General features: G+C 46.5%; 1 protein-coding gene across 1 annotated transcript; it reads right to left on the bottom strand.

Moving 5' to 3' along the window:
• Positions 1–9,868: 9,868 nt before the first annotated feature.
• Positions 9,869–58,055, bottom strand: rp2 (RP2 activator of ARL3 GTPase). Its single transcript, XM_041890979.1, has 5 exons — positions 57,741–58,055; positions 51,324–51,992; positions 10,797–10,911; positions 10,366–10,451; positions 9,869–10,096 (listed from the first exon to the last, which is right to left on the bottom strand). Exons 1-5 carry the CDS (start codon positions 57,909–57,911, stop codon positions 10,013–10,015), a joined length of 1,125 nt encoding a protein of 374 aa, XP_041746913.1. The 5' UTR covers positions 57,912–58,055; the 3' UTR covers positions 9,869–10,012.
• Positions 58,056–70,596: the final 12,541 nt, after the last annotated feature.

The raw sequence follows: 70,596 nt of genomic DNA, 5'->3' as shown, positions 1-70,596 counted from the left end.
ATTTCAAGTAAGGCATACAAAGCATGAAGCAACAGTATACTCATCAGCAATAACAATCGTCAGTTATATAAAGCAACATGTAAAATGTTGGTCCCATGTTTCATGAGCTGAAATAAAAGATCCCAGAAATTTTCCAGACGCACAAAAAGCTTATTTCTCTCAAATGTGTTTACGTCCCTGTTAGTGAGCATTTCTCCTTTGCCAAGATAATCCATCCACGTGACAGGTGTGGCATATCAAGAAGCTGATTAAACAGCATGATCATTACACAGATGCACCTTGTGCTGGGGACAATAAAAGGCCACTCTAAAATGTGCAGTTTTGTAGCACAACACAACGCCACAGATGTCTCCAGTGTTGAGGGAGCGTGCAGTTGGCATGCTGATTACAGGAATGTCCACCAGAGCTGTTGCCAGAGAATTGAATGTTAATTTCTCTACCATAAGCCGCCTCCAACGTCGTTTTAGAGAATTTGTTAGTATGTCCAACCGGCCTCACAACCGCAGACCACGTGTATGGCTTTTTGTAGGCGAGCAGTTTGCTGATGTCAACGTTGTGAACAGAGTGCCCCATGGTGGCAGTGGGGTTATGGTATGGGCAGGCATAAGCTACAGACAACGAACACATTACATTTACATTTACATTTTAGTCATTTAGCAGACGCTCTTATCCAGAGCGACTTACAGGAGCAATTAGGGTTAAGTGCCTTGCTCAAGGGCACATTTACGTCACTTAGCAGACGCTCTAATCCAGAGCGACTCACAAATTGGTGCATTCACCCTATAGCCAGTGGGATAACCACTTTACAATTTTTTTTGGGGGGGGGTAGAAGGATTACTTTATCCTATCCCAGGTATTCCTTAAAGAGGTGGGGTTTCAAATGTCTCCGGAAGGTGGTGAGTGACTCCGCTGTCCTGGCGTCGTGAGGGAGCTTGTAAGTATTACTCATTAAGTATTACCACGCATAATAGAGAGATATATGTGATCGTATACAAATTTAAGCAAGGTTTGAAATCATTATGTTTTAGTCAAATTCTATATCTCTTTGGGCTTCTGGTAGTCAATTTGCAGTCTACAAATTACAATTATGTTCCAGCCCCCTGACCACTCAACAATCAGCCCACGGCTGAATCTATCTGAGGATACCTGGTGTAGCCCAGATGGTCAACACTGTACTTGTGTGTAAAATGCATGATATATATTGACGGGCCCCGCTGTATTGAATTATTACTGGTGCTATTCTGTAAAATATATAGCACATCATACAACACTGTGGAAATATATAGCACATCATACAACACTGTGGAAATATATAGCACATCATACAACACTGTGGAAATATATAGCACATCATACAACACTGTGGAAATATATAGCACATCATACAACACTGTGGAAATATGTATTGCATGTTATGAAACTTAAAAGGACAGCAAAGTATCTGTTTCAGTCAACAAGTAAACATTTGCTTCTGACACACAAAAAAAAGTATAATTGCAGAGAAATGTCAACAGACTAGGTTTAATCAAGATGTCAAGGATGAACGTTTGAGGGATCGTGCCTGTTTCATAACAATATCTTCCAATCAGGTGAACCCCATTTTCTAATAAAGAAGTAATCTTGGGCATCATGAGTGAAAGAGAGACACCCGGCTCTATGTATTTGACTAGTTCTGACCCACTGACACTGTTAGAGGGGAATAAAGCAGCCCAAGCATTAACACACAGGAACTATACTGAATATGAATATACTGTACATACGATATGACGAGCTGTATTAACAGTAATAAAGGACTATATAAATGACATATCATCCCTGAACATGTTTACAGGTTACAAGCTATACGGTGTAAGCATACATAATGCAACAACAACTAACTATTGAGAACAATATATACGTCACACAACTCACTTTGGCCACACACACCAGCCCACAAGTCCAGAGATATGAGTGAGTCTAGTTATTGATGGGCAGAGACATGTTGCTCTCTGCCACTGCTTGAGGAAGACTGACAGTACTGTGTGGCCTGTATAGTCAAGAGGATGGCCAGATGTCCGGACCCCTAGTAACCTCTCAGGGCACTGGCCAGCAGCGTACCACCCTGCATCCCACTGCTGGCTTGCCTCTGAAGCTAAGCAGGGTTGGTCCTGGATGGGCGACCAGATGCTGCTGGAAGTGGTGTTGGGGGGCCAGTAGGATGCACACTTTCCTCTGGTTTAAAATAAAATATCCCAATGCCCCAGGGCAGTGATTGGGGACATTGCCCTGTGTAGGGTGCCGTCTTTCAGATGGGACATTAAATGGGTGTCCAGACTCTCTGTGGTCCCTAAAGATCCCATGGCACTTATCGTAGGGGTGTTAACCCCGGTGTCCTGGCTAAATTCCCAATCTGGCCCACATACCATCATGGCCACCTAATCATCCCCAGCTTCCAATTGGCTCATTCATCCCCCCTCCTCTCCCCTGTAACTATTCCCCAGGTCGTTGCTGTAAATGAGAACGTGTTCTCAATCAACTTACCTGGTTAAATAAAGAACCCTAAGTCCTCACTTACAAACATTCTACGGGCAGCAGGTGGCTTAGTGGTTAAGAGCGTTGGGCCAGTAGCCGAAAGGTCGCTGGTTCGAATCCACAAGCCAACTAGGTAAAATAATGTGCCCTTGAGCAAGGCACTTAACCCTAATTGCTCCTGTAAGTCGCTCTGGATAAGATGTGCTGAATGACTATACTGTACAAAAAAAAAACATTCACTGCCAGGGAATTCGTAGAATAAACCACATTTCCATCCACAGTTTTTATTACATTTATGTGATTTAGCAGACGCTCTTATCCAGAGCGACTTACAAATTGGTGCATTCACCTTATAGCCAGTGGGATAACCACTTTACAATATGTTTTTTGGGGGGGGCGGTGGGGTAAGGGGGGGTGGAAGGATTACTTTATCCTATCCCATGTATTCCTTTAAGAGATGGGGTCTCCGGAAGGTGGTCAGTGACTCCGCTGTCCTGGCGTCGTGAGGGAGCTTGTTCCACCATTGGGGTGCCAGAGCAGCGAACAGTTTTGACTGGGCTGAGCGGGAACTATGCTTCCGCAGAGGAAGGGGAGCCAGCAGGCCAGAGGTGGATGAACGCAATGCCCTCGTTTGGATGTAGGGACTGATCAGAGCCCGAAGGTACAGAGGTGCCGTTCCCCTCACAGCTCCGTAGGCAAGCACCATGGTCTTGTAGCAGATGCGAGCTTCAACTGGAAGCCAGTGGAGTGTGCGGAGGAGCGGGGTGACGTGAGAGAACTTGGGAAGGTTGAACACCAGACGGGCTGCAGCGTTCTGGATAAGTTGTAGGGGTTTAATGGCACAGGCAGGGAGCCCAGCCAACAGCGAGTTGCAGTAATCCAGACGGGAGATGACAAGTGCCTGGATTAGGACCTGTGCCGCTTCCTGTGTAAGGCAGGGTCATACTCTCCGAATGTTGTACAGCATGAACCTACAGGATCGGGTCACCGCCTTGATGTTAGCGGAGAACGACAGGGTGTTGTCCAGGGTCACGCCAAGGCTCTTCGCACTCTGGGAGGAGGACACAACGGAGTTGTCAACCGTGATGGCGAGATCATGGAACGGGCAGTCCTTCCCCGGGAGGAAGAGCAGCTCCGTCTTCCCGAGGTTCAGCTTGAGGTGGTGATCCGTCATCCACACTGATATGTCTGCCAGACATGCAGAGATGCGATTCGCCACCTGGTTATCAGAAGGGGGAAAGGAGAAGATTAGTTGTGTGTCGTCTGCGTAGCAATGATAGGAGAGGCCATGTGAGGATATGACAGAGCCAAGTCATTTAGCAGACGCTCTTATCCAGAGTGACTTACAGTTAGTGAGTGCATACATTTTCATACAGTGCGACTTTATGCGTGTAAAGTCATGCAAGGCAGCTATATTGGAAACAGGAAGTTTCGGTAAAATGTTATAAATGCCGACAGATAATTTTTTCTTTCGACATGGTGAGACCTTTTTGTGTCGGTGAAATGTATTATGCAAGAAATGGCAATGGAAACGTCTTTATGTTCAAATATTGATATAATCACCATCATATCAAAGCAAACTTGGAGTCACACGATGATATGATATGTGGTCCTCCCACTAGGACTCAGGAAACCATGCAGTTTATTAGGCTACAAATTAAATAAGTGATGAACTTCACAGGGTGGTGAAAGTACACGGTGATGCTCCTTTCCAATAAATCGAGGGTCTTATTCTGGTGACATGACGATCGATGCTTTACTGCTGTTTGACAAATAAAAATATTATCGATAATAATCTCATCATGTAGACTACCCCTGTGGTTCCCAAACTGTGAGGGAGGGCGCGGGTTTAAAAAAGTTTTTAAAGGAACTCAGTCCGGCTTTAAACTTACTCCTGAAAGTTGTAATAGTAGAATGCGATAATCAGTTCCTCTTGTCATGTTAGTCATTTCAGACCTTAGAGAGATATTTATAACTGGTCTGAAATGTCCAGATCAACAAGCCCATGTCAGCTAACGTTTTTTAATTTCTTTTTTTTTTTTTTGCCCATAGCATGGCAAAAATGTATAGACTTGCAAGCAAATTAGCTTTAAAGCAGCTACATTTTCTTTGCATCCAATGACAAAATGTGTAGAATTGCAGGTAATAAGCTTTAAACCTTCAAAATTCTCTCCACCAACCAGAGGGGTGTGAACAGTTTGATTCATGGACAGTGCTTGTGCCCACAGAAATAGACGTGGCGCGTGCGCGGGGGGGGGGCTCCGAGTGAAAACGTTTGGGAACCCCTGGACTAGTCTAGCCCCACTGTATCTGCCAGCTGTTGGCTATTATATATATATATATATATATATATATACACACACACCCCTGGACTAGTCTACCTGCCAGCTGTTGGCTATTGTGCACTTACCAGAACCAGAGTGGGCACATTTGCTATTTAACAACAGTTTTTATGATACAACTATCAGTAGAGTTGAAAATGCGATGAACTTTAGATGTCATCATCACACACTGATTTTGATCCGCAACAAGTCCATTTGGTGGAAACACACCACTGGTGGGAAAATGTAGATATTTTCATTATACGGATTCTAGAATATTCACATGAAAAATCGGTCGCTAATTGGAAGGAAACCTGAGAAAGTAGAAACAGAAACATCTCCCACACTAAAGTTTCAAACACACCACATACAAATGGATCTTTAATATATTAGTAATGACATGTTACATTTGATTCTACAGAAGCAGATACAATAGGAAACATTTAGCAATACAAAGTCCAATCATTCCTTCAACAAATACAAATGTTAAAGTATATTGTGCTTTCCAAATGGCACCCTAGTCCCTTTATAGTGTACTACTCCGGTCCAAATGGCACCCTAGTCCCTTTATAGTGTACTACTCCGGTCCAAATGGCACCCTAGTCCCTTTATAGTGTACTACTCTGGTCAAAAGTAGAGGCACAGGGTGCCATTTAAACATTACCACCTACATCTCCTCTTTGCAATACATTCAAAATATTTTCTAAGAAAATCTATTTAATTTTATTTCACCCCCCCCCCCCCCAAAAAAAACTAAAATATGTGAAATTATTATTTACATAATGGGTGTAGTCTTGAAAGCTGATTGGTGCACATTCTGGCTGGCTTTCAATAAAAATATTCACAACTTGAGAGTAGAAAACAAAAATACATTAGAAAATAAAAATCAGAATCAAGACTTGACACAAATAAAAAAGTCACAGCCCCCCCACCCCCCCACAAACACATTACAGTGGTGTCTCCCCCCAGTGGTGTCTCCCCCCCCAACACATTACAGTGGTGTCTCCCCCCAAACACATTACAGTGGTGTCCCCCCCCAAACACATTACAGTGGTATTTAGTCAGCCACCAATTGTGCAAGTTCTCCCACTTAAAAAGATGAGAGAGGCCTGTAATTTTCATCATAGGTACACGTCAACTATGATAGACAAAATGAGAAAACAAATTCCAGAAAATCACATTGTAGGATTTTTAATGAATTTATTTGCAAATTATGGTGGAAAATAAGTATTTGGTCAATAACAAAACATTCTCAATACTTTGTTATATACCCTTTGTTGCAATGACACAGGTCAAATGTTTTCTGTAAGTATTCACAAGGTTTTCACACACTGTTGCTGGTATTTTGGCCCATTCCTCCATGCAGATCTCCTCTAGAGCAGTGATGTTTTGGGGCTGTCGCTGGGCAACACAGACTTTCAACTCCCTCCAAAGATTTTCTATGGGGTTGAGATCTGGAGACTGGCTAGGCCACTCCAGGACCTTGAAATGCTTCTTACGAAGCCACTCCTTCGTTGCCCGGGCGGTGTGTTTGGGATCATTGTCATGCTGAAAGACCCAGCCACGTTTCATCTTCAATGCCCTTGCTGATGGAAAGAGGTTTTCACTCAAAATCTCACGATACATGGCCCCATTCATTCTTTCCTTTACACGGATCAGTCGTCCTGGTCCCTTTGCAGAAAACAGCCCCAAAGCATGACGTTTCCCACCCCCATGCTTCACAGTAGGTATGGTGTTCTTTGGATGCAACTCAGCATTCTTTGTCCTCCAAACACGACGAGTTGAGTTTTTACCAAAAGTTATATTTTGGTTTCATCTGACCATATGACATTCTCCCAATCCTCTTCTGGATCATCCAAATGCACTCTAGCAAACTTCAGACGGGCCTGGACATGTACTGGCTTAAGCAGGGGGACATGTCTGGCACTGCAGGATTTGAGTCCCTGGCGGCGTAGTGTGTTACTGATGGTAGGCTTTGTTACTTTGGTCCCAGCTCTCTGCAGGTCATTCACTAGGTCCCCCTGTGTGGTTCTGGGATTTTTGCTCACCGTTCTTGTGATCATTTTGACCCCACGGGGTGAGATCTTGCGTGTAGCCTCAGATCGAGGGAGATTATCAGTGGTCTTGTATGTCTTCCATTTCCTAATAATTGCTCCCACAGTTGATTTCTTCAAACCAAGCTGCTTACTTATTGCAGATTCAGTCTTCCCAGCCTGGTGCAGGTCTACAATTTTGTTTCTGGTGTCCTTTGGCAGCTATTTGGTCTTGGCCATAGTGGAGTTTGGAGTGTGACTGTTTGAGGTTGTGGACAGGTGTCTTTTATACTGATAACAAGTTCAAACAGGTGCCATTAATACAGGTAACGAGTGGAGGACAGAGGAGCCTCTTAAAGAAGAAGTTACAGGTCTGTGAGAGCCAGAAATCTTGCTTGTTTGTAGGTGACCAAATACTTATTTTCCACCATAATTTGCAAATAAATTCATAAAAAATCCCACAATGTGATTTTCTGGAGAAAAAAAATCTCAATTTGTTTGTCATAGTTGACGTGTACCTATGATGAAAATTACAGGCCTCTCTCATCTTTTTAAGTGGGAGAACTTGCACAATTGGTGGCTGACTAAATACTTTTTTCCCCCACTGTATAACAAGATAGAATACATTCAAGAAATTCATATAACTAATAACTAATGCAGCGTTTCCCAACTCGGTCTTTGGGACTCCCTGGCTGCACGTTTTGCTTTTTGCCCTAGAACTACAAATCTGCTTCCAATAATCAAAGCTTGATGATGAGTCAATTATTTGCACTAGGGCTGCTTTCAGTTCGATTGAACGTTTGCTACGTTGCATAACGGCCACAGAACATGTTTCACCCAAAACGTTCTTGAACAGATTTGAGGTACATTTGCTCCGTTTGGTGGGTGTGGTGGGGTGCGGCTTGAAGCAATGAGTGACATATTTTAAGGGTAGCGGTGCATTTTGAACCCACAACCCAACCCCTCCCTATTTTTCAACTGGTCGTTCAGAACTGCACCGTTCCCATTTAATTGAATGTTGCATTACGTTTTTTCATACAGAGCGCAGGCCAGCTGTGTAGTTTCAGGGCAAAAAACAAAATGTTCACCCCTTGGTGTCCCCCAGGATTATCTGCTATTATGTTGATTAAACTGTCCTCTCTGCTACCTACCATCACTATGCTGATTAACCTGTCCTCTCTGCTACCTACCATCACTATGCTGATTAACCTGTCCTCTCTGCTACCTACCATCACTATGCTGATTAACCTGTCCTCTCTGCTACCTACCATCACTATGCTGATTAACCTGTCCTCTCTGCTACCTACCATCACTATGCTGATTAACCTGTCCTCTCTGCTACCTACCATCACTATGCTGATTAACCTGTCCTCTCTGCTACCTACCATCACTATGTTGATTAACCTGTCCTCTCTGCTACCTACCATCACTATGTTGATTAACCTGTCCTCTCTGCTACCTACCATCACTATGTTGATTAACCTGTCCTCTCTGCTACCTACCATCACTATGCTGATTAACCTGTCCTCTCTGCTACCTACCATCACTATGCTGATTAACCTGTCCTCTCTGCTACCTACCATCACTATGCTGATTAACCTGTCCTCTCTGCTACCTACCATCACTATGCTGATTAACCTGTCCTCTCTGCTACCTACCATCACTATGCTGATTAACCTGTCCTCTCTGCTACCTACCATCACTATGCTGATTAACCTGTCCTCTCTGCTACCTACCATCACTATGCTGATTAACCTGTCCTCTCTGCTACCTACCATCACTATGCCGATTAACCTGTCCTCTCTGCTACCTACCATCACTATGCCGATTAACCTGTCCTCTCTGCTACCTACCATCACTATGCTGATTAACCTGTCCTCTCTGCTACCTACCATCACTATGCTGATTAACCTGTCCTCTCTGCTACCTACCATCACTATGCTGATTAACCTGTCCTCTCTGCTACCTACCATCACTATGCTGATTAACCTGTCCTCTCTGCTACCTACCATCACTATGCTGATTAACCTGTCCTCTCTGCTACCTACCATCACTATGTTGATTAACCTGTCCTCTCTGCTACCTACCATCACTATGTTGATTAACCTGTCCTCTCTGCTACCTACCATCACTATGTTGATTAACCTGTCCTCTCTGCTACCTACCATCACTATGCTGATTAACCTGTCCTCTCTGCTACCTACCATCACTATGCTGATTAACCTGTCCTCTCTGCTACCTACCATCACTATGCTGATTAACCTGTCCTCTCTGCTACCTACCATCACTATGCTGATTAACCTGTCCTCTCTGCTACCTACCATCACTATGCTGATTAACCTGTCCTCTCTGCTACCTACCATCACTATGTTGATTAACCTGTCCTCTCTGCTACCTACCATCACTATGCTGATTAAACTGTCCTCTCTGCTACCTACCATCACTATGCTGATTAACCTGTCCTCTCTGCTACCTACCATCACTATGCTGATTAACCTGTCCTCTCTGCTACCTACCATCACTATGCTGATTAACCTGTCCTCTCTGCTACCTACCATCACTATGCTGATTAACCTGTCCTCTCTGCTACCTACCATCACTATGCTGATTAACCTGTCCTCTCTGCTACCTACCATCACTATGCTGATTAACCTGTCCTCTCTGCTACCTACCATCACTATGCTGATTAACCTGTCCTCTCTGCTACCTACCATCACTATGCTGATTAACCTGTCCTCTCTGCTACCTACCATCACTATGCTGATTAACCTGTCCTCTCTGCTACCTACCATCACTATGCTGATTAACCTGTCCTCTCTGCTACCTACCATCACTATGCTGATTAACCTGTCCTCTCTGCTACCTACCATCACTATGCTGATTAACCTGTCCTCTCTGCTACCTACCATCACTATGCTGATTAACCTGTCCTCTCTGCTACCTACCATCACTATGCTGATTAACCTGTCCTCTCTGCTACCTACCATCACTATGCTGATTAACCTGTCCTCTCTGCTACCTACCATCACTATGCTGATTAACCTGTCCTCTCTGCTACCTACTAGTATATCAAGTCTCAATAATGCCAACAAAAAATAAAAAATCATCAGTTGTGTAGTTTGTTTTGATTATAATGCAGTGATTCAATCACAAGCCCATCTGCATGTCAGCGAAGTTGAAGAAGTTGTCCACATCTCGAGAGGAAGTATTTCTGTTGTCTGAAACAAACACCTGCAGAGAACAGGACAGAAAACAAGAGTTACTTCACATACAGGACAGAAAACAAGACTTACTTCACATACAGGACAGAAAACAAGAGTTACTTCACATACAGGACAGAAAACAAGAGTTACTTCACATTCAGCTACTATTTTATTAGCTAGTACAGTTCTGACAAAAACTTTCAGTACAACTGATAAAATATTTTTTTAAATTTAATTTCACCAGGTTAGTCTCATTGACATTAAAACAATAAATGTTTTTGTCTGGAGAGCTGTTACCTTGGTTCCACTGAACATGTCCCTGGACATGGCCTTACAGGCCTCCACTACCCCGTCCCCATTCAACTCCAGAGCTGTCACTGGCCCTGTGGAAGAGAAGAGATGCTTGCCTAATCATCATAAGCACTAAATAAACTCTTTCACTAACACAATTCTTTCCTTCAGCTATGACGATTTTTATTCCCCCCTTTCTCTTGATTCAAAGGTCATCATACATCACAGAGAACCAGAAACAGCTAACTCATGTCAGCCCTAGTCTAATTCCTACTATTGAACGATTAACCCAGATGATAATATGAGGATTGTCTACGTCCCAAAATGGCACCCTATTCCCTATATAGTGCACTACTTTTGACTGGGGCCCTGGTGAAAAGTAGTGCACTATATAGGGAATAAGATGCTATTTGGGACCCAGTCTTTGTGTTCCTTACCCTTGGTGATCCACTCTAGGAGTCCCTCTGCATCGTTCTGGAACCCTCTGCTGACGTCCTCGGGACGCATGGACACTTCCTTGGTCTGGACCAGCACAAACCCTTTCCCAGAGGCCTGGAGTTAATACAACATTCAATCAAATGTTATTTGTCACGTGCGCCGAATACAACAGGTGTAGAACTTACCGTGAAATGCTTCCTGACAAGCCCTTAACCAACAATGCAGTTCAAGAAAGAGTTAAGAAAATATTTACTAAATAAACTAAAGTAAAAAATAATATAAAAGTAACACAATAAAATAACAATAACGAGGCTATATACAGGGGGTACCGGTACCGGGTCAATGGGCTGGAGGCTATATACAGGGGGTACCGGTACCTAGTCAATGGGCTGGAGGCTATATACAGGGGGTACCGGTACAGAGTCAATGGGCTGGAGGCTATATACAGGGGGTACCGGTACCGAGTCAATGTGCTCGGTACAGGTTAGTTGAGGTAATAACGAGGCTATATACAGGGGGTACCGGTACCGAGTCAATGGGTTGGGGTACAGGTTAGTCCAGGTAATAACGAGGCTATATACAGGGGGTACCGGTACCGAGTCAATGTGCTGGGTACAGGTTAGTTGAGGTAATAACGAGGCTATATACAGAGGGTACCGGTACTGGGTCAATGTGCTGGGTACAGGTTAGTCCAGGTAATTTGTAAAGTGACTATGCATAGATAATAAACAGCTAGTAGCAGCAGTGTAAAAACCGTAGGGGGGGGGGGGGCAATGTAAATTGTCCTGGTGGCCATTTGAATAACTGTTCAGCAGTCTTATGGCTTGGGGGTAGAAGCTGTTAATGAGCCTGGTATAGAGGTCCTGGATGGCAGGAAGCTTGGCCCCAGTGATGTACTGGGCCAGACAGACAAGAGGCAATGACACCATTAATACAAATAATATATGCCATTTAGCAGACGTTTTTCTTCCAAAGTGACTTCCAAAAGCACTCATATCAATCCTTAACTAACCTACATCTGGACAGGAATCTGTTCTTATCAAACCCCAGGTATCAGATTGGTGCTGGCTGACTCACTGGCTGGCTGACTCACTGGCTGGCTGGCTGGCTGACTCACTGACTGGCTCACTGGCTGGCTGGCTGGCTGACTCACTGACTGGCTGGCTGGCTGGCTGGCTGGCTGACTGGCTGGCTGGCTCACTGGCTGGCTGGCTGGCTCACTGGCTGGCTGGCTGACTGACCTACTGACTGGCTGGCTGGCTGGCTGGCTGACTCACTGACTGGCTGACTCACTGGCTGGCTGGCTGGCTGACTCACTGACTGGCTGGCTGGCTGGCTGACTGTGGCTGGCTGGCTGGCTGGCTGGCTGACTCACTGGCTGGCTGGCTGACTGACCTACTGACTGGCTGGCTGGCTGGCTGGCTGACTCACTGACTGGCTGGCTGACTCACTGACTGGCTGGCTGGCTGGCTGGCTGACTCACTGGCTGGCTGGCTGGCTGACTCACTGGCTGGCTGGCTGGCTGACTCACTGGCTGGATGGCTGACTGACCTACTGACTGGCTGGCTGGCTGGCTGACTCACTGACTGGCTGGCTGGCTGACTCACTGACTGGCTGGCTGGCTGACTCACTGACTGGCTGGCTGACTCACTGACTGGCTGGCTGACTCACTGACTGGCTGGCTGACTGGCTGACTCACTGCACAACACTAAGGTTGGGGGACTTGGTGTCAAGTTCATTTCGATTCAGTCAATTTCGAAAGTAAACTGAAACTGAAATGTCAGACTACCTCACACGAAAGCAATATTACCTTGTTGTGAAAGACACAGTAGGTCTAGCGTATATTTAGGAAGTGATGAAAGCATTCAGTGGAATGTTTTAGAGTTTGAGACGCAGAGGGAATCCTGGGTGCATTAACCTTATACTTAAAAGTCAGTTCACCCAAAATGAACCATATTTCACTATTAACTGTTGCTTGCCTGCCCTTGTCCTCATTTGACATTACAGCAAAGATCTTACAGCGTTTTATACAGGGATCTTACACCAACAGGCTAGTTAACAATGATGAATCCCCAACACCAACAGGCTAGTTAACAATGATGAATCCCCAACACCAACAGGCTTGTTAACAATGATGATTCCCCAACAGGCTAGTTAACAATGATGATTCCCTAACAGGCTAGTTAACAATGATGATTCCCCAACAGGCTAGTTAACAATGATGATTCCCCAACACCAACAGGCTAGTTAACAACACCAACAGTTTTTAGTATTTTCTGTAATAAAGCTTTACAAACATATTTTTTTAAACATTACAGACTCTCTGGTACGCTCATAATTGATTTAGTGTTGTTTACATTGTTCCAAACGGTCAGAGAAATGATATAGTAATCTAACAGCACCTGTTTGGCCCACATAATATACAGGCAGCGCTGCTCCATACCGTCTGTTTCTTGATCCCCAGTATTTTCCACAACTAGTCAAATTTAACACAGTGCAGCATGTCTGAGCTCAGCCCGGCACAATCAATTGTGGTCGACTCCCTCTAGTCGTTTGTGTGTCTTAATTATTTAATCAAACAGTGTTTTTAAAGCATCACAGTCTCAGTGCATATAGTTGATTAGATTAAAACACATAGGATGTGTCTATATATCGATTGGTCAAATGAACAGATGATTCTTGGTCGACCAAGATTATTTTTTTCGGCGGGGACAGCCCTAGTGTCTACTCTCTAATAATTATAATTCAACATTTGGCAACAATATCTCTCCGTTTCAATATTGCTCATTCAAGGAGTGTCATTGATCGCTTGGCCAAAACACTCATAAGAACGTAACAACTTGAATTGTTCTGCATTTCTAAATAACTGTCTGTGTGCAGGAGGAAGGAAGTGAACACATCTGGAGGATAGTCATTTAGCAGACGCTCTTATCCAGAGCGACTTATAGTTAGTGAGTGCATACATTGTCATACTGGCCCCCCGTGGGAAACGAACCCACAACCCTGGCGTTGCAAGCTCCATGCTCTACCAACTGAGCTACAGGGGACTCAGTAGTTTAGATCATAAGGACCATGAGACACTTCCTCATCTGGAGGATGATCAGTAGTTTAGATCAGACGGACCATGGGACACTTCCTCATCTGGAGGATGACCAGTAGTTTAGATCAGACGGACCATGGGACACTTCCTCATCTGGAGGATGACCAGTAGTTTAGATCAGACGGACCATGGGACACTTCCTCATCTGGAGGATGACCAGTAGTTTAGATCAGACGGACCATGGGACACTTCCTCATCTGGAGGATGACCAGTAGTTTTAGATCAGACGGACCATGGGACACTTCCTCATCTGGAGGATGACCAGTAGTTTAGATCAGACGGACCATGGGACACTTCCTCATCTGGAGGATGACCAGTAGTTTAGATCAGACGGACCATGGGACACTTCCTCATCTGGAGGATGACCAGTAGTTTAGATCATAAGGACCATGAGACACTTCCTCATCTGGAGGATGACCAGTAGTTTAGATCAGAAGGACCATGGGACACTTCCTCATCTGGAGGATGACCAGTAGTTTAGATCAGACGGACCATGAGACACTTCCTCATCTGGAGGATGACCAGTAGTTTAGATCAGACGGACCATGAGACACTTCCTCATCTGGAGGATGACCAGTAGTTTAGATCAGACGGACCATGGGACACTTCCTCATCTGGAGGATGACCAGTAGTTTAGATCAGACGGACCATGAGACACTTCCTCATCTGGAGGATGACCAGTAGTTTAGATCAGACGGACCATGAGACACTTCCTCATCTGGAGGATGACCAGTAGTTTAGATCAGACGGACCATGAGACACTTCCTCATCTGGAGGATGACCAGTAGTTTAGATCAGACGGACCATGAGACACTTCCTCATCTGGAGGATGACCAGTAGTTTAGATCAGACGGACCATGAGACACTTCCTCATCTGGAGGATGACCAGTAGTTTAGATCATAATGACCATGGGACACTTCCTCATCTGGAGGATGACCAGTAGTTTAGATCAGACGGACCATGGGACACTTCCTCATCTGGAGGATGACCAGTAGTTTAGATCAGACGGACCATGTGACACTTCCTCATCTGGAGGATGACCAGTAGTTTTGATCAGACGGACCATGGGACACTTCCTCATCTGGAGGATGACCAGTAGTTTAGATCATAAGGACCATGAGACACTTCCTCATCTGGAGGATGACCAGTAGTTTAGATCAGACGGACCATGGGACACTTCCTCATCTGGAGGATGACCAGTAGTTTAGATCAGACGGACCATGTGACACTTCCTCATCTGGAGGATGACCAGTAGTTTAGATCAGACGGACCATGAGACACTTCCTCATCTGGAGGGATGACCAGTAGTTTAGATCAGACGGACCATGAGACACTTCCTCATCTGGAGGATGACCAGTAGTTTAGATCAGACGGACCATGAGACACTTCCTCATCTGGAGGATGACCAGTAGTTTAGATCAGACGGACCATGAGACACTTCCCTCATCTGGAGGATGACCAGTAGTTTTAGATCAAACGGACCATGAGACACTTCCTCATCTGGAGGATGACCAGTAGTTTAGATCAGACGGACCATGAGACACTTCCTCATCTGGAGGATGACCAGTAGTTTCAGATCAGACGGACCATGAGACACTTCCTCATCTGGAGGATGACCAGTAGTTTAGATCATAAGGACCATGAGACACTTCCTCATCTGGAGGATGACCAGTAGTTTAGATCATAAGGACCATGAGACACTTCCTCATCTGGAGGATGACCAGTAGTTTAGATCAGACGGACCATGAGACACTTCCTCATCTGGAGGATGACCAGTAGTTTAGATCAGACGGACCATGGGACACTTCCTCATCTGGAGGATGACCAGTAGTTTAGATCAGACGGACCATGAGACACTTCCTCATCTGGAGGATGACCAGTAGTTTAGATCAGACGGACCATGAGACACTTCCTCATCTGGAGGATGACCAGTAGTTTAGATCAGACGGACCATGAGACACTTCCCTCATCTGGAGGATGACCAGTAGTTTAGATCAGACGGACCATGGGACACTTCCTCATCTGGAGGATGACCAGTAGTTTAGATCAGACGGACCATGGGACACTTCCTCATCTGGAGGATGACCAGTAGTTTAGATCATAAGGACCATGAGACACTTCCTCATCTGGAGGATGACCAGTAGTTTAGATCAGACGGACCATGGGACACTTCCTCATCTGGAGGATGACCAGTAGTTTAGATCAGACGGACCATGAGACACTTCCCTCATCTGGAGGATGACCAGTGAGTTTAGATCAGACGGACCATGGGACACTTCCTCATCTGGAGGATGACCAGTAGTTTAGATCATAAGGACCATGGGACACTTCCTCATCTGGAGGATGACCAGTAGTTTAGATCAGACGGACCATGGGACACTTCCTCATCTGGAGGATGACCAGTAGTTTAGATCAGACGGACCATGGGACACTTCCTCATCTGGAGGATGACCAGTAGTTTAGATCAGACGACCATGAGACACTTCCTCATCTGGAGGATGACCAGTAGTTTAGATCAGACGGACCATGGGACACTTCCTCATCTGGAGGATGACCAGTAGTTTAGATCAGACGGACCATGAGACACTTCCTCATCTGGAGATGACAGTCGTGACACTCCTCATCTGAGATGACCAGTCGGACCATGAGACACTTCCTCATCTGGAGGATGACCAGTAGTTTAGATCAGACGGACCATGAGACACTTCCTCATCTGGAGGATGACCAGTAGTTTAGATCAGACGGACCATGAGACACTTCCTCATCTGGAGGATGACCAGTAGTTTAGATCAGACGGACCATGAGACACTTCCTCATCTGGAGGATGACCAGTAGTTTAGATCAGACGGACCATGAGACACTTCCTCATCTGGAGGATGACCAGTAGTTTAGATCATAAGGACCATGGGACACTTCCTCATCTGGAGGATGACCAGTAGTTTAGATCATAAGGACCATGAGACACTTCCTCATCTGGAGGATGACCAGTAGTTTAGATCAGACGGACCATGGGACACTTCCTCATCTGGAGGATGACCAGTAGTTTAGATCATACGGACCATGAGACACTTCCTCATCTGGAGGATGACCAGTAGTTTAGATCAGACGGACCATGAGACACTTCCTCATCTGGAGGATGACCAGTAGTTTAGATCAGACGGACCATGAGACACTTCCTCATCTGGAGGATGACCAGTAGTTTAGATCAGACGGACCATGAGACACTTCCTCATCTGGAGGATGACCAGTAGTTTAGATCAGACGGACCATGGGACACTTCCTCATCTGGAGGATGACCAGTAGTTTAGATCAGACGGACCATGAGACACTTCCTCATCTGGAGGATGACCAGTAGTTTAGATCAGACGGACCATGGGACACTTCCTCATCTGGAGGATGACCAGTAGTTTAGATCATAAGGACCATGAGACACTTCCTCATCTGGAGGATGACCAGTAGTTTAGATCAGACGGACCATGAGACACTTCCTCATCTGGAGGATGACCAGTAGTTTAGATCAGACGGACCATGAGACACTTCCTCATCTGGAGGATGACCAGTAGTTTAGATCAGACGGACCATGGGACACTTCCTCATCTGGAGGATGACCAGTAGTTTAGATCAGACGGACCATGAGACACTTCCTCATCTGGAGGATGACCAGTAGTTTAGATCATACGGACCATGAGACACTTCCTCATCTGGAGGATGACCAGTAGTTTAGATCAGACGGACCATGGGACACTTCCTCATCTGGAGGATGACCAGTAGTTTAGATCAGACGGACCATGAGACACTTCCTCATCTGGAGGATGACCAGTAGTTTAGATCAGAAGGACCATGGGACACTTCCTCATCTGGAGGATGACCAGTAGTTTAGATCAGACGGACCATGAGACACTTCCTCATCTGGAGGATGACCAGTAGTTTAGATCAGACGGACCATGGGACACTTCCTCATCTGGAGGATGACCAGTAGTTTAGATCAGACGGACCATGGGACACTTCCTCATCTGGAGGATGACCAGTAGTTTAGATCAGACGGACCATGAGACACTTCCTCATCTGGAGGATGACCAGTAGTTTAGATCAGACGGACCATGAGACACTTCCTCATCTGGAGGATGACCAGTAGTTTAGATCAGACGGACCATGAGACACTTCCTCATCTGGAGGATGACCAGTAGTTTAGATCAGACGGACCATGGGACACTTCCTCATCTGGAGGATGACCAGTAGTTTAGATCAGACGGACCATGAGACACTTCCTCATCTGGAGGATGACCAGTAGTTTAGATCAGACGGACCATGAGACACTTCCTCATCTGGAGGATGACCAGTAGTTTTAGATCAGACGGACCATGAGACACTTCCTCATCTGGAGGATGACCAGTAGTTTAGATCAGACGGACCATGGGACACTTCCTCATCTGGAGGATGACCAGTAGTTTAGATCATACGGACCATGAGACACTTCCTCATCTGGAGGATGACCAGTAGTTTAGATCAGACGGACCATGAGACACTTCCTCATCTGGAGGATGACCAGTAGTTTAGATCAGACGGACCATGAGACACTTCCTCATCTGGAGGATGACCAGTAGTTTAGATCAGACGGACCATGAGACACTTCCTCATCTGGAGGATGACCAGTAGTTTAGATCAGACGGACCATGAGACACTTCCTCATCTGGAGGATGACCAGTAGTTTAGATCATAAGGACCATGAGACACTTCCTCATCTGGAGGATGACCAGTAGTTTAGATCAGACGGACCATGAGACACTTCCTCATCTGGAGGATGACCAGTAGTTTTAGATCAGACGGACCATGAGACACTTCCCTCATCTGGAGGATGACCAGTAGTTTAGATCAGACGGACCATGAGACACTTCCTCATCTGGAGGATGACCAGTCAGTTTAGATCAGACGGACCATGAGACACTTCCTCATCTGGAGGATGACCAGTAGTTTAGATCAGACGGGACCATGAGACACTTCCTCATCTGGAGGATGACCAGTAGTTTAGATCAGACGGACCATGAGACACTTCCTCATCTGGAGGATGACCAGTAGTTTAGATCAGACGGACCATGAGACACTTCCTCATCTGGAGGATGACCAGTAGTTTAGATCAGACGGACCATGAGACACTTCCTCATCTGGAGGATGACCAGTAGTTTAGATCAGAAGGACCATGGGACACTTCCTCATCTGGAGGATGACCAGTAGTTTAGATCAGAAGGACCATGAGACACTTCCTCATCTGGAGGATGACCAGTAGTTTAGATCATACGGACCATGAGACACTTCCTCATCTGGAGGATGACCAGTAGTTTAGATCAGACGGACCATGGGACACTTCCTCATCTGGAGGATGACCAGTAGTTTAGATCAGACGGACCATGAGACACTTCCTCATCTGGAGGATGACCAGTAGTTTTGATCAGACGGACCATGAGACACTTCCTCATCTGGAGGATGACCAGTAGTTTAGATCAGACGGACCATGAGACACTTCCTCATCTGGAGGATGACCAGTAGTTTAGATCAGACGGACCATGAGACACTTCCTCATCTGGAGGATGACCAGTAGTTTAGATCAGACGGACCATGAGACACTTCCTCATCTGGAGGATGACCAGTAGTTTAGATCAGACGGACCATGAGACACTTCCTCATCTGGAGGATGACCAGTAGTTTAGATCAGACGGACCATGAGACACTTCCTCATCTGGAGGATGACCAGTAGTTTAGATCAGACGGACCATGAGACACTTCCTCATCTGGAGGATGACCAGTAGTTTAGATCAGACGGACCATGAGACACTTCCTCATCTGGAGGATGACCAGTAGTTTAGATCAGACGGACCATGAGACACTTCCTCATCTGGAGGATGACCAGTAGTTTAGATCAGAAGGACCATGAGACACTTCCTCATCTGGAGGATGACCAGTAGTTTAGATCAGACGGACCATGAGACACTTCCTCATCTGGAGGATGACCAGTAGTTTAGATCAGACGGACCATGAGACACTTCCTCATCTGGAGGATGACCAGTAGTTTAGATCAGACGGACCATGAGACACTTCCTCATCTGGAGGATGACCAGTAGTTTAGATCAGACGGACCATGAGACACTTCCTCATCTGGAGGATGACCAGTAGTTTAGATCAGACGGACCATGGGACACTTCCTCATCTGGAGGATGACCAGTAGTTTAGATCAGACGGACCATGAGACACTTCCTCATCTGGAGGATGACCAGTAGTTTAGATCAGACGGACCATGAGACACTTCCTCATCTGGAGGATGACCAGTAGTTTAGATCAGACGGACCATGAGACACTTCCTCATCTGGAGGATGACCAGTAGTTTAGATCAGAAGGACCATGAGACACTTCCTCATCTGGAGGATGACCAGTAGTTTAGATCAGACGGACCATGAGACACTTCCTCATCTGGAGGATGACCAGTAGTTTAGATCAGACGGACCATGAGACACTTCCTCATCTGGAGGATGACCAGTAGTTTAGATCATAAGGACCATGAGACACTTCCTCATCTGGAGGATGACCAGTAGTTTAGATCAGACGGACCATGGGACACTTCCTCATCTGGAGGATGACCAGTAGTTTAGATCAGACGGACCATGAGACACTTCCTCATCTGGAGGATGACCAGTAGTTTAGATCAGACGGACCATGAGACACTTCCTCATCTGGAGGATGACCAGTAGTTTAGATCAGACGGACCATGAGACACTTCCTCATCTGGAGGATGACCAGTAGTTTAGATCAGACGGACCATGAGACACTTCCTCATCTGGAGGATGACCAGTAGTTTAGATCAGACGGACCATGAGACACTTCCTCATCTGGAGGATGACCAGTAGTTTAGATCATACGGACCATGAGACACTTCCTCATCTGGAGGATGACCAGTAGTTTAGATCAGACGGACCATGAGACACTTCCTCATCTGGAGGATGACCAGTAGTTTAGATCAGACGGACCATGAGACACTTCCTCATCTGGAGGATGACCAGTAGTTTAGATCAGAAGGACCATGAGACACTTCCTCATCTGGAGGATGACCAGTAGTTTAGATCATAAGGACCATGAGACACTTCCTCATCTGGAGGATGACCAGTAGTTTAGATCAGACGGACCATGAGACACTTCCTCATCTGGAGGATGACCAGTAGTTTAGATCAGACGGACCATGGGACACTTCCTCATCTGGAGGATGACCAGTAGTTTAGATCAGACGGACCATGAGACACTTCCTCATCTGGAGGATGACCAGTAGTTTAGATCAGACGGACCATGAGACACTTCCTCATCTGGAGGATGACCAGTAGTTTAGATCAGACGGACCATGAGACACTTCCTCATCTGGAGGATGACCAGTAGTTTAGATCATACGGGACCATGAGACACTTCCTCATCTGGAGGATGACCAGTAGTTTAGATCAGACGGACCATGAGACACTTCCTCATCTGGAGGATGACCAGTAGTTTAGATCAGACGGACCATGAGACACTTCCTCATCTGGAGGATGACCAGTAGTTTAGATCAGACGGACCATGGGACACTTCCTCATCTGGAGGATGACCAGTAGTTTAGATCATGACGGACCATGAGACACTTCCTCATCTGGAGGATGACCAGTAGTTTAGATCATAAGGACCATGAGACACTTCCTCATCTGGAGGATGACCAGTAGTTTAGATCATACGGACCATGGGACACTTCCTCATCTGGAGGATGACCAGTAGTTTAGATCATACGGACCATGAGACACTTCCTCATCTGGAGGATGACCAGTAGTTTTAGATCAGACGGACCATGAGACACTTCCTCATCTGGAGGATGACCAGTAGTTTTGATCAGACGGACCATGAGACACTTCCTCATCTGGAGGATGACCAGTAGTTTAGATCAGACGGACCATGAGACACTTCCTCATCTGGAGGATGACCAGTAGTTTAGATCAGACGGACCATGAGACACTTCCTCATCTGGAGGATGACCAGTAGTTTAGATCAGACGGACCATGAGACACTTCCTCATCTGGAGGATGACCAGTAGTTTAGATCAGACGGACCATGGGACACTTCCTCATCTGGAGGATGACCAGTAGTTTAGATCAGACGGACCATGAGACACTTCCTCATCTGGAGGATGACCAGTAGTTTAGATCAGACGGACCATGGGACACTTCCTCATCTGGAGGATGACCAGTAGTTTAGATCAGACGGACCATGAGACACTTCCTCATCTGGAGGATGACCAGTAGTTTAGATCAGAAGGACCATGAGACACTTCCTCATCTGGAGGATGACCAGTAGTTTAGATCAGAAGGACCATGAGACACTTCCTCATCTGGAGGGATGACCAGTAGTTTAGATCAGACGGACCATGGGACACTTCCTCATCTGGAGGATGACCAGTAGTTTAGATCAGACGGACCATGAGACACTTCCTCATCTGGAGGATGACCAGTAGTTTAGATCAGACGGACCATGAGACACTTCCTCATCTGGAGGATGACCAGTAGTTTAGATCAGACGGACCATGGGACACTTCCTCATCTGGAGGATGACCAGTAGTTTAGATCAGACGGACCATGAGACACTTCCTCATCTGGAGGATGACCAGTAGTTTAGATCAGACGGACCATGGGACACTTCCTCATCTGGAGGATGACCAGTAGTTTAGATCAGACGGACCATGAGACACTTCCTCATCTGGAGGATGACCAGTAGTTTAGATCAGACGGACCATGGGACACTTCCTCATCTGGAGGATGACCAGTAGTTTAGATCAGACGGACCATGAGACACTTCCTCATCTGGAGGATGACCAGTAGTTTAGATCAGACGGACCATGAGACACTTCCTCATCTGGAGGATGACCAGTAGTTTAGATCAGACGGACCATGAGACACTTCCTCATCTGGAGGATGACCAGTAGTTTAGATCATACGGACCATGAGACACTTCCTCATCTGGAGGATGACCAGTAGTTTAGATCAGACGGACCATGAGACACTTCCTCATCTGGAGGATGACCAGTAGTTTAGATCATAGGACCATGAGACACTTCCTCATCTGGAGGATGACCAGTAGTTTAGATCAGACGGACCATGGGACACTTCCTCATCTGGAGGATGACCAGTAGTTTAGATCAGACGGACCATGAGACACTTCCTCATCTGGAGGATGACCAGTAGTTTAGATCAGACGGACCATGAGACACTTCCTCATCTGGAGGATGACCAGTAGTTTAGATCAGACGGACCATGGGACACTTCCTCATCTGGAGGATGACCAGTAGTTTAGATCAGACGGACCATGAGACACTTCCTCATCTGGAGGATGACCAGTAGTTTAGATCAGACGGACCATGGGACACTTCCTCATCTGGAGGATGACCAGTAGTTTAGATCAGACGGACCATGAGACACTTCCTCATCTGGAGGATGACCAGTAGTTTAGATCAGACGGACCATGAGACACTTCCTCATCTGGAGGATGACCAGTAGTTTAGATCAGACGGACCATGAGACACTTCCTCATCTGGAGGATGACCAGTAGTTTAGATCAGACGGACCATGAGACACTTCCTCATCTGGAGGATGACCAGTAGTTTAGATCAGACGGACCATGAGACACTTCCTCATCTGGAGGATGACCAGTAGTTTAGATCAGACGGACCATGAGACACTTCCTCATCTGGAGGATGACCAGTAGTTTAGATCATAAGGACCATGAGACACTTCCTCATCTGGAGGATGACCAGTAGTTTAGATCAGACGGACCATGAGACACTTCCTCATCTGGAGGATGACCAGTAGTTTAGATCAGACGGACCATGAGACACTTCCTCATCTGGAGGATGACCAGTAGTTTAGATCAGACGGACCATGAGACACTTCCTCATCTGGAGGATGACCAGTAGTTTAGATCATAAGGACCATGAGACACTTCCTCATCTGGAGGATGACCAGTAGTTTAGATCAGACGGACCATGTGACACTTCCTCATCTGGAGGATGACCAGTAGTTTAGATCAGACGGACCATGAGACACTTCCTCATCTGGAGGATGACCAGTAGTTTAGATCAGACGGACCATGAGACACTTCCTCATCTGGAGGATGACCAGTAGTTTAGATCAGACGGACCATGAGACACTTCCTCATCTGGAGGATGACCAGTAGTTTAGATCAGACGGACCATGAGACACTTCCTCATCTGGAGGATGACCAGTAGTTTAGATCAGACGGACCATGAGACACTTCCTCATCTGGAGGATGACCAGTAGTTTAGATCATAAGGACCATGAGACACTTCCTCATCTGGAGGATGACCAGTAGTTTAGATCAGACGGACCATGAGACACTTCCTCATCTGGAGGATGACCAGTAGTTTAGATCAGACGGACCATGAGACACTTCCTCATCTGGAGGATGACCAGTAGTTTTGATCAGACGGACCATGAGACACTTCCTCATCTGGAGGATGACCAGTAGTTTAGATCAGACGGACCATGAGACACTTCCTCATCTGGAGGATGACCAGTAGTTTAGATCAGACGGACCATGAGACACTTCCTCATCTGGAGGATGACCAGTAGTTTAGATCATACGGACCATGAGACACTTCCTCATCTGGAGGATGACCAGTAGTTTAGATCAGACGGACCATGAGACACTTCCTCATCTGGAGGATGACCAGTAGTTTAGATCAGACGGACCATGAGACACTTCCTCATCTGGAGGATGACCAGTAGTTTAGATCATAAGGGACCATGAGACACTTCCTCATCTGGAGGATGACCAGTAGTTTAGATCAGACGGACCATGAGACACTTCCTCATCTGGAGGATGACCAGTAGTTTAGATCATACGGACCATGAGACACTTCCTCATCTGGAGGATGACCAGTAGTTTAGATCATACGGACCATGAGACACTTCCTCATCTGGAGGATGACCAGTAGTTTAGATCATACGGACCATGAGACACTTCCTCATCTGGAGGATGACCAGTAGTTTAGATCAGACGGACCATGAGACACTTCCTCATCTGGAGGATGACCAGTAGTTTAGATCAGAAGGACCATGAGACACTTCCTCATCTGGAGGATGACCAGTAGTTTAGATCATACGGACCATGAGACACTTCCTCATCTGGAGGATGACCAGTAGTTTAGATCAGACGGACCATGAGACACTTCCTCATCTGGAGGATGACCAGTAGTTTAGATCATACGGACCATGAGACACTTCCTCATCTGGAGGATGACCAGTAGTTTAGATCAGACGGACCATGAGACACTTCCTCATCTGGAGGATGACCAGTAGTTTAGATCAGACGGACCATGAGACACTTCCTCATCTGGAGGATGACCAGTAGTTTAGATCAGACGGACCATGAGACACTTCCTCATCTGGAGGATGACCAGTAGTTTAGATCATAAGGACCATGAGACACTTCCTCATCTGGAGGATGACCAGTAGTTTAGATCAGACGGACCATGAGACACTTCCTCATCTGGAGGATGACCAGTAGTTTAGATCAGACGGACCATGAGACACTTCCTCATCTGGAGGATGACCAGTAGTTTAGATCATAAGGACCATGAGACACTTCCTCATCTGGAGGATGACCAGTAGTTTAGATCATAAGGACCATGAGACACTTCCTCATCTGGAGGATGACCAGTAGTTTAGATCAGACGGACCATGAGACACTTCCTCATCTGGAGGATGACCAGTAGTTTAGATCAGACGGACCATGAGACACTTCCTCATCTGGAGGATGACCAGTAGTTTAGATCAGACGGACCATGAGACACTTCCTCATCTGGAGGATGACCAGTAGTTTAGATCAGACGGACCATGAGACACTTCCTCATCTGGAGGATGACCAGTAGTTTAGATCAGACGGACCATGAGACACTTCCTCATCTGGAGGATGACCAGTAGTTTAGATCATAAGGACCATGAGACACTTCCTCATCTGGAGGATGACCAGTAGTTTAGATCAGACGGACCATGAGACACTTCCTCATCTGGAGGATGACCAGTAGTTTAGATCAGACGGACCATGAGACACTTCCTCATCTGGAGGATGACCAGTAGTTTAGATCAGACGGACCATGAGACACTTCCTCATCTGGAGGATGACCAGTAGTTTAGATCATACGGACCATGGGACACTTCCTCATCTGGAGGATGACCAGTAGTTTAGATCATAAGGACCATGAGACACTTCCTCATCTGGAGGATGACCAGTAGTTTAGATCAGACGGACCATGAGACACTTCCTCATCTGGAGGATGACCAGTAGTTTAGATCAGACGGACCATGAGACACTTCCTCATCTGGAGGATGACCAGTAGTTTAGATCAGACGGACCATGGGACACTTCCTCATCTGGAGGATGACCAGTAGTTTAGATCAGACGGACCATGAGACACTTCCTCATCTGGAGGATGACCAGTAGTTTAGATCAGACGGACCATGAGACACTTCCTCATCTGGAGGATGACCAGTAGTTTAGATCATACGGACCATGGGACACTTCCTCATCTGGAGGATGACCAGTAGTTTAGATCAGACGGACCATGAGACACTTCCTCATCTGGAGGATGACCAGTAGTTTAGATCATACGGACCATGAGACACTTCCTCATCTGGAGGATGACCAGTAGTTTAGATCAGACGGACCATGAGACACTTCCTCATCTGGAGGATGACCAGTAGTTTAGATCAGACGGACCATGAGACACTTCCTCATCTGGAGGATGACCAGTAGTTTAGATCATACGGACCATGAGACACTTCCTCATCTGGAGGATGACCAGTAGTTTAGATCAGACGGACCATGAGACACTTCCTCATCTGGAGGATGACCAGTAGTTTTAGATCAGACGGACCATGAGACACTTCCTCATCTGGAGGATGACCAGTAGTTTAGATCAGACGGACCATGAGACACTTCCTCATCTGGAGGATGACCAGTAGTTTAGATCATAAGGACCATGAGACACTTCCTCATCTGGAGGATGACCAGTAGTTTAGATCAGAGCGGACCATGAGACACTTCCTCATCTGGAGGATGACCAGTAGTTTAGATCAGACGGACCATGGGACACTTCCTCATCTGGAGGATGACCAGTAGTTTAGATCATACGGACCATGAGACACTTCCTCATCTGGAGGATGACCAGTAGTTTAGATCAGACGGACCATGAGACACTTCCTCATCTGGAGGATGACCAGTAGTTTAGATCAGACGGACCATGAGACACTTCCTCATCTGGAGGATGACCAGTAGTTTAGATCAGACGGACCATGAGACACTTCCTCATCTGGAGGATGACCAGTAGTTTAGATCAGACGGACCATGAGACACTTCCTCATCTGGAGGATGACCAGTAGTTTAGATCAGACGGACCATGGGACACTTCCTCATCTGGAGGATGACCAGTAGTTTAGATCAGACGGACCATGAGACACTTCCTCATCTGGAGGATGACCAGTAGTTTAGATCAGACGGACCATGAGACACTTCCTCATCTGGAGGATGACCAGTAGTTTTAGATCAGACGGACCATGAGACACTTCCTCATCTGGAGGATGACCAGTAGTTTAGATCAGACGGACCATGAGACACTTCCTCATCTGGAGGATGACCAGTAGTTTAGATCATACGGACCATGAGACACTTCCTCATCTGGAGGATGACCAGTAGTTTAGATCAGACGGACCATGAGACACTTCCTCATCTGGAGGATGACCAGTAGTTTTAGATCAGACGGACCATGAGACACTTCCTCATCTGGAGGATGACCAGTAGTTTAGATCAGACGGACCATGAGACACTTCCTCATCTGGAGGATGACCAGTAGTTTAGATCAGACGGACCATGAGACACTTCCTCATCTGGAGGATGACCAGTAGTTTAGATCATAACGGACCATGAGACACTTCCTCATCTGGAGGATGACCAGTAGTTTAGATCAGACGGACCATGAGACACTTCCTCATCTGGAGGATGACCAGTAGTTTAGATCAGACGGACCATGAGACACTTCCTCATCTGGAGGATGACCAGTAGTTTAGATCAGACGGACCATGAGACACTTCCTCATCTGGAGGATGACCAGTAGTTTAGATCAGACGGACCATGAGACACTTCCTCATCTGGAGGATGACCAGTAGTTTAGATCAGACGGACCATGAGACACTTCCTCATCTGGAGGATGACCAGTAGTTTAGATCAGACGGACCATGGGACACTTCCTCATCTGGAGGATGACCAGTAGTTTAGATCAGACGGACCATGGGACACTTCCTCATCTGGAGGATGACCAGTAGTTTAGATCAGACGGACCATGAGACACTTCCTCATCTGGAGGATGACCAGTAGTTTAGATCAGACGGACCATGAGACACTTCCTCATCTGGAGGATGACCAGTAGTTTAGATCAGACGGACCATGAGACACTTCCTCATCTGGAGAGGATGACCAGTAGTTTTAGATCAGACGGACCATGAGACACTTCCTCATCTGGAGGATGACCAGTAGTTTAGATCAGACGGACCATGAGACACTTCCTCATCTGGAGGATGACCAGTAGTTTAGATCAGAACGGACCATGAGACACTTCCTCATCTGGAGGATGACCAGTAGTTTAGATCAGACGGACCATGAGACACTTCCTCATCTGGAGGATGACCAGTAGTTTAGATCAGACGGACCATGAGACACTTCCTCATCTGGAGGATGACCAGTAGTTTAGATCATAAGGACCAGAGACACTTCCTCATCTGGAGGATGACCAGTAGTTTAGATCAGACGGACCATGAGACACTTCCCTCATCTGGAGGATGACCAGTAGTTTAGATCAGACGGACCATGAGACACTTCCCTCATCTGGAGGATGACCAGTAGTTTAGATCATACGGACCATGGGACACTTCCTCATCTGGAGGATGACCAGTAGTTTAGATCATACGGACCATGAGACACTTCCTCATCTGGAGGATGACCAGTAGTTTAGATCAGACGGACCATGGGACACTTCCTCATCTGGAGGATGACCAGTAGTTTAGATCAGACGGACCATGAGACACTTCCTCATCTGGAGGATGACCAGTAGTTTAGATCAGACGGACCATGAGACACTTCCTCATCTGGAGGATGACCAGTAGTTTAGATCAGACGGACCATGAGACACTTCCTCATCTGGAGGATGACCAGTAGTTTAGATCAGACGGACCATGAGACACTTCCTCATCTGGAGGATGACCAGTAGTTTAGATCAGACGGACCATGAGACACTTCCTCATCTGGAGGATGACCAGTAGTTTAGATCATAAGGACCATGAGACACTTCCTCATCTGGAGGATGACCAGTAGTTTAGATCAGAACGGACCATGAGACACTTCCTCATCTGGAGGATGACCAGTAGTTTAGATCAGAGCGGACCATGAGGACACTTCCTCATCTGGAGGATGACCAGTAATTTAGATCAGAGCGGACCATGAGACACTTCCTCATCTGGAAGATGACCAGTGAGTTTAGATCAGACGGACCATGAGACACTTCCTCATCTGGAGGATGACCAGTAGTTTAGATCAGACGGACCATGAGACACTTCCTCATCTGGAGATGACCAGTAGTTTAGATCAGACGGACCATGAGACACTTCCTCATCTGGAGGATGACCAGTAGTTTAGATCATACGGACCATGAGACACTTCCCCTCATCTGGAGGATGACCAGTAGTTTAGATCAGACGGACCATGAGACACTTCCTCATCTGGAGGATGACCAGTAGTTTAGATCAGACGGACCATGAGACACTTCCTCATCTGGAGGATGACCAGTAGTTTAGATCAGACGGACCATGAGACACTTCCTCATCTGGAGGATGACCAGTGAGTTTAGATCAGACGGACCATGAGACACTTCCTCATCTGGAGGATGACCAGTAGTTTAGATCATAACGACCATGAGACACTTCCTCATCTGGAGGATGACCAGTAGTTTAGATCAGACGGACCATGAGACACTTCCTCATCTGGAGGATGACCAGTAGTTTAGATCAGACGGACCATGAGACACTTCCTCATCTGGAGGATGACCAGTAGTTTAGATCAGACGGACCATGAGACACTTCCTCATCTGGAGGATGACCAGTAGTTTAGATCAGACGGACCATGGGACACTTCCTCATCTGGAGGATGACCAGTAGTTTAGATCAAAGGACCATGGGACACTTCCCTCATCTGGAGGATGACCAGTAGTTTAGATCATGAGGACCATGAGACACTTCCTCATCTGGAGGATGACCAGTAGTTTAGATCATAAGGACCATGAGACACTTCCTCATCTGGAGGATGACCAGTAGTTTAGATCAGACGGACCATGAGACACTTCCTCATCTGGAGGATGACCAGTAGTTTTGATCAGACGGACCATGAGACACTTCCTCATCTGGAGGATGACCAGTAGTTTAGATCAGACGGACCATGAGACACTTCCTCATCTGGAGGATGACCAGTAGTTTAGATCAGACGGACCATGAGACACTTCCTCATCTGGAGGATGACCAGTAGTTTAGATCAGACGGACCATGAGACACTTCCCTCATCTGGAGGATGACCAGTAGTTTAGATCAGACGGACCATGAGACACTTCCTCATCTGGAGGATGACCAGTAGTTTAGATCAGACGGACCATGAGACACTTCCTCATCTGGAGGATGACCAGTAGTTTAGATCATAAGGACCATGTGACACTTCCTCATCTGGAGGATGACCAGTAGTTTAGATCAGACGGACCATGAGACACTTCCTCATCTGGAGGATGACCAGTAGTTTAGATCAGACGGACCATGTGACACTTCCTCATCTGGAGGATGACCAGTAGTTTAGATCATATGGACCATGAGACACTTCCTCATCTGGAGGATGACCAGTAGTTTAGATCATAAGGACCATGAGACACTTCCTCATCTGGAGGATGACCAGTAGTTTAGATCAGACGGACCATGGGACACTTCCTCATCTGGAGGGATGACCAGTAGTTTAGATCAGACGGACCATGAGACACTTCCTCATCTGGAGGATGACCAGTAGTTTAGATCATAGGACCATGAGACACTTCCCTCATCTGGAGGATGACCAGTAGTTTAGATCATAAGGACCATGAGACACTTCCTCATCTGGAGGATGACCAGTAGTTTTGATCAGACGGACCATGAGACACTTCCTCATCTGGAGGATGACCAGTAGTTTAGATCAGACGGACCATGAGACACTTCCTCATCTGGAGGATGACCAGTAGTTTAGATCATGAGGACCATGAGACACTTCCTCATCTGGAGGATGACCAGTAGTTTAGATCATACGGACCATGAGACACTTCCTCATCTGGAGAATGACCAGTAGTTTAGATCAGACGGACCATGGGACACTTCCTCATCTGGGAGGATGACCAGTAGTTTAGATCAGAGCGGACCATGAGACACTTCCTCATCTGGAGAGATGACCAGTAGTTTAGATCAGACGGACCATGAGACACTTCCTCATCTGGAGGATGACCAGTAGTTTAGATCAGACGGACCATGAGACACTTCCTCATCTGGAGGATGACCAGTAGTTTAGATCAGACGGACCATGAGACACTTCCTCATCTGGAGGATGACCAGTAGTTTAGATCAGACGGACCATGAGACACTTCCTCATCTGGAGGATGACCAGTAGTTTAGATCATACGGACCATGAGACACTTCCTCATCTGGAGGATGACCAGTAGTTTAGATCATAAGGACCATGAGACACTTCCTCATCTGGAGGATGACCAGTAGTTTAGATCAGACGGACCATGAGACACTTCCTCATCTGGAGGATGACCAGTAGTTTAGATCAGACGGACCATGAGACACTTCCTCATCTGGAGGATGACCAGTAGTTTAGATCATAAGGACCATGAGACACTTCCTCATCTGGAGGATGACCAGTAGTTTAGATCATAAGGACCATGTGACACTTCCTCATCTGGAGGATGACCAGTAGTTTAGATCAGACGGACCATGAGACACTTCCTCATCTGGAGGATGACCAGTAGTTTAGATCATAAGGACCATGAGACACTTCCTCATCTGGAGGATGACCAGTAGTTTAGATCATAAGGACCATGAGACACTTCCTCATCTGGAGGATGACCAGTAGTTTAGATCAGACGGACCATGAGACACTTCCTCATCTGGAGGATGACCAGTAGTTTAGATCATAAGGACCATGAGACACTTCCTCATCTGGAGGATGACCAGTAGTTTAGATCATAAGGACCATGAGACACTTCCTCATCTGGAGGATGACCAGTAGTTTAGATCAGACGGACCATGGGACACTTCCTCATCTGGAGGATGACCAGTAGTTTAGATCAGACGGACCATGTGACACTTCCTCATCTGGAGGATGACCAGTAGTTTAGATCATAGCGGACCATGAGACACTTCCTCATCTGGAGGATGACCAGTAGTTTAGATCAGACGGACCATGAGACACTTCCCTCATCTGGAGGATGACCAGTAGTTTAGATCAGACGGACCATGAGACACTTCCTCATCTGGAGGATGACCAGTAGTTTTGATCAGACGGACCATGAGACACTTCCTCATCTGGAGGATGACCAGTAGTTTTGATCAGACGGACCATGAGACACTTCCTCATCTGGAGGATGACCAGTAGTTTAGATCAGACGGACCATGAGACACTTCCTCATCTGGAGGATGACCAGTGAGTTTAGATCATACGGACCATGAGACACTTCCTCATCTGGAGGATGACCAGTAGTTTAGATCAGACGGACCATGAGACACTTCCTCATCTGGAGGATGACCAGTAGTTTAGATCAGACGGACCATGAGACACTTCCTCATCTGGAGGATGACCAGTAGTTTAGATCATAAGGACCATGGGACACTTCCTCATCTGGAGGATGACCAGTAGTTTAGATCATAAGGACCATGAGACACTTCCTCATCTGGAGGATGACCAGTAGTTTAGATCATAAGGACCATGAGACACTTCCTCATCTGGAGGATGACCAGTAGTTTAGATCATACGGACCATGAGACACTTCCTCATCTGGAGGATGACCAGTAGTTTAGATCAGACGGACCATGGGACACTTCCTCATCTGGAGGATGACCAGTAGTTTAGATCAGACGGACCATGAGACACTTCCTCATCTGGAGGATGACCAGTAGTTTAGATCAGACGGACCATGAGACACTTCCTCATCTGGAGGATGACCAGTAGTTTAGATCATAAGGACCATGGGACACTTCCTCATCTGGAGGGATGACCAGTAGTTTAGATCATAAGGACCATGAGACACTTCCTCATCTGGAGGATGACCAGTAGTTTAGATCAGACGGACCATGAGACACTTCCTCATCTGGAGGATGACCAGTAGTTTAGATCAGACGGACCATGAGACACTTCCTCATCTGGAGGATGACCAGTAGTTTAGATCAGACGGACCATGAGACACTTCCCTCATCTGGAGGATGACCAGTAGTTTAGATCATAAGGACCATGAGACACTTCCTCATCTGGAGGATGACCAGTAGTTTAGATCATAAGGACCATGAGACACTTCCTCATCTGGAGGATGACCAGTAGTTTAGATCAGACGGACCATGAGACACTTCCTCATCTGGAGGATGACCAGTAGTTTAGATCAGACGGACCATGAGACACTTCCTCATCTGGAGGATGACCAGTAGTTTAGATCAGACGGACCATGAGACACTTCCTCATCTGGAGGATGACCAGTAGTTTAGATCATGACGGACCATGAGACACTTCCTCATCTGGAGGATGACCAGTAGTTTAGATCAGACGGACCATGAGACACTTCCTCATCTGGAGGATGACCAGTAGTTTTGATCAGACGGACCATGAGACACTTCCTCATCTGGAGGATGACCAGTAGTTTAGATCAGACGGACCATGAGACACTTCCTCATCTGGAGGATGACCAGTAGTTTAGATCAGACGGACCATGAGACACTTCCTCATCTGGAGGATGACCAGTAGTTTAGATCATACGGACCATGAGACACTTCCTCATCTGGAGGATGACCAGTAGTTTAGGATCAGACGGACCATGAGACACTTCCTCATCTGGAGGATGACCAGTAGTTTAGATCAGACGGACCATGAGACACTTCCTCATCTGGAGGATGACCAGTAGTTTAGATCAGACGGACCATGAGACACTTCCTCATCTGGAGGATGACCAGTAGTTTAGATCAGACGGACCATGAGACACTTCCTCATCTGGAGGATGACCAGTAGTTTAGATCAGACGGACCATGAGACACTTCCTCATCTGGAGGATGACCAGTAGTTTAGATCAGACGGACCATGAGACACTTCCTCATCTGGAGGATGACCAGTAGTTTAGATCATAAGGACCATGAGACACTTCCTCATCTGGAGGATGACCAGTAGTTTAGATCAGAAGGACCATGAGACACTTCCTCATCTGGAGGATGACCAGTAGTTTAGATCAGACGGACCATGAGACACTTCCTCATCTGGAGGATGACCAGTAGTTTAGATCAGACGGACCATGAGACACTTCCTCATCTGGAGGATGACCAGTAGTTTAGATCATACGGACCATGAGACACTTCCTCATCTGGAGGATGACCAGTAGTTTAGATCAGACGGACCATGAGACACTTCCTCATCTGGAGGATGACCAGTAGTTTAGATCAGACGGACCATGAGACACTTCCTCATCTGGAGGATGACCAGTAGTTTAGATCAGACGGACCATGAGACACTTCCTCATCTGGAGGATGACCAGTAGTTTAGATCAGACGGACCATGAGACACTTCCTCATCTGGAGGATGACCAGTAGTTTAGATCATAAGGACCATGAGACACTTCCTCATCTGGAGGATGACCAGTAGTTTAGATCAGACGGACCATGAGACACTTCCTCATCTGGAGGATGACCAGTAGTTTAGATCAGACGGACCATGAGACACTTCCTCATCTGGAGGATGACCAGTAGTTTAGATCAGGCGGACCATGAGACACTTCCTCATCTGGAGGATGACCAGTAGTTTAGATCATACGGACCATGGGACACTTCCTCATCTGGAGGATGACCAGTAGTTTAGATCATAAGGACCATGAGACACTTCCTCATCTGGAGGATGACCAGTAGTTTAGATCAGACGGACCATGAGACACTTCCTCATCTGGAGGATGACCAGTAGTTTTAGATCAGACGGACCATGAGACACTTCCTCATCTGGAGGATGACCAGTAGTTTAGATCATAAGGACCATGAGACACTTCCTCATCTGGAGGATGACCAGTAGTTTAGATCAGACGGACCATGAGACACTTCCTCATCTGGAGGATGACCAGTAGTTTAGATCAGACGGACCATGAGACACTTCCTCATCTGGAGGATGACCAGTAGTTTAGATCATAAGGACCATGAGACACTTCCTCATCTGGAGGATGACCAGTAGTTTAGATCAGACGGACCATGGGACACTTCCTCATCTGGAGGATGACCAGTAGTTTAGATCAGACGGACCATGAGACACTTCCTCATCTGGAGGATGACCAGTAGTTTAGATCAGACGGACCATGAGACACTTCCTCATCTGGAGGATGACCAGTAGTTTAGATCAGACGGACCATGGGACACTTCCTCATCTGGAGGATGACCAGTAGTTTAGATCAGACGGACCATGAGACACTTCCTCATCTGGAGGATGACCAGTAGTTTAGATCAGACGGACCATGGGACACTTCCTCATCTGGAGGATGACCAGTAGTTTAGATCAGACGGACCATGGGACACTTCCTCATCTGGAGGATGACCAGTAGTTTAGATCAGACGGACCATGGGACACTTCCTCATCTGGAGGATGACCAGTAGTTTAGATCAGACGGACCATGAGACACTTCCTCATCTGGAGGATGACCAGTAGTTTAGATCAGACGGACCATGGGACACTTCCTCATCTGGAGGATGACCAGTAGTTTAGATCAGACGGACCATGAGACACTTCCTCATCTGGAGGATGACCAGTAGTTTAGATCAGACGGACCATGAGACACTTCCCTCATCTGGAGGATGACCAGTAGTTTAGATCAGACGGACCATGGGACACTTCCTCATCTGGAGGATGACCAGTGAGTTTAGATCAGACGGACCATGGGACACTTCCTCATCTGGAGGATGACCAGTAGTTTAGATCAGACGGACCATGGGACACTTCCTCATCTGGAGGATGACCAGTAGTTTAGATCAGACGGACCATGAGACACTTCCTCATCTGGAGGATGACCAGTAGTTTAGATCAGACGGACCATGAGACACTTCCTCATCTGGAGGATGACCAGTAGTTTAGATCAGACGGACCATGAGACACTTCCTCATCTGGAGGATGACCAGTAGTTTAGATCAGACGGACCATGGGACACTTCCTCATCTGGAGGATGACCAGTAGTTTAGATCATACGGACCATGAGACACTTCCCTCATCTGGAGGATGACCAGTAGTTTAGATCAGACGGACCATGGGACACTTCCTCATCTGGAGGATGACCAGTAGTTTAGATCAGACGGACCATGGGACACTTCCTCATCTGGAGGATGACCAGTAGTTTAGATCAGACGGACCATGAGACACTTCCTCATCTGGAGGATGACCAGTAGTTTAGATCAGACGGACCATGGGACACTTCCTCATCTGGAGGATGACCAGTAGTTTAGATCAGACGGACCATGAGACACTTCCTCATCTGGAGGATGACCAGTAGTTTAGATCAGACGGACCATGTGACACTTCCTCATCTGGAGGATGACCAGTAGTTTAGATCAGACGGACCATGAGACACTTCCTCATCTGGAGGATGACCAGTAGTTTAGATCAGACGGACCATGAGACACTTCCTCATCTGGAGGATGACCAGTGAGTTTAGATCAGACGGACCATGAGACACTTCCTCATCTGGAGGATGACCAGTAGTTTTGATCAGACGGACCATGAGACACTTCCTCATCTGGAGGATGACCAGTAGTTTAGATCATAAGGACCATGAGACACTTCCTCATCTGGAGGATGACCAGTAGTTTAGATCAGACGGACCATGTGACACTTCCTCATCTGGAGGATGACCAGTAGTTTAGATCAGACGGACCATGAGACACTTCCTCATCTGGAGGATGACCAGTAGTTTAGATCAGACGGACCATGAGACACTTCCTCATCTGGAGGATGACCAGTAGTTTAGATCAGACGGACCATGAGACACTTCCTCATCTGGAGGATGACCAGTAGTTTAGATAATAAGGACCATGGGACACTTCCTCATCTGGAGGATGACCAGTAGTTTAGATAATAAGGACCATGGGACACTTCCTCATCTGGAGGATGACCAGTAGTTTAGATCATAAGGACCATGAGACACTTCCTCATCTGGAGGATGACCAGTAGTTTAGATCAGACGGACCATGAGACACTTCCTCATCTGGAGGATGACCAGTAGTTTAGATCAGACGGACCATGTGACACTTCCTCATCTGGAGGATGACCAGTAGTTTAGATCAGACGGACCATGGGACACTTCCTCATCTGGAGGATGACCAGTAGTTTAGATCAGACGGACCATGGGACACTTCCTCATCTGGGAGGATGACCAGTAGTTTAGATCAGACGGACCATGGGACACTTCCTCATCTGGAGGATGACCAGTAGTTTAGATCATAAGGACCATGAGACACTTCCTCATCTGGAGGATGACCAGTAGTTTAGATCAGAAGGACCATGGGACACTTCCTCATCTGGAGGATGACCAGTAGTTTAGATCAGACGGACCATGAGACACTTCCTCATCTGGAGGATGACCAGTAGTTTAGATCAGAAGGACCATGGGACACTTCCTCATCTGGAGGATGACCAGTAGTTTAGATCATAAGGACCATGAGACACTTCCTCATCTGGAGGATGACCAGTAGTTTAGATCAGACGGACCATGGGACACTTCCTCATCTGGAGGATGACCAGTAGTTTAGATCAGACGGACCATGGGACACTTCCTCATCTGGAGGATGACCAGTAGTTTAGATCAGACGGACCATGAGACACTTCCTCATCTGGAGGATGACCAGTAGTTTAGATCAGACGGACCATGGGACACTTCCTCATCTGGAGGATGACCAGTAGTTTAGATCAGACGGACCATGTGACACTTCCTCATCTGGAGGATGACCAGTAGTTTAGATCAGACGGACCATGTGACACCTCCTCATCTGGAGGATGACCAGTAGTTTAGATCATAAGGACCATGAGACACTTCCTCATCTGGAGGATGACCAGTAGTTTAGATCAGACGGACCATGAGACACTTCCTCATCTGGAGGATGACCAGTAGTTTAGATCAGACGGACCATGAGACACTTCCTCATCTGGAGGATGACCAGTAGTTTTGATCAGACGGACCATGAGACACTTCCTCATCTGGAGGATGACCAGTAGTTTAGATCATAAGGACCATGAGACACTTCCTCATCTGGAGGATGACCAGTAGTTTAGATCAGACGGACCATGAGACACTTCCTCATCTGGAGGATGACCAGTAGTTTAGATCAGACGGACCATGAGACACTTCCTCATCTGGAGGATGACCAGTAGTTTAGATCAGACGGACCATGAGACACTTCCTCATCTGGAGGATGACCAGTAGTTTAGATCAGACGGACCATGAGACACTTCCTCATCTGGAGGATGACCAGTAGTTTAGATCAGACGGACCATGGGACACTTCCTCATCTGGAGGATGACCAGTAGTTTAGATCAGAAGGACCATGGGACACTTCCTCATCTGGAGGATGACCAGTAGTTTAGATCATACGGACCATGAGACACTTCCTCATCTGGAGGATGACCAGTGCAGTTTAGATCAGACGGACCATGAGACACTTCCTCATCTGGAGGATGACCAGTAGTTTAGATCAGACGGACCATGAGACACTTCCTCATCTGGAGGATGACCAGTAGTTTTGATCAGACGGACCATGAGACACTTCCTCATCTGGAGGATGACCAGTAGTTTAGATCAGACGGACCATGAGACACTTCCTCATCTGGAGGATGACCAGTAGTTTAGATCAGACGGACCATGAGACACTTCCTCATCTGGAGGATGACCAGTAGTTTAGATCAGACGGACCATGAGACACTTCCTCATCTGGAGGATGACCAGTAGTTTAGATCAGACGGACCATGAGACACTTCCTCATCTGGAGGATGACCAGTAGTTTAGATCATAAGGACCATGAGACACTTCCTCATCTGGAGGATGACCAGTAGTTTAGATCAGACGGACCATGAGACACTTCCTCATCTGGAGGATGACCAGTAGTTTAGATCAGACGGACCATGAGACACTTCCTCATCTGGAGGATGACCAGTAGTTTAGATCATACGGACCATGAGACACTTCCTCATCTGGAGGATGACCAGCAGTTTAGATCATAAGGACCATGAGACACTTCCTCATCTGGAGGATGACCAGTAGTTTAGATCAGACGGACCATGGGACACTTCCTCATCTGGAGGATGACCAGTAGTTTAGATCAGACGGACCATGTGACACTTCCTCATCTGGAGGATGACCAGTAGTTTAGATCATAAGGACCATGAGACACTTCCTCATCTGGAGGATGACCAGTAGTTTAGATCATAAGGACCATGAGACACTTCCTCATCTGGAGGATGACCAGTAGTTTTGATCAGACGGACCATGAGACACTTCCTCATCTGGAGGATGACCAGTAGTTTAGATCAGACGGACCATGAGACACTTCCTCATCTGGAGGATGACCAGTAGTTTAGATCATGACGGACCATGAGACACTTCCTCATCTGGAGGATGACCAGTAGTTTAGATCATACGGACCATGAGACACTTCCTCATCTGGAGGATGACCAGTAGTTTAGATCAGACGGACCATGGGACACTTCCTCATCTGGAGGATGACCAGTAGTTTAGATCAGAGGGACCATGAGACACTTCCTCATCTGGAGGATGACCAGTAGTTTAGATCAGACGGACCATGAGACACTTCCTCATCTGGAGGATGACCAGTAGTTTAGATCAGACGGACCATGAGACACTTCCTCATCTGGAGGATGACCAGTAGTTTAGATCAGACGGACCATGAGACACTTCCTCATCTGGAGGATGACCAGTAGTTTAGATCAGACGGACCATGAGACACTTCCTCATCTGGAGGATGACCAGTAGTTTAGATCATAAGGACCATGAGACACTTCCTCATCTGGAGGATGACCAGTAGTTTAGATCATAGCGGACCATGAGACACTTCCTCATCTGGAGGATGACCAGTAGTTTAGATCAGACGGACCATGAGACACTTCCTCATCTGGAGGATGACCAGTAGTTTTAGATCAGACGGACCATGAGACACTTCCTCATCTGGAGGATGACCAGTAGTTTAGATCATACGACCATGAGACACTTCCTCATCTGGAGGATGGACCAGTAGTTTAGATCATAAGGACCATGAGACACTTCCTCATCTGGAGGATGACCAGTAGTTTAGATCAGACGGACCATGAGACACTTCCTCATCTGGAGGATGACCAGTAGTTTAGATCAGACGGACCATGAGACACTTCCTCATCTGGAGGATGACCAGTAGTTTAGATCAGAAGGACCATGAGACACTTCCTCATCTGGAGGATGACCAGTAGTTTAGATCAGACGGACCATGAGACACTTCCTCATCTGGAGGATGACCAGTAGTTTAGATCAGACGGACCATGAGACACTTCCTCATCTGGAGGATGACCAGTAGTTTAGATCAGACGGACCATGGGACACTTCCTCATCTGGAGGATGACCAGTAGTTTAGATCAGACGGACCATGGGACACTTCCTCATCTGGAGGATGACCAGTAGTTTAGATCAGACGGACCATGAGACACTTCCTCATCTGGAGGATGACCAGTAGTTTAGATCAGACGGACCATGGGACACTTCCCTCATCTGGAGGATGACCAGTAGTTTAGATCAGACGGACCATGAGACACTTCCTCATCTGGAGGATGACCAGTAGTTTAGATCAGAAGGACCATGGGACACTTCCTCATCTGGAGGATGACCAGTAGTTTAGATCAGAAGGACCATGAGACACTTCCTCATCTGGAGGATGACCAGTAGTTTAGATCAGACGGACCATGGGACACTTCCTCATCTGGAGGATGACCAGTAGTTTAGATCAGACGGACCACGGGACACTTCCTCATCTGGAGGATGACCAGTAGTTTAGATCAGACGGACCATGAGACACTTCCTCATCTGGAGGATGACCAGTAGTTTAGATCAGACGGACCACGAGACACTTCCTCATCTGGAGGATGACCAGTAGTTTAGATCAGACGGACCATGGGACACTTCCTCATCTGGAGGATGACCAGTAGTTTAGATCAGACGGACCACGAGACACTTCCTCATCTGGAGGATGACCAGTAGTTTAGATCAGAACGGACCATGAGACACTTCCTCATCTGGAGGATGACCAGTAGTTTAGATCAGACGGACCATGGGACACTTCCTCATCTGGAGGATGACCAGTAGTTTAGATCAGACGGACCATGAGACACTTCCTCATCTGGAGGATGACCAGTAGTTTAGATCAGACGGACCATGGGACACTTCCTCATCTGGAGGATGACCAGTAGTTTAGATCAGACGGACCATGGGACACTTCCTCATCTGGAGGATGACCAGTAGTTTAGATCAGACGGACCATGGGACACTTCCTCATCTGGAGGATGACCAGTAGTTTAGATCAGACGGACCATGGGACACTTCCTCATCTGGAGGATGACCAGTAGTTTAGATCAGACGGACCATGTGACACTTCCTCATCTGGAGGATGACCAGTAGTTTAGATCAGACGGACCATGTGACACCTCCTCATCTGGAGGATGACCAGTAGTTTAGATCAGACGGACCATGGGACACTTCCTCATCTGGAGGATGACCAGTAGTTTAGATCAGACGGACCATGGGACACTTCCTCATCTGGAGGATGACCAGTAGTTTAGATCAGACGGACCATGGGACACTTCCTCATCTGGAGGATGACCAGTAGTTTAGATCAGACGGACCATGGGACACTTCCTCATCTGGAGGATGACCAGTAGTTTAGATCAGACGGACCATGGGACACTTCCTCATCTGGAGGATGACCAGTAGTTTAGATCAGACGGACCATGAGACACTTCCTCATCTGGAGGATGACCAGTAGTTTAGATCAGACGGACCATGAGACACTTCCTCATCTGGAGGATGACCAGTAGTTTAGATCAGACGGACCATGAGACACTTCCTCATCTGGAGGATGACCAGTAGTTTAGATCAGACGGACCATGGGACACTTCCTCATCTGGAGGATGACCAGTAGTTTAGATCAGACGGACCATGAGACACTTCCTCATCTGGAGGATGACCAGTAGTTTAGATCAGACGGACCATGAGACACTTCCTCATCTGGAGGATGACCAGTAGTTTAGATCAGACGGACCATGGGACACTTCCTCATCTGGAGGATGACCAGTAGTTTAGATCAGACGGACCATGTGACACTTCCTCATCTGGAGGATGACCAGTAGTTTAGATCAGACGGACCATGAGACACTTCCTCATCTGGAGGATGACCAGTAGTTTAGATCAGACGGACCATGAGACACTTCCTCATCTGGAGGATGACCAGCAGTTTTAGATCAGACGGACCATGAGACACTTCCTCATCTGGAGGATGACCAGTAGTTTAGATCATAACGGACCATGAGACACTTCCTCATCTGGAGGGATGACCAGTAGTTTAGATCAGACGGACCATGAGACACTTCCTCATCTGGAGGATGACCAGTAGTTTAGATCAGACGGACCATGAGACACTTCCTCATCTGGAGGATGACCAGTAGTTTAGATCAGACGGACCATGAGACACTTCCTCATCTGGAGGATGACCAGTAGTTTAGATCAGACGGACCATGAGACACTTCCTCATCTGGAGGATGACCAGTAGTTTAGATAATAAGGACCATGGGACACTTCCTCATCTGGAGGATGACCAGTAGTTTAGATCATAAGGACCATGGGACACTTCCTCATCTGGAGGATGACCAGTAGTTTAGATCAGACGGACCATGAGACACTTCCTCATCTGGAGGATGACCAGTAGTTTAGATCATAAGGACCATGAGACACTTCCTCATCTGGAGGATGACCAGTAGTTTAGATCAGACGGACCATGAGACACTTCCTCATCTGGAGGATGACCAGTAGTTTTGATCAGACGGACCATGAGACACTTCCTCATCTGGAGGATGACCAGTAGTTTTGATCAGACGGACCATGAGACACTTCCTCATCTGGAGGATGACCAGTAGTTTAGATCAGACGGACCATGAGACACTTCCTCATCTGGAGGATGACCAGTAGTTTAGATCATAAGGACCATGAGACACTTCCTCATCTGGAGGATGACCAGTAGTTTAGATCAGACGGACCATGAGACACTTCCTCATCTGGAGGATGACCAGTAGTTTAGATCAGACGGACCATGAGACACTTCCTCATCTGGAGGATGACCAGTAGTTTAGATCATAAGGACCATGAGACACTTCCTCATCTGGAGGATGACCAGTAGTTTAGATCAGACGGACCATGAGACACTTCCTCATCTGGAGGATGACCAGTAGTTTAGATCAGACGGACCATGTGACACTTCCTCATCTGGAGGATGACCAGTAGTTTAGATCATAAGGACCATGTGACACTTCCTCATCTGGAGGATGACCAGTAGTTTAGATCATAAGGACCATGAGACACTTCCTCATCTGGAGGATGACCAGTAGTTTAGATCAGACGGACCATGGGACACTTCCTCATCTGGAGGATGACCAGTAGTTTAGATCAGACGGACCATGTGACACTTCCTCATCTGGAGGATGACCAGTAGTTTAGATCATAAGGACCATGAGACACTTCCTCATCTGGAGGATGACCAGTAGTTTAGATCATAAGGACCATGAGACACTTCCTCATCTGGAGGATGACCAGTAGTTTTGATCAGACGGACCATGAGACACTTCCTCATCTGGAGGATGACCAGTAGTTTAGATCAGACGGACCATGAGACACTTCCTCATCTGGAGGATGACCAGTAGTTTAGATCATAACGACCATGAGACACTTCCTCATCTGGAGGATGACCAGTAGTTTAGATCATAAGGACCATGAGACACTTCCTCATCTGGAGGATGACCAGTAGTTTAGATCAGACGGACCATGGGACACTTCCTCATCTGGAGGATGACCAGTAGTTTAGATCAGAGGGACCATGAGACACTTCCTCATCTGGAGGATGACCAGTAGTTTAGATCAGACGGACCATGAGACACTTCCTCATCTGGAGGATGACCAGTAGTTTAGATCAGACGGACCATGAGACACTTCCTCATCTGGAGGATGACCAGTAGTTTAGATCAGACGGACCATGAGACACTTCCTCATCTGGAGGATGACCAGTAGTTTAGATCAGACGGACCATGAGACACTTCCTCATCTGGAGGATGACCAGTAGTTTAGATCATACGGACCATGAGACACTTCCTCATCTGGAGGATGACCAGTAGTTTAGATCATAAGGACCATGAGACACTTCCTCATCTGGAGGATGACCAGTAGTTTAGATCAGACGGACCATGAGACACTTCCTCATCTGGAGGATGACCAGTAGTTTTGATCAGACGGACCATGAGACACTTCCTCATCTGGAGGATGACCAGTAGTTTAGATCATAAGGACCATGAGACACTTCCTCATCTGGAGGATGACCAGTAGTTTAGATCATAAGGACCATGTGACACTTCCTCATCTGGAGGATGACCAGTAGTTTAGATCAGACGGACCATGAGACACTTCCTCATCTGGAGGATGACCAGTAGTTTAGATCATAAGGACCATGAGACACTTCCTCATCTGGAGGATGACCAGTAGTTTAGATCATAAGGACCATGAGACACTTCCTCATCTGGAGGATGACCAGTAGTTTAGATCAGACGGACCATGAGACACTTCCTCATCTGGAGGATGACCAGTAGTTTAGATCATAAGGACCATGAGACACTTCCTCATCTGGAGGATGACCAGTAGTTTAGATCATAAGGACCATGAGACACTTCCTCATCTGGAGGATGACCAGTAGTTTAGATCAGACGGACCATGGGACACTTCCTCATCTGGAGGATGACCAGTAGTTTAGATCATAAGGACCATGTGACACCTCCTCATCTGGAGGATGACCAGTAGTTTAGATCATAAGGACCATGAGACACTTCCTCATCTGGAGGATGACCAGTAGTTTAGATCATAAGGACCATGAGACACTTCCTCATCTGGAGGATGACCAGTAGTTTAGATCAGAAGGACCATGAGACACTTCCTCATCTGGAGGATGACCAGTAGTTTTGATCAGACGGACCATGAGACACTTCCTCATCTGGAGGATGACCAGTAGTTTTGATCAGACGGACCATGAGACACTTCCTCATCTGGAGGATGACCAGTAGTTTAGATCAGACGGACCATGAGACACTTCCTCATCTGGAGGATGACCAGTAGTTTAGATCAGAAGGACCATGAGACACTTCCTCATCTGGAGGATGACCAGTAGTTTAGATCAGACGGACCATGAGACACTTCCTCATCTGGAGGATGACCAGTAGTTTAGATCAGACGGACCATGAGACACTTCCTCATCTGGAGGATGACCAGTAGTTTAGATCAGAAGGACCATGGGACACTTCCTCATCTGGAGGATGACCAGTAGTTTAGATCATAAGGACCATGAGACACTTCCTCATCTGGAGGATGACCAGTAGTTTAGATCATACGGACCATGAGACACTTCCTCATCTGGAGGATGACCAGTAGTTTAGATCATAAGGACCATGAGACACTTCCTCATCTGGAGGATGACCAGTAGTTTAGATCAGACGGACCATGGGACACTTCCTCATCTGGAGGATGACCAGTAGTTTAGATCAGACGGACCATGAGACACTTCCTCATCTGGAGGATGACCAGTAGTTTAGATCAGACGGACCATGAGACACTTCCTCATCTGGAGGATGACCAGTAGTTTAGATCATAAGGACCATGGGACACTTCCTCATCTGGAGGATGACCAGTAGTTTAGATCATAAGGACCATGAGACACTTCCTCATCTGGAGGATGACCAGTAGTTTAGATCATAAGGACCATGAGACACTTCCTCATCTGGAGGATGACCAGTAGTTTAGATCAGACGGACCATGAGACACTTCCTCATCTGGAGGATGACCAGTAGTTTAGATCAGACGGACCATGTGACACTTCCTCATCTGGAGGATGACCAGTAGTTTAGATCATAAGGACCATGTGACACTTCCTCATCTGGAGGATGACCAGTAGTTTAGATCATAAGGACCATGTGACACTTCCTCATCTGGAGGATGACCAGTAGTTTAGATCAGACGGACCATGAGACACTTCCTCATCTGGAGGATGACCAGTAGTTTAGATCAGACGGACCATGTGACACTTCCTCATCTGGAGGATGACCAGTAGTTTAGATCATAAGGACCATGTGACACTTCCTCATCTGGAGGATGACCAGTAGTTTAGATCATAAGGACCATGAGACACTTCCTCATCTGGAGGATGACCAGTAGTTTAGATCAGACGGACCATGGGACACTTCCTCATCTGGAGGATGACCAGTAGTTTAGATCATAAGGACCATGAGACACTTCCTCATCTGGAGGATGACCAGTAGTTTTGATCAGACGGACCATGAGACACTTCCTCATCTGGAGGATGACCAGTAGTTTTGATCAGACGGACCATGAGACACTTCCTCATCTGGAGGATGACCAGTAGTTTAGATCAGACGGACCATGAGACACTTCCTCATCTGGAGGATGACCAGTAGTTTAGATCATACGGACCATGAGACACTTCCTCATCTGGAGGATGACCAGTAGTTTAGATCATAAGGACCATGAGACACTTCCTCATCTGGAGGATGACCAGTAGTTTAGATCAGACGGACCATGGGACACTTCCTCATCTGGAGGATGACCAGTAGTTTAGATCAGAGGGACCATGAGACACTTCCTCATCTGGAGGATGACCAGTAGTTTAGATCAGACGGACCATGAGACACTTCCTCATCTGGAGGATGACCAGTAGTTTAGATCAGACGGACCATGAGACACTTCCTCATCTGGAGGATGACCAGTAGTTTAGATCAGACGGACCATGAGACACTTCCTCATCTGGAGGATGACCAGTAGTTTAGATCATATGGACCATGAGACACTTCCTCATCTGGAGGATGACCAGTAGTTTAGATCATAAGGACCATGAGACACTTCCTCATCTGGAGGATGACCAGTAGTTTAGATCAGACGGACCATGAGACACTTCCTCATCTGGAGGATGACCAGTAGTTTAGATCAGACGGACCATGAGACACTTCCTCATCTGGAGGATGACCAGTAGTTTAGATCATAAGGACCATGAGACACTTCCCTCATCTGGAGGATGACCAGTAGTTTAGATCAGACGGACCATGAGACACTTCCTCATCTGGAGGATGACCAGTAGTTTAGATCATAAGGACCATGAGACACTTCCCTCATCTGGAGGATGACCAGTAGTTTAGATCATAAGGACCATGAGACACTTCCTCATCTGGAGGATGACCAGTAGTTTAGATCAGACGGACCATGAGACACTTCCTCATCTGGAGGATGACCAGTAGTTTAGATCATAAGGACCATGAGACACTTCCTCATCTGGAGGATGACCAGTAGTTTAGATCATAAGGACCATGAGACACTTCCTCATCTGGAGGATGACCAGTAGTTTAGATCAGACGGACCATGGGACACTTCCTCATCTGGAGGATGACCAGTAGTTTAGATCATAAGGACCATGTGACACTTCCTCATCTGGAGGATGACCAGTAGTTTAGATCATAAGGACCATGAGACACTTCCTCATCTGGAGGATGACCAGTAGTTTAGATCAGACGGACCATGGGACACTTCCTCATCTGGAGGATGACCAGTAGTTTAGATCATAAGGACCATGAGACACTTCCTCATCTGGAGGATGACCAGTAGTTTTGATCAGACGGACCATGAGACACTTCCTCATCTGGAGGATGACCAGTAGTTTTGATCAGACGGACCATGAGACACTTCCTCATCTGGAGGATGACCAGTAGTTTAGATCAGACGGACCATGAGACACTTCCTCATCTGGAGGATGACCAGTAGTTTAGATCATAAGGACCATGAGACACTTCCTCATCTGGAGGATGACCAGTAGTTTAGATCATAAGGACCATGAGACACTTCCTCATCTGGAGGATGACCAGTAGTTTAGATCAGACGGACCATGGGACACTTCCTCATCTGGAGGATGACCAGTAGTTTAGATCAGAGGGACCATGAGACACTTCCTCATCTGGAGGATGACCAGTAGTTTAGATCAGACGGACCATGAGACACTTCCTCATCTGGAGGATGACCAGTAGTTTAGATCAGACGGACCATGAGACACTTCCTCATCTGGAGGATGACCAGTAGTTTAGATCAGACGGACCATGAGACACTTCCTCATCTGGAGGATGACCTGTAGTTTAGATCATAAGGACCATGAGACACTTCCTCATCTGGAGGATGACCAGTAGTTTAGATCATAAGGACCATGAGACACTTCCTCATCTGGAGGATGACCAGTAGTTTAGATCAGACGGACCATGAGACACTTCCTCATCTGGAGGATGACCAGTAGTTTAGATCAGACGGACCATGAGACACTTCCTCATCTGGAGGATGACCAGTAGTTTAGATCATAAGGACCATGAGACACTTCCTCATCTGGAGGATGACCAGTAGTTTAGATCAGACGGACCATGAGACACTTCCTCATCTGGAGGATGACCAGTAGTTTAGATCATAAGGACCATGAGACACTTCCTCATCTGGAGGATGACCAGTAGTTTAGATCATAAGGACCATGAGACACTTCCTCATCTGGAGGATGACCAGTAGTTTAGATCAGACGGACCATGAGACACTTCCTCATCTGGAGGATGACCAGTAGTTTAGATCATAAGGACCATGAGACACTTCCTCATCTGGAGGATGACCAGTAGTTTAGATCATAAGGACCATGAGACACTTCCTCATCTGGAGGATGACCAGTAGTTTAGATCAGACGGACCATGGGACACTTCCTCATCTGGAGGATGACCAGTAGTTTAGATCATAAGGACCATGTGACACTTCCTCATCTGGAGGATGACCAGTAGTTTAGATCATAAGGACCATGTGACACTTCCTCATCTGGAGGATGACCAGTAGTTTAGATCAGACGGACCATGAGACACTTCCTCATCTGGAGGATGACCAGTAGTTTAGATCAGACGGACCATGAGACACTTCCTCATCTGGAGGATGACCAGTAGTTTAGATCAGACGGACCATGGGACACTTCCTCATCTGGAGGATGACCAGTAGTTTAGATCAGACGGACCATGTGACACTTCCTCATCTGGAGGATGACCAGTAGTTTAGATCAGACGGACCATGTGACACTTCCTCATCTGGAGGATGACCAGTAGTTTAGATCATAAGGACCATGAGACACTTCCTCATCTGGAGGATGACCAGTAGTTTAGATCAGACGGACCATGGGACACTTCCTCATCTGGAGGATGACCAGTAGTTTAGATCAGACGGACCATGAGACACTTCCTCATCTGGAGGATGACCAGTAGTTTAGATCAGACGGACCATGGGACACTTCCTCATCTGGAGGATGACCAGTAGTTTAGATCAGACGGACCATGAGACACTTCCTCATCTGGAGGATGACCAGTAGTTTAGATCAGACGGACCATGGGACACTTCCTCATCTGGAGGATGACCAGTAGTTTAGATCATAAGGACCATGAGACACTTCCTCATCTGGAGGATGACCAGTAGTTTAGATCATAAGGACCATGAGACACTTCCTCATCTGGAGGATGACCAGTAGTTTAGATCAGACGGACCATGAGACACTTCCTCATCTGGAGGATGACCAGTAGTTTAGATCAGACGGACCATGAGACACTTCCTCATCTGGAGGATGACCAGTAGTTTAGATCATAAGGACCATGTGACACTTCCTCATCTGGAGGATGACCAGTAGTTTAGATCATAAGGACCATGGGACACTTCCTCATCTGGAGGATGACCAGTAGTTTAGATCAGACGGACCATGAGACACTTCCTCATCTGGAGGATGACCAGTAGTTTAGATCAGACGGACCATGAGACACTTCCTCATCTGGAGGATGACCAGTAGTTTAGATCAGACGGACCATGGGACACTTCCTCATCTGGAGGATGACCAGTAGTTTAGATCAGACGGACCATGAGACACTTCCTCATCTGGAGGATGACCAGTAGTTTAGATCAGACGGACCATGGGACACTTCCTCATCTGGAGGATGACCAGTAGTTTAGATCATAAGGACCATGAGACACTTCCTCATCTGGAGGATGACCAGTAGTTTAGATCATAAGGACCATGAGACACTTCCTCATCTGGAGGATGACCAGTAGTTTAGATCATAAGGACCATGGGACACTTCCTCATCTGGAGGATGACCAGTAGTTTAGATCATAAGGACCATGGGACACTTCCTCATCTGGAGGATGACCAGTAGTTTAGATCATAAGGACCATGAGACACTTCCTCATCTGGAGGATGACCAGTAGTTTAGATCAGACGGACCATGGGACACTTCCTCATCTGGAGGATGACCAGTAGTTTAGATCAGACGGACCATGAGACACTTCCTCATCTGGAGGATGACCAGTAGTTTAGATCAGACGGACCATGGGACACTTCCTCATCTGGAGGATGACCAGTAGTTTAGATCATAAGGACCATGAGACACTTCCTCATCTGGAGGATGACCAGTAGTTTAGATCATAAGGACCATGAGACACTTCCTCATCTGGAGGATGACCAGTAGTTTAGATCAGACGGACCTTATCGGAAAGGACCAAAATAGAACCATTGCAGCAAGCGAAGGAGACCTTTAACTGTGTGACAAAGTGTCTGACCTTCCCTCCTCCTCATTTAGTTATTTTTTAAAACATTTAAGTCATTTAGCAGACGCTCTTATCCTCCTCACCTCATCAATGAGTTTCCGGGCATTAGCAGTGGTGTAGTCCCCAGCGAAGAACACAAACAGACAGGACTCGTCACTGTCCTTGCGTCTGCCTCCTTTGGTCATGGGCACGATGCTGCGGGATGCCTCAGCTGAGACCCGGACTGATTTAAACTCTGACTCCGGATCAGGGGCTGGGACATGGTCCAGCACCACAGTATCCTCAGGCAGCAGGCTCCAGTTGGTCTCCCCTGAGACAGGCGTGAAGTCATGGACGTTGCTCCAGTTGTTGTTGAAGATGCTGAGGCCTGCGTCCTTGAAGTGGAAGGCCAGCTCCGGGTAGTAGTACTGGAAGCAGCCGAACTTCATCCCCGTGGACGCCTCGATGATGGGCTGGGTGGCGCAACACAGGAACACCTCCATCTTCTTACAGTCCCTGGTCCTGAACTGCTGGCAGGCCACCACACACTTGATATCCTTACAGTCCCTGAAGAACACACTGCCCTTCACTGGCCCCATAACGATGCAGCAGTTGGTGCAGTCGTCGATGGTGATGGTGGCGGAGTGGTCAAACACGAAGATGTTGCAGTTCTCACAGTCCTGGATGACAAACTGCTGTCCGTTCAGCTTGCCTGGCAGACGGCCCACCGTGGCATCCTTCAGCCCTGTTAGCATGAAGTCCTTAGGGTCAACCTGCAAAGAGACAGACAATAGTTCAGACGATACAAATACAGTGGGGGAAAAAAGTATTTAGTCAGCCACCAATTGTGCAAGTTCTCCCATTTAAAAAGATGAGAGAGGCCTGTAATTTTCATCATATGTACACGTCAACTATGACAGACAAAATGAGAAAAAAAATATCCAGATAATCACATTGTAGGATTTTTTTATATGAATTTATTTGCAAATTATGGTGGAAAATAAGTATTTGTTCAATAACAAAAAAGTTTCTCAATACTTTGTTATATACCCTTTGTTGGCAATGACACAGGTCAAACGTTTTCTGTAAGTCTTCACAAGGTTTTCACACACTGTTGCTGGTATTTTGGCCCATTCCTCCATGCAGATCTCCTCTAGAGCAGTGATGTTTTGGGGCTGTCGCTGGGCAACACGGACTTTCAACTCCCTCCAAAGATTTTCTATGGGGTTGAGATCTGGAGACTGGCTAGGCCACTCCAGGACCTTGAAATGCTTCTTACGAAGCCACTCCTTCGTTGCCCGGGCGGTGTGTTTGGGATCATTGTCATGCTGAAAGACCCAGCCACGTTTCATCTTCAATGCCCTTGCTGATGGAAAGAGGTTTTCACTCAAAATCTCACGATACATGGCCCCATTCATTCTTTCCTTTACACGGATCAGTCGTCCTGGTCCCTTTGCAGAAAAAACAGCCCCAAAGCATGATGTTTCCACCCCCATGCTTCACAGTAGGTATGGTGTTCTTTGGATGCAACTCAGCATTCTTTGTCCTCCAAACACGACGAGTTGAGTTTTTACCAAAACGTTCTATTTTGGTTTCATCTGACCATATGACATTCTCCCAATCCTCTTCTGGATCATCCAAATGCACTCTAGCAAACTTCAGACGGGCCTGGACATGTACTGGCTTAAGCAGGGGGACACGTCTGGCACTGCAGGATTTGAGTACCTGGCGGCGTAGTGTGTTACTGATGGTAGGCTTTGTTACTTTGGTCCCAGCTCTCTGCAGGTCATTCACTAGGTCCCCCTGTGTGGTTCTGGGATTTTTGCTCACCGTTCTTGTGATCATTTTGACCCCACGGGGTGAGATCTTGCGTGGAGCCCCAGATCGAGGGAGATTATCAGTGGTCTTGTATGTCTTCCATTTCCTAATAATTGCTCCCACAGTTGATTTCTTCAAACCAAGCTGCTTACCTATTGCAGATTCAGTCTTCCCAGCCTGGTGCAGGTCTACAATTTTGTTTCTGGTGTCCTTTGACAGCTCTTTGGTCTTGGCCATAGTGGAGTTTGGAGTGTGACTGTTTGAGGTTGTGGACAGGTGTCTTTTATACTGATAACAAGTTCAAACAGGTGCCATTAATACAGGTAACGAGTGGAGGACAGAGGAGCCTCTTAAAGAAGAAGTTACAGGTCTGTGAGAGCCAGAAATCTTGCTTGTTTGTAGGTGACCAAATACTTATTTTCCACCATAATTTGCAAATAAATTCATTAAAAATCCCACAATGTGATTTTCTGGAGAAAAAAAATCTCAGACCTATGATGAAAATTACAGGCCTCTCTCATCTTCTTAAGTGGGAGAACTTGCACAATTGGTGGCTGACTAAATACTTTTTCCCCCACTGTAGGTAGTGGTAAAGTGACTATGCATAGATAATAAACAGAGAGTAGCAGCAGCGTAAAAGAGGGGGTGGGGTGGGGTTGGGGGGACAATGCAAATAGTCCAGGTAGCCTGGAATTGGTGGCTGACTAAATACTTTTTTCCCCCACTGTATGTCCATAATAAAGCGCTGCTCTGCCTTCTTAACAGCACTATCAACAAGGCAGGTCCTACAGGCCCTAGTTTTGTCACACCTGGACTACTGTTCAGTCGTGTGGTCAGGTGCCACAAAAACAGACTTAGGAAAATTGCAATTGGCTCAGAACAGGGCAGCACGGCTGGCCCTTGGATGTACACAGAGAGCTAATATTAATAATATGCATGTCAAATCTCTCCTGGCTCAAAGTGGAGGAGAGATAGTGACTCCATCACTACTTGTATTTGTGAGAGGTATTGACATGTTGAAAGCACTGAGCTGTCTGTTTGAACTACTGGCTCACAGCTCGGACACCCATGCATACCCAACAAGACATGCCACCAGAGGTCTCTTCACAGTCCCCAAGTCCAGAACAGACTATGGGAGGTGCACAGTACTACATAGAGCCATGACTACATGGAACTCTATTCCACATCAAGTAACTGATGCAAGCAGTAAAATTTGATTTAAAAAAAAAAACAGATAAAAAAACACCTTATGGAACAGCGGGGACTATGAAGCAACACAAACATAGGCACAGACACACACATGATAACATACGCACTATACACACACGTACACATAGATTTTGTGTTGTAGATATGTGGTAGTGGTGGAGTAGGGGCCTGAGGGCACACAGTGTGTCGTGAAATCTGTGAATGTATTGTAATGTTACAAAAATTATATGAACTGCCTTAATTTTGCTGGACCCCAGGAAGAGGGGTATATATATATATATCGTATTAGGCCTGTGTTGCTTTTGGGTGAGCAAAAAAATAGTGACTATATCAGTTATTGAACCCCGGCCAATTAATCACTAGTCAGATGCGCTAACCTCAACCCTAGTAGACATACGTTTTAATAAACCCCCTTAACGTATCATATTGGGTGTAAACAGCCTCGGAATAGAAAAGACAAGGGTAAATCTTCCTGCCCGCCAATAAATTACATCATGCAATCCGCGGTTAACACATTTACGAGGAAGGCAGAGTGCTCGCTGCCACGGGGCTTGTTGAGTTGGCTACTTTTGCGAGAAGGCAGAGCGGGTCGATGCTGCTTGATGAATTTGACAATGAATGTACTTGGGAAATACGTTTTTGTCAATCAGATGTGACTGAATTAATGTTTAGGCTTATGATAATCGTTATTGTAATGAAGTATAATTTCAAAACATGAGCATAAAAACAGGTAATAATAAACATGAATCATCATTATATTACTTCACAGTAATGTGTTAAATGCTTTTTCAGTCGTTCCTCTTGCGTTAGCAGTGTGGAAAGGGACAGTAAAAAGCGTGTGCAGGAGTTTTCCTGTGAGGGGTAGTGGTGGTGTATCCAGGGAAAAAAATAAACTAAGCTTCTGAAATGTCATTCGTGGTCTTATGCTGCCATCTATTGGAATTATTTAGCAACTGCAGTAGTACTGAATAAAGTGTATATCCTTCCTAAAGTAGTAATTGCTCAGAATTGCTAAATATACAATTTTCTAGTACATTTTATCACTTACAACTATAAAATAACAATTTATAGCATAACAAACAATGAAATTGACAAACACCTTACATTTAGTTAATTCAGTGAAGATCTGTGAATAATGAAAAGTTAATAAGTTATTGCCACACTTTCACAGAGGCCTAGTTTACATTTACGTCATTTAACAGACGCTCTTATCCAGAGCGACTACGGCAAGTGCCTTGCTCAAGGGGCTCCCGAGTGGCGCAGTGGTCTAACCCACTGCATCACAGTGCTAGCTGTGCCACTAGAGATCCATGGGGCGGCGCCCACAACCCCGGCCGCGACCGGGAGACCCATGGGGCGGCGCACAATTGGCCCAGCGTCGTCCAGGGTAGGGGAGGGAATGGCCGGCAGGGATGTAGCTCAGTTGGTAGAGCATGGTGTTTGCGACGCCAGGGTTGTGGGTTCGATTCCCATGGGGGGCCAGTATGAAAAATATAAAAATAATGTATGCACTAACTGTAAGTCGCTCTGGACAAGAGCGTCTGCTAAATGACTAAAATGTAATGTAAATGTACATAACAGATATTTCACCTAGTTGGTTCGGGGATTCGAACCAGCCAACTTTCGGTTACTGCCCAATGCTCTTAACTGCTAGATTAGAAACCACAAAATGTTCAACACATAAAGGCAAATGGTCGTAGATAAATGGTAAGCTGGTTAAATAAAAAGACTGCTCTTATAACTTTCAGACTGCCATTGTTTTGGGGAAATAGGGACGTCTGTCTATTTCGCCAAATATCTCAAAATGTATGCATTTTAATGGTTTGAAGTTCTACACCATTTTAAAATCAGGATAACCTATTATTTCTAATGATGTAAGTTTGGGCAGCGTACAATGCTGTGACCAATTACTGGTAGTTAAAACGTCAACAAATAAAATGATACTCCTGGAAGTCTGAGGTCGTCCCGTTGTTTCCTACAGGGGAAATATAGGTGTCTGTTTATTTCACAACATATCTCGCAATGTGTATACTTTGATTACTTCAAGTCAAACACAATTTTAAATCAGGATAATCTCCTCTTTCTAATGATGTAAGGCTGGGCAGTGTACTCAGTTGTCATCAAAAGCTAGCATTTAAAATGTAAAAAAAGTATACATTATTGTCGGAACTCTGAGGCTGCCCCATTGTTTCCCTATGGGAAAATTCTACACGGACATGTATGTCTATTTTGCCAAATATTTCACGATGTGTATATTTAGATTTTTTCAAGTCGGACACCATTTTAATCATGAGAATCTCCTCTTTCTAATTATGTAAGGCTGGGCAGCATACTCTGCTGTCATCGATCACTAGACCCGAAATAGTCAGAAGTTGCAATTTTTTCCCCTACTTCCTCGTTATGCAGACATAAGCACACTTGAGGTGCGGATGTTTACTTTCTACACGAGTTGTTCTTTTTCAGTTTCGTCCTAAGAACAGATTGTAGTGGTAAAATAAAAAGGTATACATTTGTTGGTGCCATTTAGGGAACATGGACTTCTAAGGATCATTCCAGTCAGAAGAGGTTCAGCGAAGATTCGTTTCAATTCATTTGCTATGGCCTCCCGCTAGTGTTCCAGCTCAACCAACGTTCTTTGACCGTTTTTCAGCAGCTAGTCTCATTTACATTTACAGGCCATGCATCCTCACCGCTAGTCTCCCTGGCCATGCATGCATCCTCACCGCTAGTCTCCAGAGGTGGGACAAAGTCATTGTTATGCAAGTCACAAGTAAGTCTCAAGTCTTTGCCCTCGAGTCCCGAGTCAAGTCGAGTCAAAGATGAGGCAAGTCCCAAGTCGAGTCAAAAGTCAAAGCCATCAAGTCTCAAGTCGAGTCCAAAGTCCTACATTTTAGTTTCGAGTCATTTCAAGTCCTCTTAGCAAGCCTTTGCAAGTCATTACAAGTCCTCGTAGCAAGTCTTCTCGGGTCATAAGGCGCAAGTCCAAGTCAAGTCACGAGTCATTGATGTTAAAGTCCAAGTCGAGTTGCAAGTCTTTGTACATTTTGTCGAGTCGAGTCTGAAGTCATCAAATTCATGACTCGAGTCTGACTCGAGTCCAAGTCACATGACTCGAGTCCACACCTCTGCTAGTCTCCCTGGCCATGCATGCATCCTCACCGCTAGTCTCCCTGGCCATGCATGCATCCTCACCGCTGGTCTCCCTGGCCATGCATGCATCCTCACCGCTAGTCTCCCTGGCCATGCATGCATCCTCACCGCTGGTCTCCCTGGCCATGCATGCATCCTCACCGCTAGTCTCCCTGGCCATGCATACATCCTCACCGCTAGTCTCCCTGGCCATGCATGCATCCTCACCGCTGGTCTCCCTGGCCATGCATGCATCCTCACCGCTGGTCTCCCTGGCCATGCATGCATCCTCACCGCTAGTCTCCCTGGCCATGCATGCATCCTCACCGCTAGTCTCGCTGGCCATGCATGCATCCTCTCCATACCTTTTCACGTTTGTCCCAGCTGTATTGTTTAGGTGGATCCTCCGTTGCCTTGCTGCTGAGGGAAATGTTGTTGGCGTTGCTACTGCTGTTCCTCTTCTCTTCCACCGTCGTCGGAGTAGGCTCCTTTTCGGGTGATTTTCTCTTTGATTTTTTGGAGAACCAGCAACCCATTTTGTCCTATTAACAATAAACAAATCAAAAGTGTATAGTAAAATATGATAAGAGTCTGTCCCCAGAAGATATCTCGCCTACTTTGTATAAAATGTACAGGTATTTCGGTCTTCTTTCCTCCTCGTTTTCGGGCTTCCTATCACACACTCGTAAACCTGTCTTTAGGTTGAGCTTTCCTTTTCCTTATACAGTTCAACAGCCAATCAATACTTTGCAATCCGTTACTTAGTAACAGCGAATCACAGGACAACAACAGTCTGTGAGGGGACAACATGGACAATATCAGCCAATCAAACAGTGTTCTGCATTTTGGGAGCTGGGCGTTGTCCGTAGCGGCGCTCAGTGTGCAGGGTGGTAAACAGTGAGGGGTTTCGATTATCTGGCCCGGATTACCCCCGGTGAGAGGGGTTTAAATCGGTGAAAAGTGATTGCATTCGTTTTGGAACCGGCTGCCTCCCTTCAAAGCCCACGACGAAATCAGATCAAAACTAAAGTGACGTGGCCTAGGATAGATTAGCACGTGGAGGAATGACTACAATCCTGTGTTTTCACATGCAACAGTGATTGCGTTTGATAATTACGCTTTATCTGCCTTCCCAATGAAAACTAGTTGAACAATTTGAACATATGTTTTATGGAAAATATTAATTGTATGTTTCTGAACTATGCACCATGCTGCCTTGTTGACAACATGACTGAGTGGCGCAGAATATTGTTTGATATTTTCTTTTCTTTTTTTTCCACCTTTATTTAACCAGGAAGCCAGTTGAGAACAAGTTCTCATTTACAACTGCGACCTGGCCAAGATAAAGCAAAGCAGTGCGATAAAAACAACAACACAGAGAGATATGAGAAGAACCCTCTTCCCTCACCGTTTCTTTCTGTCACGTCACGGGCCATAGACCGGTGCACCGCGGCTCAGGTTAATAGAACTCCGTCAATGTTGCGGCGGCAGGTAGTTTAGTGGTTAAGAGCGTTGTGCCAGTCACCGAAAGGTCGCTGGTTCTAATCCCTGAGCCGACAAGGTGAAAAATCTGTCAATGTGCCCTTGAGCAAGACACTTAACCCTAAATTCTGGATAAAAGCGTCTGCTAAAATGTATGTAAATCACTGGTGATAAAACATTCGTCCAAATATGGTTCATGCTATAAAGTAAAACTTTATTGTTATGTCGGATTTTGACACTTGATGATGCAGATGATGCATCAGGCATGCAGTCAATTGACGGTACTGCAGCCTAGCGTGGAACCCCGTATTATCTTCAACAGTGTTGTGATTACCGCAGCCTAACGTGGAACCCCGTATTATCTTCAACAGTGTTGTGATTACCGCAGCCTAGCGTGGAACCCCGTATTATCTTCAACAGTGTTGTGATTACCGCAGCCTAGCGTGGAACCCCGTATTATCTTCAACAGTGTTGTGACTACCGCAGCCTAGCGTGGAACCCCGTATTATCTTCAACAGTGTTGTGATTACCGCAGCCTAGCGTGGAACCCCGTATTATCTTCAACAGTGTTGTGATTACCGCAGCCTAACGTGGAACCCCGTATTATCTTCAACAGTGTTGTGATTACCGCAGCCTAGCGTGGAACCCCGTATTATCTTCAACAGTGTTGTGATTACCGCAGCCTAACGTGGAACCCCGTATTATCTTCAACAGTGTTGTGATTACCGCAGCCTAGCGTGGAACCCCGTATTATCTTCAACAGTGTTGTGATTACCGCAGCCTAGCGTGGAACCCCGTATTATCTTCAACAGTGTTGTGATTACCGCAGCCTAGCGTGGAACCCCGTATTATATATTTACCTTCAACAGTGTTATCTTGTTTTGTGATTACTGTAGCCTGCTATCACACAAGGAATGTTCTTTCTTGACGTACTGTACCTGGGTGAGACTGAAAATTATCTGGTGGATCATTTATAGTATAACTTTATTTGTGTGTCAAACAAAACAACATGCTTGTTAGCTAACAATTTAAGCTACTAGTCCAATCTAATTATAGTCTGCTGCCGTTATCTATTTCTACAGACCCACTGTAACATAACATGATTGGCCATGCGGCTGCTTCTGAACAAAGGTGTATAACCACATAGCTTTTGGACCTTTTATCATCACGATAAAACAAACGTTTATTCATGCTCCTGTCACAGGCAACTAGCCCATTCTGTCTATCTGAACATTTCACATTATCATTTGGTATGGAGGCCTATTTGAGATTCACAAGAGAACAAACAGGCTTGCAGCATGTCTCTGACACCTGCTGCATTGTGTCTGCTACCACGTGTTCTGGATACGACCACACTTACAGTTATTTTTATCACTTTGGTACTACTTTCACAAGTATGTGGTAAAATTTCACAACTCAAAACTCAAAACAGATCATCTAAATGGCTGTTTTTTCAAAACTTTAAGCACATTTTCAATTGACTAAGTACAACAAACAAAATCACACAATAACTTTTTCACCAAATCTAATCAGTGTTTCATCTAGAAATACCTTTCATATAAAGTAATTGCCTTTCACAATGCAATGCTCACAATACTTTTCATATGATTCTCTTCTCATTTGTTTAAATACATTTGACCATCACTTAATCCAACTGCGCTTAATGGTAAATCACTTAACCGTTTGGTAAACCTATAGATTTTTAACTGGTTTGTCTACTATATAAGGATTTTGAGAACTACAGAAATAAAATGTGTGTTTGTAAAGTATAAACATCTAAATTACATGTATGATACATGATAACCATACATAATGACTACTAGTTATTGCCAATTGATTTCACATTGTTGTAACCACAATTGGTCACCATATATTCAATCTCTCCCTATCCCAGTCTGCTGTCCCCACATGCTTCAAGATGGCCACCATTGTTCCTGTACCCAAGAAAGCAAAGGTAACTGAACTAAATGACTATCGCCCCGTAGCACTCACTTCTGTCATCATGAAGTGCTTTGAGAGGCTAGTCAAGGATCATATCACCTCTACCTTACCTGTCACCCTAGACCCACTTCAATTTGCTTACCGCCCCAATAGATCCACAGACGACGCAATCGCCATCACACTGCACACTGCCCTATCCCATCTGGACAAGAGGAATACCTATGTAAGAATGCTGTTCATTGACTATAGCTCAGCATTCAACACCATAGTACCCTCCAAGCTCATCATTAAGTTTGGGGCCCTGGGTCTGAACCCCGCCCTGTGCAACTGGTGGTGAAGGCTGACCCCAGGTGGTGAAGGTAGGAAACAACACCTCTATTTAGCTGATCCTCAACACAGGGGCCCCACAAGGGTGCGTGCTCAGCCCCCTCCTGTACTCCCTGTTCACCCATGACTACGTGGCCAAGCACGGCTCCAACTCAATCATCAAGTTTGCAGACGACACAACAGTAGTAGGCCTGATTACCAACAATGACGAGACAGCCTACAGGGAGGAGGTGAGGGCCCTGGCAGAGTGGGGCCAGGAAAATAACCTCTCCCTCAACATCAACAAAACGAAGGAGCTGATCGTGGACTTCAGGAAACAGCAGAGGGTGCACCCCCCTATCCACATCGACGGGACCGCAGTGGAGAAGGTGGCACGCTTCAAGTTCCTTGGCGTACACATCACCGACAAACTGAAATGGTCCACCCACACAGACAGTGTGGTGAAGAAGGCACAACAGCGCCTCTTCAACCTCAGGAGGCTGAAGAAATTCGCCTTGGCCCTAAGACCCTCACAAACATTTACAGATGCACAATTGAGAGCATCCTGTCGGGCTGTATCACCGCCTGGTACGGCAACTGCACTGCCCGCAACCGCAGGGCTCTCCAGAGGGTGGTGCGGTCTGCCCAACGCATCACCGGGGGAACACTACCTGCCCCCGGTGATGCGTACAGCACCCGATGTCACAGGAAGGCCAAAAAGATCATGAAGGACATCAACCACCCGAGCCATGGTCTGTTCACCCCACTACCATCCAGAAGGCGAGGTCAGTACAGGTGCATCAAAGCTGGGACCGAGAGACTGAAAAACAGCATCTATCTCAAGGCCATCAGACTGTTAAATAGCCATCACTAGCCGGCTACCACACGGCTACTCAACCCTGCACCTTAGAGGCTGCTGCCCTATGTACATAGACATGGAATCACTAGTCACTTTAATAATGGAACATCAGTCACTTTAATAATGTTTACATAGCACTTTACTCATCTCATATGTATATACTGTATTCTATTCTACTGTATTTTAGTCAATGCCACTTCGACATTGCTCATCCTAATATTGATATATTTCTTAATTCCATTCTTTTACTTTTAGATGTGTGTATTGTTGTGAATTGTTAGATACTACTGCACTGTTGGAGCTAGGAACACCAGCATTTCGCTACACCCACAATAACATCTGCTAAATATGTGAATGTGACCAATAAAATTTGATTTGATTTGGTCCTCTGTAGCTCAGCTGGTAGAGCACGGCGCTTGTAACGCCAAGGTAGTGGGTTCGATCCCCGGGACCACCCATACACAAAAATGTATGCACGCATGACTGTAAGTCGCTTTGGATAAAAGCGTCTGCTAAATGGCATATTATTATTATTATTATTAAAGGGGGTGTGTGAACACTTGCAATTTCTTTCAACATGGAGCAGGGGAAAGGAAGAAATCAAAGAGCTTGTGGTCATGGGCCCCGTCAAGGAGGTGGTCATGGGCCCCGTCAAGGAGGTGGACATGGGCCCCGTCAAGGAGGTGGACAAGGGCCCCAACAAGGAGGTGGACATGGGCCCCGTCAAGGAGGTGGACAAGGGCCCCGTCAAGGAGGTGGACAAGGGCCCCGTCAAGGAGGTGGACAAGGGCCCCGTCAAGGAGGTGGACATGGGCCCCGTCAAGGAGGTGGACAAGGGCCCCGTCAAGGAGGTGGTCATGGGCCCCGTCAAGGAGGTGGTCATGGGCCCCGTCAAGGAGGTGGTCATGGGCCCCATCAAGGAGGTGGACAAGGGCCCCGTCAAGGAGGTGGACAAGGGCCCCGTCAAGGAGGTGGACAAGGGCCCCGTCAAGGAGGTGGACATGGGCCCCGTCAAGGAGGTGGACATGGGTCCCGTCAAGGAGGTGGACAAGGGCCCCGTCAAGGAGGTGGACAAGGGCCCCGTCAAGGAGGTGGACAAGGGCCCCGTCAAGGAGGTGGACATGGGCCCCGTCAAGGAGGTGGTCATGGGCCCCGTCAAGGAGGTGGACAAGGGCCCCGTCAAGGAGGTGGACATGGGCCCCGTCAAGGAGGTGGACAAGGGCCCCATCAAGGAGGTGGACATGGGCCCCGTCAAGGAGGTGGACATGGGCCCCGTCAAGGAGGTGGACATCAGAGAGAGGGAGACAGACGTCAGGGAACTGTTGTGTCTAATGAAGTCCAGGCCATCGTCGTTGACCATGTGGTAAACAGAGGCCTTACCATGGCAGAAGCTGACAGATTAGTTCACCCCAATCTGAAAAGATCAACTGTCAATTCGATCATGACAACATTTCGCCAAGAAAACCGGTAAGGCTGCAGGACATGCACTATGCTTTACCATTACATTTACAGTAAATGACATATTGTAATGGATGTATATTCACAAAATATGTTACAGTATTCTTACAGTATGATCTATTGACAGTATACTCTGTTCTACCCTCAGAATTGACAGAAGACCCCATGGTGGTGGCTGTGTACAAACATACTTTGGTTAGTTCAACCAACTTCTCACACACCACAATGGTGGTCCTCTGTAGCTCAGCTGGTAGAGCATGGCGCTAAATGCATCTGCTGAATGGCATATTATATGTTATATTATATTTTAATGCTAATCAAATTTTATTTGTCACTGTCGTAGAAAATTGTACTTATTCTTAATAAAAAACCTAAGTGTTTCCAGAGTTTTTGTAGAATTAAGATAGACTTTATTGCAATTTAGATAAAGCCGAGGTGGTCTGCAGAGCATCTGATTTTCCAGCTCTCAGTTTATAGAGTCATTTTACATACATTTTAGCTTAATCCCTCCCTCGTTGGTTCCCCCGCCACTGTCTCCAAATCTCCATCTTTTGACCAGGCTCCGCCCACTCTCTTAATTTATGATAGTGGTGAATTCTGACTCCTCCTATGTATGCAGATTTGAAAAGAATAGTGGCAGGACCAAGCTTTCTCATGCAATAAATAACAGTCAGGAGAAGCCTTGAGGTTAGGGAGGCACACTCCTGCAGTCTGTCCCAGTTCACCAGTTTCAGAGATAGGCCCCCTCTCTGCACACACAGTCTCCAGACACGAATACATTTGCACATAAAACATCCCATCTAACCCATAACACATTATAAAACATATCAATCAATACTTAAATATGGTTTAAACATGCCATGTCCATAACCCATTCTCAACCATATACATTAAAGACATTCCTAACAGCCATCCTCCCTGGACCTTGAGCCATTATGGTTTCTTCTTGTGACTGTGTGTATGTGGCTATGTGTCTCAGGTCAGACTATGTGTCTCAGGTCAGACTATGTGTCTCAGGTCAGACTATGTGTCTCAGGTCAGACTATGTGTCTCAGGTCAGACTATGTGTCTCAGGTCAGACTATGTGTCTCAGGTCAGACTATGTGTCTCAGGTCAGACTATGTGTCTCAGGTCAGACTATGTGTCTCAGGTCAGACTATGTGTCTCAGGTCAGACTATGTGTCTCAGGTCAGACTATGTGTCTCAGGTCAGACTATGTGTCTCAGGTCAGACTATGTGTCTCAGGTCAGACTATGTGTCTCAGGTCAGACTATGTGTATCAGGTCAGACTATGTGTCTCAGGTCAGACTATGTGTCTCATGTCAGACTATGTGTCTCATGTCAGACTATGTGTCTCAGGTCAGACTATGTGTCTCAGGTCAGACTATGAGTCTCAGGTCAGACTATGTGTCTCAGGTCAGACTATGTGTCTCAGGTCAGACTATGTGTCTCAGGTCATAGCGCACAAACAAGTGATAACGTTAGTTCCGTTGCTACTCCCATCTCCACACAGCGGAGCCCTTGGATGATAGCAAAAGACAGGATGAACTGAAAACCTGTGGTCATTCTGAGGCTCTTTGTCCTGACCATGTGACCAGGTTACTCAGAAGCAAATGAGAAACAATACAGGCCTATACAGGTCTATCTGTTCCTGAAGTTTATCTCCATCCCATGTCCTTGACTACACACCCAGACCAGCTGCAGGGAGCTAGAGGGAACCATCCTTTCTCAGAAGCACAGCATTTTCTCTAAAGAAATGGTCTCTACTATTGCTAATCATATTATAATACATGTAATGGAAAAATACCTATAGAGCCATTTCATCATGGCTCTGTTTTAACCCTTTAATTGGTTCTTAATCCAAGGCATAAAAGGCATATAGGAGTTTCATTCTACAACATGCATAAATCATATAGTCGGTTTGTTATGTTGAGTAGTTAACCAAAAATTCCCCAAATCACATGCGCCGAATACAACAGGTGTAGACCTTACCGTGAAATGCTCACTTACAAGCCCTTAACCAACAATGCAGTTTTAAGAAAAATAAGAGTTAAGAAAATATTTACTAAATAAACTAAAGTTTTTTTTAAAAATACAATAACGAGGCTATATACAGGGGGTACCGGTACTGAGGCAATGTGCGGGGGTACAGGTTAGTCCAGGTAATTGAGGTAATATGTACATGTAGGTAGGGGTAAAGTGACTATGCATAGATAATAAACAGAGAGTAGCAGCAGCGTGAAAGAGGGGGTGGGGTGGGGTTGGGGGGACAATGCAAATAGTCCAGGTGGCCATTTGATTAGCTGTTCAGCAGTCTTATGGCTTGGGGATAGAAGCTGTTAAGGAGCCTTTTGGATCTAGACTTGGCACTCCGGTACCGCTTGCCGTGCAGTAGCAGAGAGAACAGTCTATGACTTGGGTGGCTGGAGTCATTGACAATTTTTAGGGCCTTCCTCTGACACCGCCTGGTATAGAGGTCCTGGATGGCAGGAAGCTTGGCCCCAGTGATGTACTGGGCCGTACGCACTACCCTCTGTAGTGCCTTGCGGTCGGAGGCCAAGCAGTTGCCATACCAGGCGGTGATGCAACCAGTCAGGATGCTCTCGATGGTGCAGCTGTAGAACTTTTTGGAAGGAAACTAGGCTTTAGGCTATGAATATTCTCTGCAAACAAAGTAAACAAAAGACCAATAAAGCAATCTGTCTACAGCTGTCCAGAACCAGGAGGAGGTCTATCTCCACCCAGCTGTCCAGAACCAGGAGGAGGTCTATCTCCACCCAGCTGTCCAGAACCAGGAGGAGGTCTATCTCCACCCAGCTGTCCAGAACCAGGAGGAGGTCTATCTCCATCTACAGCTGTCCAGAACCAGGAGGAGGTCTACTCCACCCAGCTGTCCAGAACCAGGAGGAGGTCTATCTCCACCCAGCTGTCCAGAACCAGGAGGAGGTCTATCTCCACCCAGCTGTCCAGAACCAGGAGGAGGTCTACTCCACCCAGCTGTCCAGAACCAGGAGGAGGTCTATCTCCACCCAGCTGTCCAGAACCAGGAGGAGGTCTATCTCCACCCAGCTGTCCAGAACCAGGAGGAGGTCTATCTCCACCCAGCTGTCCAGAACCAGGAGGAGGTCTATCTCCATGCAGCTGTCCAGGACAGTCTATCCTGAGTTCTAAATCCTAATTCTATGGTCTATCCTAGATTCTAGAATCATCAGTGTACTCTATACAGTGGCTTGCAAAAGTATTCACCCCTCTTGGGTCAAGGCACTGTATCTCCCTATCTAACGTCAAAGAGCTGTGTGGTTTGTGTTTAGACTGAGGAGGATCGTGAAGTAACCCCATTCCCCAACCAAACTGCAGCTTGTCTCCACCACCTGGAAAGAGAAAGTGCGTCAGTCTGAGCTGACTGCTTTTCCACCGGTGTAAGGCCTATAGTTCTCAAATGACTGCCTCGCCTGGTTCACCAACTACTTCTCAGATAGAGTTCAATGTGTCAAATCGGAGGGCCTGTTGTCTGGACCTATGGCAGTCTCTATGGGGGTGCCACAGGGTTCAATTCTTGGGCCGACTCTTTTCTCTGTGTATATCAATGATGTCGCTCTTGCTGCTGGTGACTCTCAGATCCACCTCTACGCAGACGACACCATTTTGTATACATCTGGCCCTTCATTGGACACTGTGTTAACAAACCTCCAAACGAGCTTCAATGCTATACAACACTCCTTCAGTAGCCTTAAACACTTGTAAAACTAAATGCATGCTCTTCAATCGAACGCTGCTGGCACCCGCCCACCCGACTAGAATCACTACTCTCGACGGGTCTGACCTAGAGTATGTTGACAACTATAAATACCTAGGTGTCTGGTTAGACTGTAAACTCTCCTTCCAGACTCACATTAAGAATCTCCAATCCAAAGTTAAATCTAGAATCGGCTTCCTATTTCGCAACAAAGCCTCCTTCACTCATGCTGCCAAACATGCCCTCGTAAAACTGACTATCCTACCGATCCTTGACTTCGGCGATGTCATTTACAAAATAGCCTCCAACACTCTACTCAGCAAATTGGATGTAGTCTATCCCAGTGCCATCCGTTTTGTCACCAAAGCCCCATACACTACCCACCACTGTGACCTGTACGCTCTTGTTGGCTGGTCCTCACTACATGTTCGTCGTCAAACCCACTGGCTCCAGGCCATCTATAAATCACTGCTAGGCAAATCCCCGCCTTATCTTAGCTCATTGGTCACCATAGCAACACCCACCCGTAGTCTGCGCTCCAGCAGGTATATCTCACTGGTCATCCCCAAAGCCAACACCTCCTTTGGCCGCCATTACTTCCAGTTCTCTGCTGCCAATGACTGGTCTGAAGCTGGAGACTCTTATCTCCCTCACTAACTTTAAGCATCAGTTGTCAGAGCACCTTACCGATCACTGCACCTGTACACAGCCCATCTGAAATTAGCCCACCCAACTACCTCATCCCCATATTGTTATTTATTTTGCTCATTTGCACCCCAGTATCTCTATTTGCACATAATCTCTTGCACATCTATCACTCCAGTGTTAATACTAATTGTAATTATTTTGCATTATAGCCTATTTATTGCCTTACCTCCATAACTTGCTACATTTGCACACACTGTATATATATTTTCTGTTGTATTTTTAACTTTATGTTTTGTTTTACCCCATATGTAACTCTGTGTTGTTGTTTTTATCGCACTGCTTTGCTTTATCTTGGCCAGGTCGCAGTTGTAAATGAGAACTTGTTCTCAACTGGCTTACCTGGTTAAATAAAGGTGAAATATATTTTTTTTTTAATAGTTCATGGGTACATTTATATTAGGTAACATCCAGACCAGAAAGTGAAAGAACAAGATACAGAAATACAATACAGCGATGATGCCGCTTACTTGAACGAACACACAGAACTACAGTAAAGTTAACTGAGGCACTCATTGGACTGGATACTTTGTTCCAGCTACCTACAGCCTTAACTGCTTATTCAGCCCGAAATCTAAATTTCCTGTTTTGCAACGTGGCGGAATTTAGTCGAACTGCAACACTAGGATTAGGCAGTTTTATAGGCTATAAAAAAAATGTGAAATCTAGTGAAAATATGTCTGGATTAAATTGAGTTTATCTGTTCTTCTCCCTATTAAACCCAGTGGTGATTTGGACTTTCATCCAAAGGGGACTCTACAACTTTAGCTGGAGAGTGTCCTCAGAAAGGTGTTCCTTTAAAACGGTGAACTACAGTTCAGGGTTTCTCTGCTCTAAGCTCTGTGTAATGAATACTCGGACAGAGTGGTAAGATCCAATCGCAGAATTGCGATGCTTTATTAGAGTACAGACAAGGGAATAGCTTAATCGTAGTCGGGCGGGCTGTGGTCAAAACCGAGCCAGGCAGAGACAGGCAGAGGTACCAAGGGAGCGGGCGTAGTCGTAGTCGAGGGCACAGGCACAGGGTCAGAGTACGGTAATCACTGGGATAAACAAGCAGAGGATTAAGCAATTCGGGGAGTCAAACAACAAGGCACAGGTCGGATACACGGGTAATCAAAAACAACAAACTCTCTCTCTCTCTCTGTACAAAACGCTTAGCAAGTCACAATGGAACAATACCTGCACTCGACTGAGCTTCTGAGCACACCTTATATCCTACCTAATTACTGACAGGTGTGCTCAGAACTCAGGTGAACCAGATCGAGTCTGATGACTCCCCCTCTCTGTAGATCGGGAAGTGTCAGACTCTGTCTAGACTCCAGCCAACCCCCGATCCCTCACAGTATCCCCCTCCCCAGGGCCGGCTCCTGACGGCCTTCTACCTCTACCGGGTGGTCTTCCTCTGGGTCGGGGTCCTGGATGATCTGGGTGTTCAGCGTGGAAAGTGGTCTTGAGAGCGGGATCCAGTATGTCCTTAGCAGGGACCCAGGACCGTTCCTCAGGTCCATATCCCTCCCAGTCCACAAGATATTCGATGCCCCCTCGTCTCCGTCTCGACTCCAGTATCTCGTGGACTGTATAGGTGGTGTCCTGTTCATCCTCCAAAGGTGGTGTAGTAGGTTGTTGAGCGATTGGGGGGTACATCGGGCTATAGTGGACAGGTTTCAACAGGGAGACGTGGAACGTAGGGTTTATCCTGTAGTGTCGGGGAAGTAACAGACGGTAGGTGACAGGGTTAATACGTCTCAGTATCTTAAAAGGCCCGATGTACCTGGGTTGAAGCTTCTTGCAGCTCCGTCGGAACCGCAGGTCCCGGGTAGACAGCCACACTCGTTGCCCGGGTTGATAAGTGGGAGTAGGTCTCCGGCGTCGGTCGGCGTAGGTCTTTTGCTGTTGTGAGGCCTGACTGAGATGTTGATGGGCCGTCTCCCAGACCTGCGCACTCCGACGGAACCACTCGTCCACCGCCGGTACCATCCCTGATGCGGCATCCCACGGGAACAGGGGTGGTTGATACCCTAGAACACACTGGAAGGGCGTTAGGCGTAGGGAGGTGTGAATGAGTGAGTTCTGAGCATACTCTACCCAAGGAAGGAATCGGCTCCACTCTTGCGGCTGCCGCGAACATTGTTGCCGTAGATATTTCCCAATTTCCTGGTTGAGCCGTTCTGTCTGCCCATTGGCCTGGGGATGATATCCGGAGGTTAGGCTAACCGAGATGCCTAAGCGTTCGCAGAAGGCCTTCCATACCCGGGATACAAACTGGGGTCCCCGGTCGGAAACAATATCCTCCGGGACACCAAACTGCCGGAACACCTGGTTAAACATAGTCTCAGCCATCTGAGTGGCGTTAGGTAAACGGGTCATGGGTACTAACCGGCACATCTTGGAGAAACGATCGATGACCACGAGAATTACAGTATGGCCCTCAGATTCTGGTAGATCTGTAACAAAGTCCATTGCAATGTGCGACCAGGGTCGTTGAGGAGTTGGCAATGGCATCAGCTTACCCTCTGGTAGTGCACGAGGTACCTTGGACTGAGCACATACTGGACAGGATAAGACATAGTCTCTGACGTCATCTGTGAGGGAATCCCACCAGTATTTTCGGCTGATGAGTCGTGTAGTTCGGGTGATTCCGGGATGACCAGATCCCAGCGACGTGTGGCACCATTCCATCAGTTGAGGTCGAAGCGGAGCTGGTACAAACACCTTAGACTCCGGTGTTTCT

Source organism: Coregonus clupeaformis, unplaced genomic scaffold (genome assembly GCF_020615455.1).
Source record: "Coregonus clupeaformis isolate EN_2021a unplaced genomic scaffold, ASM2061545v1 scaf0028, whole genome shotgun sequence".
NCBI classification, from domain to species: domain Eukaryota; kingdom Metazoa; phylum Chordata; class Actinopteri; order Salmoniformes; family Salmonidae; genus Coregonus; species Coregonus clupeaformis.
This window is presented reverse-complemented; position numbering and strand designations above follow the sequence as displayed.

What these genes read in the sequence shown, in the direction of transcription:
- rp2 (XM_041890979.1), bottom strand. Translation starts at nt 57,911, where the DNA reads ATGGGTTGCTGGTTCTCCAAAAAATCAAAGAGAAAATCACCCGAAAAG. An exon ending in CCCGGAAACTCATTGATGAG is followed by an intron (nt 10,912 to 51,323) that starts GTGAGGAGGATA and finishes TATTAACTCCAG; the next exon opens with GCCTCTGGGAAAGGGTTTGT. An exon ending in ACATGTTCAGTGGAACCAAG is followed by an intron (nt 10,097 to 10,365) that starts GTAACAGCTCTC and finishes TGTTCTCTGCAG; the next exon opens with GTGTTTGTTTCAGACAACAG.